Here is a 66,362-nt window from a genome sequence, read left to right on the forward strand (position 1 = left end):
CCAGTGCACACCCATAGTCAAAGTTCTTTTTAGGTGCCCTATCTCCTGCGGAGCCCGTCTATACCCCATGGTCCTTACGGAGTCCCCAGCATCCTCTACGGACTAGGAGAAATAGATTTACCGGTAGATTTAAAATCTAATTTTTTCCTGTACACAAGACTATAGTAACGAGTCCAGATAAACTGCTATAGGGTGACATACAGAACCACGTGCTGATATTATGGGGTTATCCGGGGAGTACAAAATCTTATTAATCTTACACACTGCTCTTCATACAGGGATACAATGTTCCTACTAAAAGCTGTATTTGGAAAATTTGTTACTACAGATAGAAATCTGCATTATGGAGAACCCCTGTCACTTCCGAGTCCAGCATGTCACTTTCGAGTCCAGCATGCCACTTCTGAGTCAACAATGTCACTTCTGAGTCTGGAATGTCATTTCCGAGTCCAGCGTGTCACTTCTGAGTCAACAATGTCACTTCTGAGTCCAGCATGCCACTTCCAAGTCCAGCATGTCATTTCCGAGTCCAGCATGCCACTTCCGAGTCCACAATATCACGTCTGAGTCTGGTCATGCCACTTTCGAGTCAGGCATGGCACTTTTGAGTCAGTCATGCCACTTCCGAGTCCGGCATGTCACTTCCGAGTCCAGCATGCCACTTCCGAGTCCAGCATGCCATTTCCGAGTCCAGCATGCCTCTTCCGAGTCCAGCATGCCACTTCCAAGTCCAGCATGTCATTTCCGAGTCCAGCATGCCACTTCCGAGTCCACAATATCACGTCTGAGTCTGGCCATGCCACTTTCGAGTCAGGCATGGCACTTTTGAGTCAGTCATGCCACTTCCGAGTCCGGCATGTCACTTCCGAGTTCAGCATGCCACTTCCGAGTCCAGCATGCCATTTCCGAATCCAGCATGCCACTTCCGAGTCCAGCATGCCACTTCCAAGTCCAGCATGTCATTTCCGAGTCCAGCATGCCACTTCCGAGTCCACAATATCACGTCTGAGTCTGGCCATGCCACTTTCGAGTCAGGCATGGCACTTTTGAGTCAGTCATGCCACTTCCGAGTCCGGCATGTCACTTCCGAGTCCAGCATGCCACTTCCGAGTCCAGCATGCCATTTCCGAGTCCAGCATGCCTCTTCCGAGTCCAGCATGCCACTTCCAAGTCCAGCGTGTCACTTCTGAGTCCAGCATGCCACTACATTCATGACTACCTACATCATGGATGTCAACTTAGTCTAGCCGTGTTGGCTACACAACATGAGTCTCTATCAGTCATACATTGTACTATGAGGTATCAGAATGGTCTTTATTTCATGTGTAATTATTAAACATTTGAGTGCATTTATTACATTGGAATATGTGCACTGCTAGTATAAGGCATCGCCCCCTCCCCTTCATCTCCAGCACCCCCAGGCTGTCTATACATTGCAATACATTGTGCTGTAATGAAAAGTCTTCACAGCTCACCTAAGAGGTCAGTATCCAACATCTGTAGCTCATTTACATATGGAATTTCACAAGCCATAATGACATTGCTACATCTGGAAATAAAACGAGACTTACTCATGCACCCAGACCCACTCTCAAGGAAGCCCGCCATCATTCTCCAACTGTACCCAGCAGAGGATGTGATCCCTACTGCTCCCCGCAGACACCGCCATAATGAGACAGAGCGCCATGCATTTCCCATTCTGACTGGCGTAATGGAAGACAAAGGGGAAGCTGTACTTAGCCTTGGAGAGTGATAAACTACCAACCAATCAGCTGCTAACATTGCAGTTAGGAGCTGATTGGCTGGTACTTTAGCTCTCTCCACTTTATCACTCTCCAATGCTTAGTACATATCCATGTACTGTAGACATAAATGGCTACATGACATATACTCAATATACAGTATATATAAATCACTCAATCACTTTACAAATCAATGTAATTATAGTAATTTGACATATGAGATCTGCAGATGAGAGCAGTGTGCTGGGGCATTAAATGCTGCGTGCAGGGGAGGACTGTGACTAGTTCCTGTATGCTACATGCAGGGGGGGACTGTGACTAGTTCCTGTATACAACACGCAGGGGAGTACTGTGACTAGTTCCTGTATGCTACATGCAGGGGAGGACTGTGACTAGTTCCTATATGCTACATATAGGGGAGGACTGTGACTAGTTCCTGTATGCTACATGCAGGGGAGGACTGTGACTAGTTCCTGTATGCTATGTGCAGATGAGGACTGTGACTAGTTCCTGTATGCTACATGCAGGAGAGGACTGTGACTAGTTCCTGTATGCTACATGCAGGGGAGGACAGTGACTAGTTCCTGTATGCTACATGCAGGAGAGGACTGTGACTAGTTCCTGTATGCTACATGCAGGAGAGGACTGTGACTAGTTCCTGTATGCTACATGCAGGAGAGGACTGTGACTAGTTCCTGTATGCTACATGCAGGGGAGGACTGTGACTAGTTCCTGTATGCTACATGCAGGAGAGGACTGTGACTAGTTCCTGTATGCTACATGCAGGGGAGGACAGTGACTAGTTCCTGTATGCTACATGCAGGAGAGGACTGTGACTAGTTCCTGTATGCTACATGCAGGGGAGGACTGTGACTAGTTCCTGTATGCTACATGCAGGAGAGGACTGTGACTAGTTCCTGTATGCTACATGCAGGGGAGGACAGTGACTAGTTCCTGTATGCTACATGCAGGGGAGGACTGTGACTAGTTCCTGTATGCTATGTGCAGATGAGGACTGTGACTAGTTCCTGTATGCTACATGCAGGGGAGGACTGTGACTAGTTCCTGTATGCTACATGCAGGGGAGGACTGTGACTAGTTCCTGTATGCTACATGCAGGGGAGGACTGTGACTAGTTCCTGTATGCTACATGCAGGGGAGGACTGTGACTAGTTCCTGTATGCTACATGCAGGGGGGGACCGTGACTAGTTCCTGTATGCTACATGCAGGAGAGGACTGTGACTAGTTCCTGTATGCTTCATGCAGGAGAGGACTGTGACTAGTTCCTGTATGCTACATGCAGTGGAGGACTGTGACTAGTTCCTGTATGCTACATGCAGGGGAGGACTGTGACTAGTTCCTGTATGCTACATGCAGGGGAGGACTGTGACTAGTTCCTGTATGCTACATGCAGGGGAGGACTGTGACTAGTTCCTGTATGCTACATGCAGAGGAGGACTGTGACTAGTTCCTGTATGCTACATGCAGGGGAGGAATGTGACTAGTTCCTGTATGCTACACACAAGGGAGGACTGTGACTAGTTCCTGTATGCTACATGCAGGGGAGGACTGTGACTAGTTCCTATATGCTACATATAGGGGAGGACCGTGACTAGTTCCTGTATGCTATGTGCAGATGAGGACTGTGACTAGTTCCTGTATGCTACATGCAGGGGAGGACTGTGACTAGTTCCTGTATGCTATGTGCAGATGAGGACTGTGACTAGTTCCTGTATGCTACATGCAGGGGAGGACTGTGACTAGTTCCTGTATGCTATGTGCAGATGAGGACTGTGACTAGTTCCTGTATGCTACATGCAGGGGAGGACTGTGACTAGTTCCTGTATGCTACATGCAGGGGAGGACTGTGACTAGTTCCTGTATGCTATGTGCAGGAGAGGACTGTGACTAGTTCCTGTATGCTTCATGCAGGAGAGGACTGTGACTAGTTCCTGTATGCTATGTGCAGATGAGGACTGTGACTAGTTCCTGTATGCTACATGCAGGGGAGGACTATGACTAGTTCCTGTATGCTACATGCAGGGGAGGACTGTGACTAGTTCCTGTATGCTACATGCAGGGGAGGACTGTGACTAGTTCCTGTATGCTACATGCAGAGGAGGACTATGACTAGTTCCTGTATGCTACATGCAGGGGAGGACTGTGACTAGTTCCTGTATGCTACATGCAGGGGAGGACTGTGACTAGTTCCTGTATGCTACATGCAGGGGAGGACTGTGACTAGTTCCTGTATGCTACATGCAGGGGAGGACTGTGACTAGTTCCTGTATGCTACATGCAGGGGAGGACTGTGACTAGTTCCTGTATGCTACATGCAGGGGAGGACTGTGACTAGTTCCTGTATGCTACATGCAGAGGAGGACTGTGACTAGTTCCTGTATGCTACATGCAGGGGAGGACCGTGACTAGTTCCTGTATGCTACATGCAGGGGAGGACTGTGACTAGTTCCTGTATGCTACATGCAGGAGAGGACTGTGACTAGTTCCTGTATGCTACATGCAGGGGAGGACTATGACTAGTTCCTGTATGCTACATGCAGATGAGGACTGTGACTAGTTCCTGTATGCTACATGCAGGAGAGGACTGTGACTAGTTCCTGTATGCTACATGCAGGGGAGGACTGTGACTAGTTCCTGTATGCTACATGCAGGGGAGGACTGTGACTAGTTCCTGTATGCTACATGCAGGGGAGGACTATGACTAGTTCCTGTATGCTACATGCAGAGGAGGACTATGACTAGTTCCTGTATGCTACATGCAGATGAGGACTGTGACTAGTTCCTGTATGCTACATGCAGGGGAGGACTATGACTAGTTCCTGTATGCTACATGCAGGGGAGGACTATGACTAGTTCCTGTATGCTACATGCAGGGGAGGACTGTGACTAGTTCCTGTATGCTACATGCAGGGGAGGACCGTGACTAGTTCCTGTATGCTACATGCAGGGGAGGACTGTGATTAGTTCCTGTATGCTACATGCAGGAGAGGACTGTGACTAGTTCCTGTATGCTACATGCAGGGGAGGACTGTGACTAGTTCCTGTATGCTACATGCAGGGGAGGACTATGACTAGTTCCTGTATGCTACATGCAGAGGAGGACTGTGACTAGTTCCTGTATGCTACATGCAGGGGAGGACTGTGACTAGTTCCTGTATGCTACATGCAGGGGAGGACTGTGACTAGTTCCTGTATGCTACATGCAGAGGAGGACTGTGACTAGTTCCTGTATGCTATGTGCAGGGGAGGACTGTGACTAGTTCCTGTATGCTACATGCAGGAGAGGACTGTGACTAGTTCCTGTATGCTGCATGCAGGGGAGGACTGTGACTAGTTCCTGTATGCTACATGCAGAGGAGGACTGTGACTAGTTCCTGTGTGCTACATGCAGGGGAGGACCGTGACTAGTTCCTGTATGCTACATGCAGGGGAGGACTGCGACTAGTTCCTGTATGCTACATGCAGGGGAGGACTGTGACTAGTTCCTGTATGCTACATGCAGGGGAGGACTGTGACTAGTTCCTGTATGCTACATGCAGGGGAGGACTGTGACTAGTTCCTGTATGCTACATGCAGGGGAGGACTGTGACTAGTTCCTGTATGCTACATGCAGGAGAGGACTGTGACTAGTTCCTGTATGCTATGTGCAGGAGAGGACTGTGACTAGTTCCTGTATGCTATGTGCAGGAGAGGACTGTGACTAGTTCCTGTATGCTACATGCAGGGGAGGACTGTGACTAGTTCCTGTATGCTACATGCAGGGGAGGACTATGACTAGTTCCTGTATGCTACATGCAGAGGAGGACTGTGACTAGTTCCTGTATGCTACATGCAGGGGAGGACTGTGACTAGTTCCTGTATGCTACATGCAGAGGAGGACTATGACTAGTTCCTGTATGCTACATGCAGGGGAGGACTGCGACTAGTTCCTGTATGCTACATGCAGGGGAGGACTGTGACTAGTTCCTGTATGCTACATGCAGGGGAGGACTGTGACTAGTTCCTGTATGCTACATGCAGAGGAGGACTGTGACTAGTTCCTGTATGCTATGTGCAGATGAGGACTGTGACTAGTTCCTGTATGCTACATGCAGGGGAGGACTATGACTAGTTCCTGTATGCTACATGCAGGGGAGGACTGTAACTAGTTCCTGTATGCTACATGCAGGGGAGGACTGTGACTAGTTCCTGTATGCTACATGCAGGGGAGGACTGTGACTAGTTCCTGTATGCTACATGCAGGAGAGGACTGTGACTAGTTCCTGTATGCTATGTGCAGGAGAGGACTGTGACTAGTTCCTGTATGCTATGTGCAGGAGAGGACTGTGACTAGTTCCTGTATGCTACATGCAGGGGAGGACTGTGACTAGTTCCTGTATGCTACATGCAGGGGAGGACTATGACTAGTTCCTGTATGCTACATGCAGAGGAGGACTGTGACTAGTTCCTGTATGCTACATGCAGGGGAGGACTGTGACTAGTTCCTGTATGCTACATGCAGAGGAGGACTGTGACTAGTTCCTGTGTGCTACATGCAGGGGAGGACTGCGACTAGTTCCTGTATGCTACATGCAGGGGAGGACTGTGACTAGTTCCTGTATGCTACATGCAGGGGAGGACTGTGACTAGTTCCTGTATGCTACATGCAGAGGAGGACTGTGACTAGTTCCTGTATGCTATGTGCAGATGAGGACTGTGACTAGTTCCTGTATGCTACATGCAGGGGAGGACTATGACTAGTTCCTGTATGCTACATGCAGATGAGGACTGTGACTAGTTCCTGTATGCTACATGCAGGGGAGGACTATGACTAGTTCCTGTATGCTACATGCAGGGGAGGACTATGACTAGTTCCTGTATGCTACATGCAGGGGAGGACTGTGACTAGTTCCTGTATGCTACATGCAGGGGAGGACCGTGACTAGTTCCTGTATGCTACATGCAGGGGAGGACTGTGACTAGTTCCTGTATGCTACATGCAGGGGAGGACTGTGACTAGTTCCTGTGTGCTACATGCAGGGGAGGACCGTGACTAGTTCCTGTATGCTACATGCAGGGGAGGACTGTGACTAGTTCCTGTATGCTACATGCAGGGGAGGACTGTGACTAGTTCCTGTATGCTACATGCAGGGGAGGACTGTGACTAGTTCCTGTATGCTACATGCAGGGGAGGACTGTGACTAGTTCCTGTATGCTACATGCAGGAGAGGACTGTGACTAGTTCCTGTATGCTATGTGCAGGAGAGGACTGTGACTAGTTCCTGTATGCTACATGCAGGGGAGGACTATGACTAGTTCCTGTATGCTACATGCAGGGGAGGACTGTGACTAGTTCCTGTATGCTACATGCAGATGAGGACTGTGACTAGTTCCTGTATGCTACATGCAGGGGAGGACTGTGACTAGTTCCTGTATGCTACATGCAGATGAGGACTGTGACTAGTTCCTGTATGCTATGTGCAGGAGAGGACTGTGACTAGTTCCTGTATGCTATGTGCAGGAGAGGACTGTGACTAGTTCCTGTATGCTATGTGCAGGGGAGGACTGTGACTAGTTCCTGTATGCTATGTGCAGGGGAGGACTGTGACTAGTTCCTGTATGCTATGTGCAGGGGAGGACTGTGACTAGTTCCTGTATGCTACATGCAGGAGAGGACTGTGACTAGTTCCTGTATGCTACATGCAGGGGAGGACTGTGACTAGTTCCTGTATGCTACATGCAGGGGAGGACTGTGACTAGTTCCTGTATGCTATGTGCAGATGAGGACTGTGACTAGTTCCTGTATGCTACATGCAGGAGAGGACTGTGACTAGTTCCTGTATGCTACATGCAGGGGAGGACTGTGACTAGTTCCTGTATGCTATGTGCAGATGAGGACTGTGACTAGTTCCTGTATGCTACATGCAGAGGAGGAATGTGACTAGTTCCTGTATGCTACACACAGGGGAGGACTGTGACTAGTTCCTGTATGCTACACGCAGAGGAGGAATGTGACTAGTTCCTGTATGCTACACACAGGGGAGGACTGTGACTAGTTCCTGTATGCTACATGCAGGGGAGGACTGTGTCTAGTTCCTGTATGCTACATGCAGAGGAGGAATGTGACTAGTTCCTGTATGCTACACACAGGGGAGGACTGTGACTAGTTCCTGTATGCTACATGCAGGGGAGGACTGTGACTAGTTCCTGTATGCTACATGCAGGGGAGGACTGTGACTAGTTCCTGTATGCTACATGCAGGGGAGGACTGTGACTAGTTCCTGTATGCTACATGCAGGGGAGGACTGTGACTAGTTCCTGTATGCTACATGCAGGGGAGGACTGTGACTAGTTCCTGTATGCTACATGCAGGGGAGGACTGTGACTAGTTCCTGTATGCTACATGCAGAGGAGGACTGTGACTAGTTCCTGTATGCTACATGCAGTGGAGGACTGTGACTAGTTCCTGTATGCTACATGCAGGGGAGGACTGTGACTAGTTCCTGTATGCTACATGCAGGGGAGGACTGTGACTAGTTCCTGTATGCTACATGCAGAGGAGGACTGTGACTAGTTCCTGTATGCTACATGCAGGGGAGGACTGTGACTAGTTCCTGTATGCTACATGCAGAGGAGGACTGTGACTAGTTCCTGTATGCTACATGCAGATGAGGACTGTGACTAGTTCCTGTATGCTACATGCAGAGGAGGACTGTGACTAGTTCCTGTATGCTACATGCAGAGGAGGACTATGACTAGTTCCTGTATGCTACATGCAGGGGAGGACTGTGACTAGTTCCTGTATGCTACATGCAGGGGAGGACTGTGACTAGTTCCTGTATGCTACATGCAGAGGAGGACTGTGACTAGTTCCTGTATGCTACATGCAGGGGAGGACTGTGACTAGTTCCTGTATGCTACGTGCAGATGAGGACTGTGACTAGTTCCTGTATGCTACATGCAGAGGAGGACTGTGACTAGTTCCTGTATGCTACATGCAGGGGAGGACTGTGACTAGTTCCTGTATGCTACATGCAGGGGAGGACTGTGACTAGTTCCTGTATGCTACATGCAGAGGAGGACTGTGACTAGTTCCTGTATGCTACATGCAGGGGAGGACTGTGACTAGTTCCTGTATGCTACATGCAGAGGAGGACTGTGACTAGTTCCTGTATGCTACATGCAGGGGAGGACTGTGACTAGTTCCTGTAGGCTATTTGGAGCACAGAGTGAAACAGAAGATATCGAAGAGATGTTTGAGTTTGAGCAACACTTTATTGGTGTCACATGAATGCCGTTCCTGTCATCGGAGTCACTACAGGTGGAGGTGACTGATGTGTGCACAGGCTGAGGTCACTGTGCACCTCTGGTGGAGGTCCCGCTGTGACTGCAGGGAGATATGGAGCAGAGAGAGAAGTTATACTGGACTCGAGGAAGCTTCCAGTATATATCCATCTGTCCTTATATCCCATGTCACAGCAGTAGGGGGGGGGGGGGGGGGCAGTCACCACATTCTGTGGCCCCAGGTGAGGAACTCTGAGTCTCCCCAACACATGGCACCTATGCCCCAGCATACAGTTCCTTATTTACTCCATTTTAATTGTGAATCATTTTGCAGAATCTTTGATATTTCTTCATAACTTGCTATATCCATTTCCAGTTTGTCTATTTTAATACTGTTCTCATTCATTTCATTGCCCTGGATGCTGATTGTCTCCTGCTGCTCCTGTATCTTTCTTTCCATCTCCCGGATTGTCATCTCTCGCTGCTGTATAACATTGTCCTTTTCACTGGTCATCTTCATCTGTTCCTGTAGTTTCCTCTCCAGCTGTTGGACGTTGGGTTCCAGTTCCTGCCTTGTGCTGTTACGTTCCTCTAGCTTCTCCCCTGGCCACTCTATTGCAGAGCGCGTGTCTTGTATTTTGTGTTTTCTTTCCCGTTTTACGTTCTCCTCTTCCCGCGCTGTCTTTTCCTGTAATTTCTCCTCCAGCTCTCTTACTGCACGTTCCTTTTCCTCTATTTTATTTCTCATCTCACGTATTATCTTGTCCTTATCATACAATTTGTCTTTTAGCTCTTCAATATTATCGTCCTTTGCCTGTATTGTCTTCTCCAGTTCTTGTGTTTTCTTCTGAAGATTGTCTGTTTTGTATTTATGGTCATTTATTAACTTTTCTCCAGTTTTCACGATGTTGTCTTTTTCATTTGCCTCCTTTGCAAGGGTTTTCATTGTAAATTGTTGGTGTTTTAGTTGCTCCTCTTGCGCTAGTAACTTGTTTCTCATTTGCTGCATTTTTCCATCATAAATTTGCATCATGCATTTAAAATTCTGTAATTCTGCGTTAATTGTTTCAAGTGTCTGAGAAACCGCTGAGCGTCTGCTATGTAGCTCTTCCATCAGACCTTCCATCCTGCACATGACATCTGTAATATTAATCTGTGTGTTCAGCCCAGGTTCCAGTAATGGTTTTTTGGCTTCTGGCTCAGAATCATCTGTATCATTTGGAGAGAAAGTCTCAGGTCCACTTGTCACATAGGAGGAGGGCTCTCTGAGGTTGCGCTCTATACTGGAGTCTGTAAGATCGCTGCAACCATTTGAAGGATTACTAGAAGAGCCTGGAAATTGTCCTGAGTTAAGACGAGGTTGATGATGATCATACTGTCCAGTGTATACAGCTGATATCTGTCTGTCATCATTGGAGACTGAAAGGGAAATAAGACAGAGACGTCAGTAAAACGGAAGTTGGGATGGCGAGTAAGCTATGTAAATACAGGTTGAGTCTCCCATATCCGATATGCTTGGTACCAGAAATAATTTGGATTTTGGATTTTTCCATAGTTTGAAATATTTGCTTACCATAATTTTATTTAACTATTATTACATGTTATTTATAAGGTGCCACAAGTGTTTCACAGCGCCGTACAAAGGACAGTACAGGGAGACAAAACTTAGCATTACAGTAAATAAATAAAAGAAATAGAGTGCAGGTAACACAGAGCACCACAATTCTCATACATAATACAGCTAAGATGTAATTAACGAGGGTGTAGTCATTGTACTACTAGGGGCTGGTGGCCATAGCTAGAGATGAGCCTTTACCAGCAGGAGAAAAGCGGGTAAAGATGGTCACTGAGTAGGAGAGAGCTGTGACTGAGATGTGTCGAGAAGAGGGCTTTGACAACAAGAGGAAAGGGCCCTGCTCTGAAGAGCTAACAATCTAATAGGAAAGGGTGACAGACAGAAGACATGAGGTGCAAACAAGCGGGAGGTAGCCTGATGGCAGTATGTAAGCAAAGCAGAGATGTTCAAGGCATGAGGCAGGGGATGGAGGTGCAGCCTCAGGACTAGGTTATGCATCGGAAGGGTATGCTTTGATAAATAGGTGGGTTTTCAATGCCCGTTTGAAGCTTTTCAAGGTCAGGGAGAGTCTAATGCAGCGGGGGAGCGCGTTCCACTGAAGGGGTGCAGCACGGGCAAAATATTGATCTCGAGCATGGGAAGCAGTGAGGAGGAATTTGCTGAGGACCAATTTGCATGGAAGTCACAAGTCATAATGAGATATCTTGGGTTGGGACCCAAGTCTGTACACAGAATGTATTTATGTTTCATATACACCTTATACACACAGCCTGAAGTAAAGAAACTAACCACACAGCGCTAGTGAAACAATTAATCCAAAGAAGGAATCATTTTTTCACATTGCACAATTCTAAAAAGGGTTCATTTGCAAATCCACACACTACACGTTAAATATGGAGGAGAATTCGCTGGTAACTAAATTAACTGGACGCTGATCTGATTTTTTTTTTCAAATGATTGAATTTATAGTTTAAAAGATGAACAGCGGTCACAACAAGAAAAAAACAGATGAATTTTCAATTAATAATAAATATTATAAACATATAGAAATCTCTTAGATCTTAATATAATACTGAATACTGAATAAAACTTGGGAGTTAGGAGCTGATTGACAGGTACTTTATCACCATGCAATGTATCACTCTCCAAGGCTTGATAAATCTGGTCTATTATATTTAACTAAATCCTTGATATTATTTGGTATACCCAGTGGTCAAAGTGGAAATTTTGAAGTGGGGGTATGGAAAAGTGAAGGTTGTAATTACGTGCGCGTGCTCTGGAAAAAGGGGCATGGCCACTCAATAGGGGTCGTGGTCACTCAAAAGGAGGCATGTCCATAAGTGTAGTCTACCACACTATATACACATTATGCACCACAATATTAGGACCCCTTATACTATCTAGTACTGGTGCCCCTTACCTATTATCCCACACAGAATTAGCCAAAATTCACGTTATGCCTCACTGAATTAGCCAAAATTCCCACAGAATGAGCCAAAATTCACATTACACCACTCGGAATGAGCCAAAATTCACAATATGCCACACAGTATGAGCCAAAATTCACACTATGCCACACGAAATGAGCCAAAATTCACAATATGCCACACAGAATGAGCCACAGTTCACAATATGCCACACAGTATGAACCACAATTCAGGGACAGGGAGAGAGAGTGACAGCAATGACGGAGAGAGTGACAGAAGGACATAGGAAGCAGGGAAACATTAAGTAATGAGATGAGCAGCGGAGGTGTGGAAGGGGCTGTGGTCAGCGGCTGTGCAGAGGTGTAGTTGGTGGTGGCGGAGAAGCCCATGAGCAGCGGCGGTGGTGACGGTGACTAGGAGGCCTTCAGTGCGGATGCGGTGAGGTCCCACTGACTGCCACCATTTGTGGTCAGCGGCGGGTGGTGGTCAGCGGTGAGCGGTAAGCAGCAGGCGGCGGCGAGCGACAGAGAGCCTAGAGCCTCACAGGTCCGGTGCTCTATGCAGCCACATAGTTGGCGTGGGCGCCAGGCAGGGTCGGGAGCTGTATCCTTTAAGTGCAGGAGGCTGGCCACTTCCCTAGCCTCCTGCTGCACACACTTTTATTAAATAAAAAAAATGACTTCCGGGTCAGTGGAAAGTACTGGTATGCCATACCGCTGCATACCGGCTCACTTCGACCACTGGGTATACCTTTAGCCAAGTTGCTGATAAGTCTGTTTATGTATATACGTTTGCTGTATAGAAATATAGGTATTAGGATGAGTGAGTTACATTTTCTTATAAAAGTGAGTTATGAGTCTGATCCCGCACAGACTTTTTAGAATGTTAATTCAGACAAAGGAAGAACGTTTGGTTAAATTCCTGTCCCAATATCACAGGTAATTGAATAAAGAGCCTGGTCAATCTTCATTAGAATGTTAATGAACTCAGCAGATTCTGAGTAGGTTGGATGACATTCAGGAAATTCACCAAATTATCTGATAGGATCTGTATATTACACAGCCTTTTCTCTTTGTTTGTGTCAGGTCTGGCTTGTGAGAGGGATCCAGTGAATGGGCCAAAGCCGGGGAAGACGAGACCTTAGGAGGATCGTTGCAAGGAGGATGGTTACTGTAGTTGAAGGGTCTTGAGAGTGCAAACTGTGGAAGACTGGGTTCTGGTGTAGCCAAAGTGCCAAAGACCGGAACTGGAATGAGTGAAACTTGAAAACACGGACTTCTGAAGATTGAGGCTGGAATGAGTGAAACTTGAAAACACGGACTGCTGAAGACTGAGGCTGGATTAGGTGGAACTTGAAAACATGGACTGCTGAAGGACTGGATACTGTGGCTTGGTAACAGGAACTGCAACACTTGGGTACTGCACTATGGAACAGGACTGATTTGCAGGGTAACCGGGACATGACTGCAGGACTCAAGAACCGAACTGTGGAACCTATTTACGCTGGAGCAGGGCTGGAAATGGAAAACACTGAAACCTGCCTGAAATCTGTAATCACAAGAACCAGAGTTGTGACCAGTAATCGCTGGAACCGAGATGGAACTGGTAATCACTGGAACCGAGCTGCAACTGTTATTTGTTGTACATGGACTGGAACCAGTATTTGCTAGGATTGGGATGGAACCAGTGAATGCTGGAACTGGGCTGTAGTGCTGACCAGGCTGGAATCAGAATAGAGTGCTAGAATGATGCCACTTCTGGGTAAGAACTGAACTAGAGTGCTAACTGAGCTGAGAACAGAACTGGAATGCTGACGGGACTGGAATCAGATTAGAGTGCTGACCGGACTAGAACCGGACTGGAGTGCTGACCGGACTGGATCCAGAATGAGAATAGTACTGGAGTTCTGTTTGGGCTGGAACCGGACTGTAGTGAGTGAATGCAAGTTGATAGTGCACTGTAGCCCTCAGGCAGGATACTGGTTCAGGAGAACACTGAAGCATTAGCATGGATATGGGCAACAAAGCACTGACATCAGGAAGTGCAAGAGACTTATACCCATGGATGACTGTGGATTGGCTAGAATAATCATGTGATCACAGACTGGCCTGCAGTTGGTGTTAGACCAATCACGTGATCCAAACTGTCATGGTTTTGTCCATCTCCATTTCTGGAGAAAACTCTGGTGTGGAATCCACTAAGTACTTGCAAAGAGAACTGAGACAAAAACACCAGGAGAACTCTGCAGTTATAATCTAAATTAGCAAAAACTGTGATCTATTTCTCACATACTGGAGGTCGCCCAGCACAGGGCAAGGCCACCCAGCATGTGTGGTGCCTCACCGGGATGAGATCATAATTTTGATTGCATCAAATAGAGGACAACCCCTGCCTGTGCAGCCTACTGTAGCTGCGTTTGCAGGCGGTCCGGCACCATCTTTTGTGTCGCAGCGGCTGCATGCTACGTCTGGCAGCTGCCCTGAAAATGCATCAGCCACTCATTCATTCGCCGGACCAATTCCCAAAAATGCAGCGTCGACACCCCCCCACCCCCGACGGCTGCCACTGTCAATCATTAAGGCATCTTACACCATGGCATCTCTCTTCACCACTGCCTCAGGGCTACAGTCCAACTGTTGTTTTTTCTCAGAGCCTCCATCCTCCTCTATCCATCAGCACGTGCCGGGTCCTCCTCCCGCTGACCGCATGTGTTGCTGGTTCTGTCCTAGCTTAACCTATGCCCCATTTACTCCCCATATCACATATATACAGTATTAATACCCATTCCAGGGCATTGTAGTTCTACTTGTACTCCCTGGTTCTGGGGAACCACGCAGCATCCAAGGTGTGGTGCTCCGTTGGTAAAAGGCATCAGCTTTATCTCTGTGTTCAGCAATCAGTGTCGCATTGAAGTTTGTGCCCGCGGTTCCTCTCTTACCGTTCCTTCCATGGCGGTTTTCTGTGTGTTATCTGTAAGTTATTTCCTACTTGAATTTTGAAATTGTAAACACATGTGTGTAACTTTGTACCTGTTTTTCTGTGTAACATTTGTCATGTAAGTATTGTACCTTTTTGTAAATAAAGAATTCATTCTAAGTCATTTCCACAAATGATTCAAAGCCCAGTCTTTAGAGAAGAAGATTAGACTGTTGAGGAAAGCTGTAACTGTATTAATTGCAAGCAGCAGGGAGTAGATCAGTTGTGGTGGAGTTGTGTTGTGTATTAGAGTTTCATGGGACCAGTTACCCATTTGGTGGTGGCAGTAAGGGAAAGTGGGACATCTAGCTATTCAAATTATGGCACTCTGACCATAGATACAGTACAACCTCCTGCCCGTCAGTCAGGGACACTTTATCTGTGCTTTTCACTTGGAAATTTTAAGCAGCAAAAAAATAATAATCACAAAAACCAATGGTGGTTTCTCTCATATTACTGGCCTTCATTGTACACTTACAGTACCTAGGAGAACAGTGATAACTGTTTCTTAATTTTTCATTTCTGTATCATAAGCATTATGAGGAGAGGACCCTGTATGTCTGGACTGTAGACAGTGTGTAGAATGTATAAACTCACCGCTCTTTCGTATAATTTCCTTTATTTTTCCCAGGTTCTCTGTAGTTTCATGTTTCTCATTAAACAGGAACACATCTCTGGCCAGTTCACCAATGCTGGGCTGGTTACTGAGTATCCTGTCCTTCTCAGCTGGGCTGCTGTCCTGAAGGTCATCAACCACCACAATCACATTCTCCTTTCCTGTAACCAGGAGATAAATAGACATATCTCAGCCTTCAGTTCATATGGAATCTCTGTGAGATACTGGTGTCTGGTTCTAGCACAATGACAACCCCAGTATATATAATCAACATTGTGTTACTTGGTAAAGCATTCAGAAGGAACTCACTAAGTATCTGAGATAGCTCCTTCAGCTCCGTGTCGTACAAGGAATCAGTGACATTGGTGATGTTAACACGTCCTTGTTTCTTTGTGTGGTACAGAATAGCAAAGGTGCATTTAGGCAGCTGTGAATTAAACTCTCTGTGATTATTAGATATGTAGACGCTGTGAACGTCCTCTGGCCTCAGCAGGTCTGTGTTCCTCAGCTCGCTTATCAACCACTTGTAATTATCTTCTGCAGACCTCGAGAAGATGCCGACTGAGATGCGACGTCTTGGCTTTGAGGTTGAAGATGTCTGCAATAATGAGATCGAAAATTAGAATATAGTTGAGAAAATAATTTGTCTTACTGCAAAAGTAAAACAAGAAAGCAAAACCATTCTTAGAAGTTAAATAATTATCATGAAAACTGTCTTAACCGCCACTATTGTATTTTGTGCTCCAGAATACAGATTGCAAAGCTTTTGGTGGTGCACAACGGGCATGTTATGTCTGTGGTAAGAGATTGCAAGGCTTTTGGTGGTGCACATTGGGGATCTTATGTCTGTAGTAACAGATTGCTACATCACAGCCTTTTGGATCAGAATGGGGAAGACATTTCTGAACATGTGCAAAACTGTTTTTTATTTTATTTTTCTAAATAAATTACAAGGGCAGGAGATGTGACCATGTCAATAGAAGCCTACTTGCCAAACGACCAAGCCAGTTTCAGTAAGTAGCTAAGAGTAGAATGGCGGAGAATAAGACATTACTAGAACAACAGAAAGAGGTAATTTTGACCCCCATAACAAATGCAATAAAACTTCCAAATTGGACTTAAATAATAATAAAACCGACTTTGCTTTGGTTGACATTATTTCTGGAATTTATTTATTACAGTATATTCAAAGATTTGACTTGATAGTGTGATACTTTTAGATTGCAGATATGAATACAAAAATACTGCTTCTCAGCCCAGCACTGTGCCCTGCTTCTAATTTTCTAAAGTGCATTTTTTTTCTCCAGAAAAAAATTATTTTCCTCCTAACAGAGCCGTAACTAGATGTAGGCGAATAGTGCTTTGACCACAGCGCAATGCGCTGTGGAGCGGAGAAACCTCCATAAGCACCCACCACGCCACACTACTTGGCCACCCGCGAGCTAGTTTCAGCGCTGCCCACAGAGAGGAGCGCCTGGCTCCTTCTCTCACTGTTAACAGTTGTAGCCGGGCAGAATTGCAGCCACCCGCCTGCAAGCTCCACCTCCTCCCTCTGTCCATCCATAAGTCCTAGGGGCATTTGAGTATGGGGTGGACCTAATTCACCCTGGAAAGGCGGCTGCTAAAGGTGAAGCCTAGCATTGCAGGAGGCTAAAAGACTTCTAGGCAAGTGTAATAATGTAAGCGCCCCCTTGTACCACCTGGTGGCCTCCGTAACAGTATTAAAATCGGTAATCTAAAAGTATCACTCTATCAAGTCTATTCTTTAAATTTAATATATAAATTCCAGAAAATATTATAAACTAAAAAAAGTTCTTATTTATTGTTAGTAGAGATGAGCGGGTTCGGATTTAACGCCAGAATTAACGCCAGTTCGGTTTAATCCGGATTTTTTCTATTGGCTATCCAAAACACGTGACATCCGTGAGCCAATAAGATGCCGTTTTGAGAACCGAGAAAATCTGAGTAAAACCGATTAAAACCGAACCCGCTCATCTCTAATTGTTAGTTACATTTTTTTTAATGTTTTTATAGCATTTTCGGATGGGGGATGAAGATTACCCCTTCCCTCTGTTCTAGGTATACCACATAAAATGTCCATGATCACATAAACAAAATTGTATAGATTGCAATACATCATCATAAAAAAAAACCAAGGAAAAGTCACAATATTTGGAGAAAAAAGTAGAATAACTGGCTATATTATGAAAGAAACAATGAAGATAGGGGTCATTTTAACCTCTTTGCACCATTCTAGTGATAAAGAATAAGTCCCAGTTTACCCTTGAGGATATTTATCAGCAAGCTAAAACGGAATGTTCCAAAAACAACACAAGGGTCTATTTTACCAGCATAGTGCCTGCTTCCGAGTCACACGCAATGCTGACAAAACTCCATACGTTGGCTAAGAGTGGAAGTCTGATCTCTGCCCGTATTCATAGGTCATAGGACTCTACAGTATGTGAATGCACTGTCCCCAGTCCGATATACACTAGAGCAGCCACCGTCACTATTATTGGCAATGCTAGGTGTGAGAGATACAACTGAAGTGCATACAACCGCTCTGTATACACATGGCTCAGTGTATGGTGTAACGCCGGCTACACGCCCACTGTACACCCAGGAGATGATTCTCTCATATACATTACATGCCACCCATTTGTCACTGAGTAACATACATCTGATGGAGAGAGAAACATATACTGTATACTCCCTAGCAGAGAGTATAAAGCACTTACCTTCCATACACTTACTGTATTATCGGTGGGCAGGGAAGGGGCATCACTTCGATTAAAAGAACCTTTGTGGCTAGCAGGGAGTGCAGAACAATCCACAGAAGAACTGAACCCTGTGTAGGGACTTACACTCTTAAATGGATTCCGTGTTGACTTTTCCACGGAGGTAGAAGATGATGTCTTGTCACCTTTAATGAAGACAGTCAGAGATGGTAATACTATACAGTAAGTATTATTTAATCACACTAACAACTACTGTAATTAGGCAATATAAACACAATGGGATCTGTACGGACTGTCCTGTAATCAGTAGAGAAGCGTACAGCACGCTCTCTGGTCATGCAGAAGATATCTGACCTCTGGTCTCATTGCAATGTGACATTATATGACTAATGTTCAATTATAACTAATTAGAGCCATTAAAGCCTAAAATACAATCACTAATAACATATCTACACATTGCCCACACTTGGTATATTACATATTGTATACTATGTCTCTGCAGCTGAATGCAATCTACCACCTTATTTATGGGTACACATATCACAACAACACAACTGATCGTAACAATTTCTTATATATTTCAAGGGTCCTAATGGTAGCTGCAAGTTTTCATTACTTTTTTCCTCTTTGAGTCTAATGCAATAGTGTAAAATGTAGAGATACAGTATATGCATATATATTTTATATTATTGTTAGTGCACTAAATCCCTTAAGACAAAAGGATAGATAGGAGCTTTAGTTGTCCTGGTGAAGAACTGGACCTCGTTACTGAAGCTCTGGTAGCCGCACAGAGGACAATGTGACTTATTTCAGCTGCAGGAAGAGGCTTTATAAGAAGTGGGCTGCGCTGTCCTGCTGAAAACTACCAAAGTTATTACGGAGAAGGCGGATGGGGAATGTTTCTACACTTTTCTGTATCCCTCTGGACAAGGTAACTGACTGATGGTATCCAGCCAGCAGTTGATTTCTATATACAAGGGCTCAAGCTGCCACTTGCACAATGTAAGTCAGTAGTGAAAGAGATTGACTTTTATCGGAATGGCTGATTACACACCTGTCTGTCACTGTCACTGTGGAGCAGTTGGGGAGAGACTCAGAGGTGAAGCTGCCTCCTTCCTGCAGCAGCCCTGTCACTGTATGTAACAACCACCACCTACCTGCCTCTTATTCTACCTCTCAACCAGTTCAGTCCGGGGAGAAGGATCTGCCCTCTTCCCTACAACACCAGCCTCCAGCTATGAGAACTGCAGCGCCAGATGACTCAACCATCCTGCTGCTCAGTTTACCAGGACTACCGGGGCCCAGCTACCTCTCCTGGCGCTCTGCTGCAGGTCCTACACCATGGCGTCTCCCCTCGCTCCTCACAACTGCCTCAGGGCTCCAGTACTCCCTGGTTCTGGGGTACCACACATCATCATAGGTGTGATGCGCAGTTGATAATAGGCATCATCTTTAGCTCTGTGTTCAGGGATCAATGACATATTGAAGTTTGCACCTGCAGATCCTCTCTTACCGCTCCTTCCATGCAGATTTTCTGTGTGTTATCTGTAAGTTATTTCCTACTTGAATTTTGAAATTGTAAACACATGTGTGTAACTTTGTAACCGTTTTTCTGTGTAACATTTGTCATGTAAGTATTGTACCTTTTTTGTAAATAAAGTACAGTATATACTCGAGTATAAGTCGAACCGAATATAAGCCGAGGCACCTAATTTTACCACAAAAACCTGGGAAAACTTATTGACTCGAGTATAAGCCTAGGGTGGGAAATGCAGCTCTAGCCGTACACAGCCCTCACACTGCCAGATATGCCCCCACAGTGCCAGATATGCCCTCATACTGCCAGATATGCCCTCACAGTGCCAGATATGCCCTCACAGTGCCAGATATGCCCCCACAGTGCCAGATATGCCCTCATACTGCCAGATATGCCCTCATACTGCCAGATATGCCCTCACAGTGCCAGATATGCCCTCATAGTGCCAGATATGCCCCCTCATAGTGCCAGATATGCCCTCATACTGCCAGATATGCCCTCACAGTGCCAGATATGCCCTCATACTGCCAGATATGCCCTCATAGTGCCAGATATGCCCCCTCATAGTGCCAGATATGCCCCCTCAGTGCCACATATGCCCCCCCAAGTGCCAAATATGCTCCCCCAGTGCCAGGTATAACTTACCCTCCCGCTGCTCCCGCACTGTCTTGTGAAGGAGGGACACAGAGGGCACAGCGCGCGCCTCTCCTGTGTCCCTCCTACGTCTCCGGCGGCCGCGGTGGGTCTGTTAAATGACGTGCCGGATCGTGAGCCAATCAGAGCTCACGAATGGGTACTTCATTTAATAGACCCGCCGCTGCCGCCGGAGACGCAGGAGGGACACAGGAGAGGCGCGCGCTGTGCCCTCTGTTTCCCTCCCTCCCACTGACTCGAGTATAAGCCGAGGGGGCTTTTTCAGCATAAAAAAAAGTGCTGAAAAAGTCGGCTTATACTCGAGTATATACGGTATTCATTTTTAGTCATTTCCATATATGTTCCAAAGCCCAGTCTTTAGAGGAGAAGATCAGACTGTTGAGGAAAGCTGTGACTGTATTAATTGCAAGTAGCAGGGAGTAGACCAGATGTGGTGGAGTTGTGTTGGTTATAGAGTTTCATGGGACCAGTGGCACATTCGGTGGTGGCAGTAAGGTATGGTGTTATGTCTAGGTATCCAATTTATAGTGCTCTGACCATAGATAGATTACAAACCCCTGTTCGTCAGTCAGGGACCCTCCGTTTGATCCTTTCACTTGGAAATTTTAAGCAGCAAAAATAATAAACACAAAACTTGACACAGTAGCCCTCATGTTACTGACCTTCATTGTACACTTATCTATGAGAGAACAGTGATAACTACTTCTTCAGTTTTCATCTCTGTATCATAAGCATTATGAGGAGAGGACCCTGTATGTCTGGACTGTAGACAGTATGTAGAATGTATAAACTCACCGCTCTTTCGTATAATTTCCTTTATTTTTCCCAGGTTCTCTCTAGTTTCATGTTTCTCATTAAACAGGAACAGATCTCTGGCCAGTTCACCGATGCTGGGCTGGTTACTGAGTATCCTGTCCTTCTCAGCTGGGCTGCTGTCCTGAAGGTCATCAACCACCACAATCACGTTCTCCTTTCCTGTAACAAAGAGATGAACATAACTCAGCCTCTCATATGGAATCTCTGTAAGCATATTGAGATACTGGTGTCTGGTTCTAGCACTATGACAAGCCCAGTATATAATCCACATTGTGTTACTTGGTAAAGCATTCAGAAGAAACTCACTAAGCCTCTGAGATAGCATCTTCAGCACCGTGTCGTACAAGGAATCAGTGACATCGGTGATGTTAACACGTCCTTGGTTCTTTGTGTGGTACAGAATAGCAAAGGTGCATTTAGGCAGCTGTGAATAAAACTCTCTGTGATTATTAGATATGTAGACGCTGTGAACGTCCTCCGGCCTCAGCAGGTCTGTGTTCCTCAGCTCGCTTATCAACCACTTGTAATTATCTTCTGCAGACCTCGAGAAGATGCCGACTGAGGTGCGACGTCTTAGCTTTGAGGTTAATCCAATATCCGATTTGTCAAATGTCAATGAAGGTATTGAGAACTGAAAGAAAAACAGAGTTGAGAAAATTATCCATCTGACAGCAAAAGTAAAACAAGAACGCCAACACATTCACAGGAGATAAATAATTATCATGACATCAGTCTTAGCCGCCATGTTTGTATTTGGGACTTCAGAAAGCAGGTGGCAGGGCATTTGCTGGGGCACAATGGGCAAGTGATGTCAGCAGTGACAGATTGCTAGATGCAGCTGCATTTGTACATGCATTCATCTGAGGCCCATATCCTTTATCATAGGTCTAATTGTTTATTATATACAGTTACACTCCCTAGCAGAGAGTATATAGCAATTATCTTCCATAGAGGTACTGTAATATCAGTGGACCAGGAAGGGGCATCACTATGATTAATAGAGCCTTGGTGGTTAGTAGAGCTGCCGATGGGTAGAGGGCATCTACCACCCGGAATGAGTGAAGTAATGACACTTACAGTATACCGTGTTTTATTGCTCATTGCCTGATCAGCCAATAGACTATTCAGGCTGAAGCCTAAGGTGTCAGTACTTCTTGGGCTGCGTCGCTGAAGCTGTTGGGGCAGTAGAATAAAGGATGTCTCTAAACAAAAACAAAGGTATCCTTAGGCTACTTCATGCTGGTGGCAGCCACTGAGCTTGTTATCAACCTGATCTGGCTGTTCTGTCACTGGTTCAGCAAGCCACCCCATTCCCTTCCCCACTACCAAGAGGAGCTCCAGAGAAGAGGACAAGCTGAAGATCAGTGGAAGTAGACTGGACAGATGGTGTCCACCAGGATTACTGCTACACAGCGTGCTGATTCACATACAGAAAGCTGCACTCACTGACTATTCTACTACTTGCTGTTGGTGTCATGATAAAGCAGCAGCTGCCATACATTGGCCCTCATTCCGAGTTGTTCGCTCGTTCTTTTTCTTCGCATCGGTGCGATAAGTCGCAAACTGCGCATGCGCAATGTTCGCTGTGCGTCTGCGCCAAGTAAATTAGCACAAAAGTTTGGTATTTTACTCATGGCTTAACAAAGATTTTTCATCGTTCTGGTGATCGGAGTGTGATTGACAGGAAGTGGGTGTTTCTGGGCGGAAACTGACCGTTTTATGGGTCTGTTTGAAAAAACGCAGGCGTTTCAGGGAAAAATGCGGGAGTGTCTGGAGAAACGGAGGAGTGGCTGGGCGTGTGTGTGACGTCAAACCAGGAACGAAACTGACTGAACTGATCGCAGTGGCAGAGTAAGTCTGGAGCTACTCAGAAACTGCAAAGAAATTTCTAAGCGCTATTCTATTCGCAATTCTGCAAACCTTTTGTTCGCAATTCTGCAAAGCTAAGATTCACTCCCAGTAGGCGGCGGCTTAGCGTGTGCAATGCTGCTAAAAGCAGCTAGCGAGCGAACAACTCGGAATGAGGGCCCTTGTCCCATAGGAACTCTTTTATACTGTGACTTTCTCCGAGAGGAGTTTCCATACTCTGTACATGACTAACAGTTTTCATAAGACCAACAGCAAAAACCCGGCGCCTTTATTGCCCAGAGAAAACCTAGCAGCCTTCCCAGGGGTAATTGGTTTAAACACCCCTTTTTAAACCAAGAAAAATAGAAAAAGACAATGGGAGGCGCAGATTTAATCTGTTTGCAGATTTTATTATTTGATTATTATATATTAAAAGACAAATTCATACCGGCCGGTATGCGTAAATTACATATATTTAAACATCTCAATAAAATTAATATCCTTAAAACCCCCACAAGATATATTCCTCTCAAACCTATATACAATTAGATGTGCTTCAGGTGATACTTTATATTGCCTCACTAGTAGCTCACTTGCTACCTAGTGGATAAATACCATGGTGACAATTAGAAGTGCACTTCAGCAACTCTTTCTTGTGTATTTAATATGAATCTGTGATTTAAATACTGCAGCTGAATATCTTGTTTGTCAGACAGTGCCAATGTTCCATGCAATAATAGTATGTATTCCTGTATGTCCATACAATGTATTTATGGAAAGTTCAGAGCTCTTGTGCACACATCCAAATCACAGCGTGATATTACTTATTTGGCAAACCTGTCACGACTCCCAGCAGGGTAAGCTATTCGTCCTCCCGGCTATTGGTCTCACATTCAGCCTTGTCTGGAGTTCATGGAACAAATCACTTCGGATGTTGTCCCTCCCGGCTGTTTGTGTAGCCTCAGCCTTATCCGGAGTATATGTACCCTTCTGCTCCTCTAATCACTGTTTAGCAATGGGTCACTCCTCAGCCGGCCGGCTAGTAGTTATGCAGCACTCGATCCCGTCAGTGAGAGAAAAACACAGACGCGTTTCCCTGCCTTCCAACCTCGGCAGCTTCCTCAGTGTCTTTTAATATATAATAATCATATAATAAAATCTGCAAACAGATTAAATCTGCGCCTCCCATTGTCTTTTTCTATTTTTCTTAGTTTTCATAAGAAGCAGGAGTATTGCATTGCACACAACATTCTGCCATCCTTGTCAGGCAATATACATTTGATTATATGCTCATTATTTATTTATATGTCTTAGTAAGGTAACAAAGAATATAAAGATAAAGTGTTCATTAGGCGTGAGGCTTAATAGCGTTTCTTTTCTCCTGTTTGCCTATGGTCCTTACACTTGGAAGTTGCAATACTCCTTTGAACTCACAGTATAGGAATTCTTCATGTCTTTCCCTAACACTAGCTACAATGCTAACCCCTAAACAGAGCCGGATTATCCTATGGGCGACAAGGGTGGCCGTCCTAGGGCCCCCACACATTAGGGGTCCCCACAGACTGCTTTGTAAATCGGAGCAGTCTCCTTCAGCAGCCTCCAAGCAGCTCTGTGTACAGAGTGTACACAGCGCTCCTCGGCGGCTGCTGACAGAGACTGCTCCAATTTAAAACGCAGTCTGTGGGGACCCCTAATGTGTGACTCAGTAATGCACTCCGGCAGCTCAGTCAGTGTCTTGCGGGATTTCACTTCACTACCCCGCGAGACATTGACTGGCCGCCGGCATGCGCTGCTGTAAAGCTGCTGCTCCGTATGTGGGTATGTGTGTGAGTGAGTGTGTATGTATGTGAGTGTGAGTGTGCAAGTGCCCACCGACCCACCCGCGCACGGGAGGAGGGGGTTCTTTGGCCGCAATTTTTAGTGGTGGGGGCCCCCCACACGTTCGTTGCCCGGGGCCCCCACCAGCCTTAATCCGGCCCTGCCCCTAAACCTAGGCCTAACCTTACCTTAAACCTAAGACTAACCCTAATGCTAATGTTGACAGTGTGGCTGCATACCATTCACAATACTGTACATAAAACATCCCTATAATAATACCATAGAGAATGTCCAGTGATGAAGACCAAACCAGAGTTTCCGCTACACAAGCTGACAATTACTATATACTAAAGAGAAGTGAATAGAATAAAACTGAATGCAGTTGGAATTATAGTGTGAGATTAATGGCTACAAGTTTAGTTTTAGCAGGATTATACCAAGTACCGGTCTCAAACGCGCATGTACTGTACACTATTTACTTGTTTTTAGATGTTGCTAATCTGTATGTATATGGACAGTATTATAGCATGATTTGCAAAAAATGTAATACAATTCTGTTTTAATAATATATATTTTTCCCTTGTGGCACAAGTACCTAATGTCCAGCACATGGCGCAGGTAATGCGGCGTGCTTACAGTGCATGCCATGTTCTCAGTATCACGCTTCTCCTAGCTGCAGGGAGAACAGAATATCCATATAAGAACTGAACACTGTGCAGGGACTTACATTCTTCAATGAATTCCATGTTGAGTTTTCCACAGTGGTAGAAGATGATGTCTTGTCACCTTTGATGAAGAAAGTCAGAGATTATAAATAATAATATACGGTAAATCCTATTTAATCACAATAACAAATAATTAGTCAGTGGGATCTGTACACACTGTCCTGTAATTAGTAGGTAAGCATATACCAATGTGTCATCAGGCATTCTCACAGATACAAAATGGCATCTTGTTCCTCTCCGGATAAGGATGCGCTGGTCATTGTGCCATTGTGCTATACCAACTACTTGCCAGTCCCATCATTCTTACTTGTGCACCAAAGTTTTCCATTACTGTGGGGTCTATTTATCAATTATAGCAAAATTACACTATTTATAATTTTGCTACAATAGGAAATGTGTTTTTGTACCTACTTATAATCCTGGGTGAGCCAGGACGGCTGACTGGAAAACCCGACAGACCTTTGAGGCTCCATTATGCTCCCAGCAGCCTTTGGCAAATGGTGAACCCAAGGTATGGCATGCGATTTAACCTTATCCTTATATTTGTTTGAACGTGGTACAACATCTGGTCCCAAATCCACGCAGGGTTGTAACGCAGAAAACAATGTCCCTAAAAACATAGCTATTGGCCACAGAAGATGTTTCTTAATATGTTACATATATAAAACATAAGTGTAAATTATACTGCCTTACATGGGATTTTAATGCTTACATCTGATTGCCTTTTGCTAGAGGAGCTCTCTACACTTCCTCTGTAGTACAGAGCTATTGGACACTAGGACCCAGAGACTTCCAGCTGTGCAACCTCTGACCTGTGTTACTGAACATGCACTAGTTAACACGTCTTGTGTCTTACAGCAACCAGTGAGACGGACAAGCTTCTGAGTGTCCCCAGTCATGAGTGCCCTCCAGAGACCCAACAGTTCCACTGTGCCACCGATGCTGAGTATTATACAGATCCCGCTGACACCACCAGTGAGTGTGTACTACCAGGGCACTATAATGACCAAAGCAACCCTTAAACGCTTCCTCCTGCAACTGGAATAACTCTGCTTTCTAAATCTGTGCATATTACTTTTAACCCTGTGTTATCCAGCTGATTATACAGGTTAATAAACCAAATCCTTGATTAAGTTTATCTTCTATGTGGACTGACCTCCATCACAAACCACTGTCACCTACTACCACTGTAGGATCTGCCAATGTTATTAGCAGGCACTAGGGAACCAGCATGAAAACTCAGGGTCTTGCCACTTTGGAGCACCAGGCTACAGTACAAGTTGGAGCAATGAGAGGAGAGGGGTCTCCGCAATAGTAGCATCTAACGCCAACTGAAGATTACGTTAAAGCAGCGCGCTCATTCACTTTTATGGGAACAGCGGTGTGGTACTCTGCCAATACTTCATTAATGCAGGAGATATGTGTGATAATCAGGCCCACAATGTTACCCTTTGCTGTCTTTGTATTTTCTACCTATGTTCTACTTTGGCCTCCACTAACCTTGGTATCTTCCCAATTCCTTTCCCATCTGCACCTGTTGATCGCGGTTCATTCCTGATCCCTTTCCCATCTGCACCGGTTGATCGTAGTTTGCTCCTGATCCCTTTCCCTTCTGCACCCATTGACTTTGGCTTGCTCTTGAGCCCCTTCCATTCTGCATGCATTGATCTTGGCTTTTTCGTGATTCCTTTCTCTCTGTTGGCTGGGCGGCTGTAAAAAGGAATGAAAGCAGGTTAAGCATACATTAGTAAATGGCCATATTGATCTGACAACCTATAGGAAGCCCCGGTCATCTCCCCAGGTGTTGGTTGTAGTTTGCCATGAGAAGTTACCATCCTCGTCTCATTTATAGTTCTACTCTGTGACTAGTCCTACAAAGTTAATAGAAAGTCTTTATTCGTGGAATATTTGTACAGCTACAATTGTCTCTTGCCAAAACAATGGACATCTATTATATAATCTGTCACTGTGTCTGTGTAACACAAGTGCAGTGAGAGCCACAGGAGGCTCCACCCCCTTCTCTCACAGCTCTCACTGGCTGCTGATGCCCAGACACTGCATCTCTTCTCACCCCAGTGTTGTATGGATGTACATGACTGTGGTCTCAGGGAGGGTGAACAGAGATGAGGAGTAAAATAGACAGGGGGGGACACAAGAGAGAGTGCGTGATATAAAAGAGGAAGAAACATGAGAGAAACAGAAGGGGGACACACAAGAGACAGAGAGAGACAAAAAGGGGACACATATTAGTAGTGGGAGAGAGATGAAAGGGGGAGGGGGGGCAGAGATTGGAATGTGGGTGAAGACAGGGATTTATATGCTGTACATAAACATATAGCTACTGTAGTGCAGGATTTGCGTGTGACATTAGTGTTGGAAGTAGCAGACATCCCTATTTCACACATCTTACGTAAAACTGACAACGTGACAACTTACACACGCTCTGTAAGAACATCTTCTCTTGGGCAGGATTCAGGGCAGATGCTAATGTAGGTGTCTATGTTTCTCCTATGTGTGAACGTAGTGAGCTATGAAATCATCCAAACTTTTTCATTTTTCATCCTATCCGCAATGTGTTTTGTTTTGGGTGTGGCATGCGTGACCAGCGGTCAGGAGATCACCAGTCAGCACAGCATACCGACGCCAGGATCCCGCAAGCGGAATCCCAGTGGGGGGTGGCGAGTGCAGCAAGCCACTCCTAGATGTGCCGGGTGTTTGTGCCGCACACTTGTGTCGCTTAGCGTAGTCATCCAGCGACCTCGGTGCAACCTTTTGGCCTAAAAACAATATTGTGAGGTGTGAGGTGTTCAGAATAGACTGGAAATGAGTGGAAATGAATGTTATTGAGGTTAATAATACCGTAGGAGCAAAATTACCCCAAATTCTGTTATTTTAGCTGTTTTTATGTTTTTTCAAAAATCATCCAGATCCAAAACCAAAACCCAAAAAGGGTGGTTTTGTCAAAACCAAGCCAAAACCAAAACACGAGCGGGGATCCAGATCCAGAACCAAAACACATTTCTAATATAAATATATGATATAGATATATAATATACATACATATGTCATTATCTCAGTAGGAGAACCAGAAATGTGTGATTATGAATTTTTGATAAGGGATACTCAACCTGTCTATCTATCTATCTATCTATCTATCTATCTATCTATCTATCTATCTATCTATCTATCTATCTATCTATCTATATATATATATATATATATATATATATATATCTATATATATATATATATATACATATATATTTAGGAGTAGTCAATTAAGGGAAAACATTTCTTTTATGATACTCCCACCTGGTTATGCCTTGCTATTTTCATTATTATTATTATTATTATTATTATTATTATTATTATTATGTCTGTATGTCTGGCTATCTGGACTCTTTGCTGCTCACTTACCGCTTTGCAGAAATTCTCTGAATTGCATTTTTTTTTTGAAAGCAGCCTCAGTTTTTTTGCTATGAGTAAAGATGAGGAAGTGCGCGGACAGACGCTGGATGCTGGACTGTGTCTTCTGTATTCTCTGCCTTTCATCCTCAGAATCATCCTCCAAATCATCCAGCACTACCATCACCTTATGTCTACCTGTAGAAACAAAACCGGTGCACGTGAGACTTCACGCCGGACACAAGGGGCAGATTCAGAAATACATGCTAAGGTTTTGGTTCTGAGCATGTGCAGATCTGTCCGTGTGATTGGACGCTGTGCATCTGCAGACATCGGCCATGTGGGGTTGGGGGAGCATTGCACAAAACAGGAACATGTGGGCCCCATTTGTGAGACATGACAAAGCCAGCGGACGCATCAACATTGGCCTCGGCAGAATACTTGGTAAGTCCGATGCTTGTGTCTATGTTGCCGGTGGTGATGCGATGCTGTTTTTTCAGACACATGCACCGGATCTGAAAAGCGCAGGGTGGCATCTACATTCAAAAGAGGACACCTGCATCATGTGTGTACATACCCGTTCCTCCTCATGTCTGCTGATACCGAAGACGCAGCACCTATCACTACTGCGTCCACTTCTCTATGAGGCCCGCAGATCAGGAAGAGAGTAATGCAGACCCGTTTACAAGTTCATCACTATGACATACACACCATGCTTAGTGTAATATGCTTGGCTATAACACACAATATCTTGTTGTTGGAGGGATCACATTCTGCCTCCTATGCATACCGCCAGTCATCGCAAGCATAACGCCATTTATTAACGCTGTATGCGTGAAGAGAATCACTAAGGACGGCTCTCCCGGTAAGAGTTCCGGTTTTAGGACCCAGGAGATCTTCTGCGCATGCGTCAAGTGACACACACGCTGTGGGGGTGCTGGGAGGGATCCATTTGCATCCCTTTCTGGGGGAAACGTGAATAGAAGCCCATAGGCTACTATAGGATAATGCTATCCAAGCTCCGCAATGTATCGCAGTAACACTACTAATTAGCGGTAATAATCAAAATTAATTAATATCAGAGTGCATCAACCAATGTGAGACTGCCAGGGTATACTGGAGTACAACAATAAAATAGCAGCTCTCACCCAGATCCACCCTGAGACATCGGTCAATAGGACCGTATCTAGTACTCTCCGGCCACGTGTAGACTTCATCAGAAACCGTCTATGCCTGGACTACTTTCTGTTATTGTCCCTCTGTAAATTTTGCTCAAAAGGGCAAATACTAATGTACTATATATTGTTGTGATTTGTGTGGGATGGGGTGGGGAATTTAGAATATGTATATCATATATATATATATATATATATATATATATATATATTATAACAAGCAATGAGGAGGAAAGATGAGAGATGGCACTTACCTAGAACATCAGACAAGTAAGTGAGTTCTCCGTTATATAACCCTCCATCAACATCAACCACATTGATCCTTCCCTGGTGTTTGGTGTGGTACAGAATCCCAACATGGCATCTCTTCATTTCCGCTTCCCACCAATTTCGGTTATCGTTGGTGATTGGAAGATACTTCACGTCTAAGTTGAGATCTTTAAATTCTGAGCTGAGAAATGTCATCAACCACTTGAGGTTGGTGTCTGCGGACCTGGAGGTGATGCCCACAACAACCTCATTCCTGCAAGACAAAAATAAACCGAAAGCGAGTCGGTTACTGCAACTCCAATCTTATATACAATCGTTACCTGGTCATAATTGGCCTGATTCCACGCCTCATGCCTTCCACAGCTGTTTGTCCGTGTGGCTGCGGCGGGCTACTTACTATGCTGCAGTTGTGTGAAATAATGAGGTGCAATGTCCACCCCTATTGCTACAGAGATGCGGGGGAACAAACATGAAGAAGAAGAAGAGCACTGTCTTTATGTGGCGCACAGTAACTTTAAAACATAACTTTTATTGTGCGCATAAAAAACATTAATATCTAAACAAAAGCAGGAAAATACTTTACAAACAAAACCGACACAACAAAATTGTGTAAGGAAATGTGGAATAAAGAAAGAAATGTGATTAAAATGTGATTAAAAAGGTGACCTTTCCTGAAGGGATGTCTGTAATGAATCTTATGTCAGCTCCACCTTCTTAGTCCTCACAGTGGGCACAATATACCAGACTTTGGAGGCAAATCAACTTTAATACAAAGATGTCACTGGATACACCTTCAAGGGAAACAGGAGACACTCAGCATTCCAGACCAGCTTCTCCAGTCTCCTACTTTCCGCAGGACCTTCTCCACCAACGTGTTTCAACTCTTAAAAGTCTTTCTCAAGGTCCTTGTAAGGAATTAGGAGACACTGATTCGGGAAGATTCATTACAAGTATCCATTCAAGAAAACGACTTTGTGAGTTGTCGGTGAAAAGACATACGCAACTCTTCATGGGAATGGGAGAAGACTGCACCAAGTCCCAATTGTGGAAGTGCTGTACTATGGCCCTCATTCCGAGTTGTTCGCTCGGTATTTTTCATCGCATCGCAGTGAAAATCCGCTTAGTACGCATGCGCAATGTTCGCACTGCGACTGCGCCAAGTAACTTTACTATGAAGAAAGTATTTTTACTCACGGCTTTTTCTTCGCTCCGGCGATCGTAATGTGATTGACAGGAAATGGGTGTTACTGGGCGGAAACACGGCGTTTCAGGGGCGTGTGGCTGAAAACGCTACCGTTTCCGGAAAAAACGCAGGAGTGGCCGGAGAAACGGTGGGAGTGCCTGGGCGAACGCTGGGTGTGTTTGTGACGTCAACCAGGAACGACAAGCACTGAACTGATCGCACAGGCAGAGTAAGTCTGGAGCTACTCTGAAACTGCTAAGTAGTTAGTAATCGCAATATTGCGAATACATCGGTCGCAATTTTAAGAAGCTAAGATTCACTCCCAGTAGGCGGCGGCTTAGCGTGTGTAACTCTGCTAAATTCGCCTTGCGACCGATCAACTCGGAATGAGGGCCTATGTCTGTTATTGCAGCTATGCTTAAAAGGAACTGTGACTACCTACGGTAATTGCTAATAAGCCCCCTCTTGGTTGCCCCGAATTTACAGACTGTGTTTTCCATCTTTATAACTTGTATAGATAATTCCAATCCACCAAGTAATAGTTACTAAAGTGTTCTAAACTGGTATGGACTCAAATCTTTGTTTTACTGGTAAATATGTTTAGCAGTTATTGAGTAAACGGGATGCGGTTAAGATGCCGACGCCGGAATCCTGACAGGTTCAGGAGACTGACACTGCAACCGTAAGTAAAGCGGGCGGGTTAGGATTAGTGCCAGGGGGAGAGGAGGTTAGTGTTAGGCTGTGGAGAGGGGTGTTAGGGTTAGGCACCACCGGGGGGAGAGTAAGTATAGGTATTAAGGGGGAGGTTAGGGTTAGGGTTCAGGGGTAGGGCAGAGGAGGGGGGGGACATACTTACCTCGCCACTGTTAGGATTTGAAACATCGGGATGTAGGTGCCAGTATATATTTGCGGGTGGTGGAGGGATGGTGTGGGGGTGCCACTGATGGGGCCCGAAGGTACTGTGAGTGGGGGAGGGGCGGGTAATGCTTCTCCTGCTTCTCCTGCTGGAAGCAGCTAAGCTGCTGTCCTCCCTTTGGCAGTGGCTCTCCCGACGACTCGCACAGCAGCCAGTCACTATTGTTAGCGCCGATGTCCCATCGTGCCGCATTACAGGGAAGAAGATGTACGCAATAAACTACAGCTCCCAGCAGCCCTAAGGGCCGGAATGCTTTGGTGCTAAGGGCTGCTGGGAGCTGTAGTTTATTTTAGTGATGTGCACCGGACATTTTTCGGGTTTTGTGTTTTGGTTTTGGATTCGGTTCCGCGGCCGTGTTTTGGATTCGGACGCGTTTTGGCAAAACTTCACCGAAAATTTTTTGTCGGATTCGGGTGTGTTTTGGATTCGGGTGTTTTTTTACAAAAACCCCTAAAAAACAGCTTAAATCATAGAATTCGGGGGTCATTTTGATCCCATAGTATTATTAACCTCAATTACCATAATTTCCACTCATTTCCAGTCTATTCTGAACACCTCACACCTCACAATATTATTTTTAGTCCTACAATTTGCACCAAGGTCGCTGGATGACTAAGCTAAGCAACCCAAGTGGCCGACACAAACACCTGGCCCATCTAGGAGTGGCACTGCAGTGTCAGACAGGATGGCCGATTTAAAAAATAGTCCCCAAACAGCACATGATGCAAAGAAAAAAAGAGGCGCACCAAGGTGGCTGTGTGACTAAGCTAAGCGACACAAGTGGCCGACACAAACACCTGGCCCATCTAGGAGTGGCACTGCAGTGTCAGGCAGGATGGCACTTCCAAAAAATTGTCCCCAAACAGCACATGATGCAAAGAAAAAAAGAGGCGCACCAAGGTGGCAGTGTGACTAAGCTAAGCGACACAAGTGGCTGACACAAACACCTGGCCCATCTAGGAGTGGCACTGCAGTGTCAGGCAGGATGGCACTTCCAAAAAATTGTCCCCAAACAGCACATGATGCAAAGAAAAAAAGAGGTGCACCAAGGTGGCTGTGTGACTAAGCTAAGCGACACAAGTGGCCGACACAAACACCTGGCCCATTTAGGAGTGGCACTGCAGTGTCAATCAAGACAGGATGGCACTTCCAAAAAATTGTCCCCAAACAGCACATGATGCAAAGAAAAATGAAAGAAAGAAGAGGTGCAAGATGGAATTGTCCTTGGGCCCTCCCACCCACCCTTATGTTGTATAAACAGGACATGCACACTTTAACGGACCCATCGTTTCAGCGACAGGGTCTACCACAAGACTGTGACTGAAATGACTGGTTGGTTTGTGCCCCCACCAAAAAAGAAGCAATCAATATCTCCTTGCACAAACTGGCTCTAAAGAGGCAAGATGTCCACCTCATCATCATCCTCCGATTCCTCACCCCTTTCACTGTGTACATCCCCCTCCTCACAGATTATTAATTCGTCCCCACTGGAATCCACCATCTCAGGTCCCCGTGTACTTTCTGGAGGCAATTGCTGCTGGTGAATGTCTCCACGGAGGAATTGATTATAATTCATTTTGATGAACATCATCTTCTCCACATTTTCTGGAAGTAACCTCGTACGCCGATTGCTGACAAGGTGAGCGGCTGCACTAAACACTGTTTCGGAGTACACACTGGAGGGAGGGCAACTTAGGTAGAATAAAGCCAGTTTGTGCAAGGGCCTCCAAATTGCCTCTTTTTCCTGCCAGTATACGTACGGACTGTCTGACGTGCCTACTTGGATGCGGTCACTCATATAATCCTCCACCATTCTTTCCATGGTGAGAGAATCATATGCAGTGACAGTAGACGACATGTCAGTAATCATTGGCAGGTCCTTCAGTCCGGACCAGATGTCAGCACTCGCTCCAGACTGCCCTGCATCACCGCCAGCAGGTGGGCTAGGAATTCTTAGCCTTTTTCTCGCACCCCCAGTTGCGGGAGAATGTGAAGGAGGAGATGTTGACGGGTCACATTCCGCTTGACTTGACAATTTTCTCACCAGCAGGTCTTTGAACCTCTGCAGACTTGTGTCTGCCGGAAAGAGAGATACAACGTAGGTTTTAAATCTAGGATCGAGCACGGTGGCCAAAATGTAGTGCTCTGATTTCAACAGATTGACCACCCATGAATCCTGGTTAAGCAAATTAAGGGCTCCATCCACAAGTCCCACATGCCTAGCGGAATCGCTCTGTTTAAGCTCCTCCTTCAATGTCTCCAGCTTCTTCTGCAAAAGCCTGATGAGGGGAATGACCTGACTCAGGCTGACAGTGTCTGAACTGACTTCACGTGTGGCAAGTTCAAAGTGTTGCAGAACCTTGCACAACGTTGAAATCATTCTCCACTGCGCTTGAGTCAGGTGCATTCCCCCTCCTTTGCCTATATCGTGGGCAGATGTATAGGCTTGAATGGCCTTTTGCTGCTCCTCCATCCTCTGAAGCATATAGAGGGTTGAATTCCACCTCGTTACCACCTCTTGCTTCAGATGATGGCAGGGCAGGGTCAGGAATGTTTGGTGGTGCTCCAGTCTTCTGTATGCGGTGTCTGAATGCCGAAAGTGGCCCGCAATTCTTCGGGCCACCGACAGCATCTCTTGCATGCCCCTGTCGTTTTTTAAATAATTCTGCACCACCAAATTCAATGTATGTGCAAAACATGGGACGTGCTGGAATTTGCCCAGATGTAATGCACGCACAATATTGCTGGCGTTGTCCGATATCACAAATCCCCAGGAGAGTCCAATTGGGGTAAGCCATTCTGCAATGATCTTCCTCAGTTGCCGTAAGAGGTTGTCAGCTGTGTGCCTATTCTGGAAAGCGGTGATACAAAGCGTAGCCTGCCTAGGAACGAGTTGGCGTTTGCGAGATGCTGCTACTGGTGCCGCCGCTGCTGTTCTTGCTGCGGGAGCCAATACATCTACCCAGTGGGCTGTCACAGTCATATAGTCCTGAGTCTGCCCTGCTCCACTTGTCCACATGTCCGTGGTTAAGTGGACATTGGGTACAACTGCATTTTTTAGGACACTGGTGAGTCTTTTTCTGAGGTCTGTGTACATTTTCGGTATCGCCTGCCTAGAGAAATGGAACCTAGATGGTATTTGGTACCGGGGACACAGTACCTCAATCAAGTCTATAGTTGCCTCTGAATTAATGATGGATACTGGAACCACGTTTCTCACCGCCCAGGCTGCCAAGGCCTGAGTTATCTGCTTTGCAGCAGGATGACTGCTGTGATATTTCATCTTCCTCGCAAAGGACTGTTGGACAGTCAATTGCTTACTGGAAGTAGTACAATTGGTCTTCCGACTTCCCCTCTTGGATGACGATCGACTCCCAGCAGCAACAACAGCAGCGCCAGCAGCAGTAGGCGTTACACTCAAGGATGCATCGGAGGAATCCCAGGCAGGAGAGGACTCGTCAGACTTGACAGTGACATGGCCTGCAGGACTAATGGCTTTCCTGGGTAAGGAGGAAATTGACACTGAGGGAGTTGGTGGTGTGGTTTGCAGGAGCTTGGTTACAAGAGGAAGGGATTTAGTGGTCAGTGGTCTGCTTCCGCTGTCACCCAAAGTTTTTGAACTTGTCACTGACTTATGATGAATGTGCTGCAGGTGACGTATAAGGGAGGATGTTCCGAGGTGGTTAACGTCCTTACCCCTACTTATTACAGCTTGACAAAGGCAACACACGGCTTGACACCTGTTGTCCGCATTTGTGTTGAAATAATTCCACACCGAAGAGCTGATTTTTTTTGTATTTTGACCATGCATGTCAATGGCCATATTCCTCCCACGGACAACAGGTGTCTCCCCGGGTGCCTGACTTAAACAAACCACCTCACCTTCAGAATCCTCCTTGTCAATTTCCTCCCCAGCGCCAGCAACACCCATATCCTCATCCTGGTGTACTTCAACAGTGACATCTTCAATTTGACTATCAGGAACTGGACTGCGGGTGCTCCTCCCAGCACTTGCAGTGGGCGTGCAAATGGTGGAAGGTGCAAGCTCTTCCCGTCCAGTGTTGGGAAGGTCAGGCATCGCAACCGACACAATTGGACTCTCCTTGGGGATTTGTGATTTAGAAGAACGCACAGTTCTTTGCTGTGCTTTTGCCAGCTTAAGTCTTTTTTTTTTCTAGCGAGAGGATGAGTGCTTCCATCCTCATGTGAAGCTGAACCACTAGCCATGAACATAGGCCAGGGCCTCAGCCGTTCCTTGCCACTCCGTGTCGTAAATGGCATATTGGCAGGTTTACGCTTCTCCTCAGACGCTTTTAATTTTGATTTTTGGGTAATTTTACTGAACTTTTGTGTTTTGGATTTTACATGCTCTCTACTATGACATTGGGCATCGGCCTTGGCAGACGACGTTGATGGCATTTCATCGTCTCGGCCATGACTAGTGGCAGCAGCTTCAGCACGAGGTGGAAGTGGATCTTGATCTTTCCCTTTAACCTCCACATTTTTGTTCTCCATTTTTTAATGTGTGGAATTATATGCCAGTATCAATAGCAATGGGCTACTACTATATTTACTGTGCAAAACGAAAATGCACCACAGGTATAGAATGTAGATGGATAGTATACTTAATGGATGACGAGTGACGACACAGAGGTAGGTACAGCAGTGGCCTACCGTACTGCTATATATAGTATTCTGGTGGACACTGTCAGCAAACTGCAAAACTAAAATGCACCACAGGTATAGAATGTAGATGGATAGTATACTTAATGGATGACAAGTGATGACACAGAGGTAGGTACAGCAGTGGCCTACCGTACTGCTATATATAGTATACTGGTGGTCACTGTGTCAGCAAACTGCAAAACTAAAATGCACCACAGGTATAGAATGTAGATGGATAGTATACTTAATGGATGACGACACAGAAGTAGGTACAGCAGTGGCCTACCGTACTGCTATATATAGTATACTGGTGGACACTGTGACAGCAAACTGCAAAACTAAAATGCACCACAGGTATAGAATGTAGATGGATAGTATACTTAATGGATGACGAGTGACGACACAGAGGTAGGTACAGCAGTGGCCTACCGTACTGCTATATATAGTATACTGGTGGACACTGTGTCAGCAAACTGCAAAACTAAAATGCACCACAGGTATATAATGTAGATGGATAGTATACTTAATGGATGACGAAACAGAGGTAGGTACAGCAGTGCACTCTGCACTGTACTCCTCCTATATAATATTCATTATACTGGTGGTCACCAGTCCCCACAATAAAGCAGCACACTGAGCACAGATATGGAGTGTTTTTCAGGCAGACAACGTATACTGGTGGTCACTTATCAGCAAAACTCTGCACTGTACTCCTCCTAACAGCTGCTCCCCAATCCTCCCCACAATTAAGCAATAAAGCAATCAACTTCTACAATAAACGGAGAGGACGCCAGCCACGTTCTCTCCCTATCATCTCCAATGCACGAGTGAAAATGGCGGCGACGCGCGGCTGCTTATATAGAATCCGAATCTCGCGAGAATCCGACAGCGGGATGATGACGTTCAGGCGCGCTCGGGTTAGCCGAGCAAGGCGTGAAGGTTCGAACCTGCCTCGGACCCGTGTAAAAAGGGTGCAGTTCGGGGGGGGTCGGTTTCCGAGAAACCGAACCCGCTCATCACTAGTTTATTTAGTGCGTGTACTTCCCTGTAATGTGGCGCGTTGGGACACTGGCGCTAACAATAGTGACTGGCTGGCAGAACTGACTGACTGGTTGAATCAATGTAAAAGGTGAGAGTGCTGTGCAGTGTCAGTGACACTGCACACCACCCACTGCACTGCACAGCACAGTCACCTTTTACATTGATTCAGCGTCCAGACATTATCCTCCGCGATATCACTCACTCTATCCGTTACATTAGCCATCTCAGGGCTTCCAGGCCGGCAGGCCAGGTGCTGTGTTGTGGAGTCAGGGCCTCTGGGGATCTGGGCGCGGCTGTGGCGGGGAGGCACTTCTGTGACATCACGCACAGAGGAGGCACCAGGGTTCAGAGAGTATGCGGCGCAGGGAGGGCTATGAAAGCCTTCCGCTGCGCCGCTTTCATACACATCTATGCCGGTGGCCGCAGCAGCTTTTGTTCCACCTGCGCCGCGGCTAGGGAGTGGGGATTGTTGATAGCGGAAGGGGCAGGCGGACTGGCAGCAGGACATAGGACGCTGCAGTAAAAGGATGTGTTACCCCTATGTACAGTGCAGATACTTGCTGCAGATGCAGTGACACACCCTCCAGCTGCACCTTTTTGGCAGGTACAGAACCTTTTTTTTATGGTCTGTACCGATTTTTGGCTCTCCAAAACTTCCATTGAAAGTATAGGGAAAGGGGCGTGGCCACGCCACTTTACCCATGGCCGCGGCCCCTTTTCGACTTTGTACCGATTTTTATGTGTAAAGTGTTGGAGGGTGTGATGCTGCAGATGCAGTGGGACTATTTTGGGGTGTGGACCTGGAGCTGCAGCTCCATCAGACCCATTGTTAATCCTGCTCTGTGAACACACAGCAGCCAAAGGGCAGAGCCTCCCATTGGATGTAACCTGTGTGGGAGGGCATTTCTCGGCCAATCAACTGTGGGCTGGGTGTGATAGACCTGCTGCTAACCCAATGAGAGCTCCTAGCCACGCCCAGCGTTATACACACAGGCACTCTGGGCTATTATATAGGAGATTATATTCTCCTATGCGTGTTAGTATATACTGTATTATATTATATTCTCCTATGCGTTAGTATATACTGTATTATATTATATTCTCCTATGCATGTTAGTATATACTGTATTACTGTATATTATATTCTCCTATGTGTGTTAGTGTATATTATATTATATTCTCCTTTGTGTGTTAATGTATATTATATTATATTTTCCTATGTGTTAGTGTATACTGAATTATATTATATTATATTCTCCTATGTGTGTTATTATATATTATATTCTCCTTTGTGTGTTAGTGTATATTATATTATATTCTCCTATATGTGTTACTGTTGATTATATTCTCCTATGCGTGTTAGTGTATATTATATTATATTCTCCTATGCGTGTTAGTGTAGATTATATTATATTCTCCTATGTGTGTTAGTGTAGATTATATTATATTCACCTATGCGTGTTAGTGTAGATTATATTATATTCTCCTATGCGTGTTAGTGTAGATTATATTATATTCTCCTATCCGTGTTAGTGTAGATTATATTATATTCTCCTATCCGTGTTAGTATATGTTATATTATATTCTCCTATCTGTGTTAGTATATGTTATATTATATTCTCCTATGTGTGTTATTATATATTATATTCTCCTTTGTGTGTTAGTGTATATTATATTATATTCTCCTATAGGTGTTACTGTTGATTATATTCTCCTATGCGTGTTAGTGTAGATTATATTATATTCTCCTATGCGTGTTAGTGTAGATTATATTATATTCTCCTATCCGTGTTAGTGTAGATTATATTATATTCTCCAATCCGTGTTAGTGTGGATTATATTATATTCTCCTATCCGTGTTAGTGTAGATTATATTATATTCTCCTATCCGTGTTAGTATATGTTTTATTATATTCTCCTATCCGTGTTAGTATATGTTATATTATATTCTCCTATGCGTGTTAGTAGTATATGTTATATTATATTCTCCTATGCGTGTTAGTATATGTATATTATATACTTAGCAGTTTAACTCTTTGCCCCAGAGTGATTTATATGTCAGCACAGATTGTGGCCTTATGACTGTATGTTACCAGCCCCTTCCCCATGTCACAGCCACATCTCCCCAGCCCAGTAATAGGGGAACGAGGGTCTCACCTGTCACTACTCAGACTCCTCAGCAGACTCATAGGATTCCAGCTCATGTTTCCTCCCAGGTTATTCCTGTGGTCTGTCTCTCTTGCTGTCTCTTCTCCCAAGTAGTCTGTCTAGTATGTCTCTGCCTGCGTCTCTTGTTCCTCTTGCCTCTTACTTTCACTTTTACTTCAGGCGTGATGTCAGTCCTCCCTCCCCACCCAGAGCAGCGTGGGATGACTCCTGCACTACTTCCAGTCAGTGCAGCACAGACACAGGGGCAGATTTATTAACCTCGGTGAAGTGATAAAGTGGAAGGTGATAAAGGTCCAGCCAATCAGATCCTTACTGCCATGTCACAGGCTGGGTTTGAAAAAGGACAGTTAGGAGCTGACTGGCTGGTCCTTTATTACCTTCCAATTTATCACTTCACCGAGCTTAATAAATCTGCCCCACCGTTACTGCAGGAGGCAGGGCCTGTATGTAATGCAATGCCCACAGTATGCTCCGTCACATGCAGAGCCGGCCATAGGCATAGGCAAACTAGGCAATTGCCTAGGGCATTTGATATGGGCGCTGCGGAACCCTTGTGGCGCCATATAAATAAAGGATAATAATAATATGCCTAGGGGCATCAGCAGCTTCTGCTGATTAAAATGATATGCGGCATGCCTATATTCTGTGTATAGCATTTCTTATGCAGATACAGCCACAGCCTCACACAGTATATAGACATGCTACATATCATTTTAATCAGCAGAATCTGCTTGTGCATCCTAGCCACATAGCAATGCAAATAAGACGCATTTTCATATAAAAAGGTGCCCGACGTTAGCATTGAGGCAAGATTTATGAGGACACATCTGTATCCAAGCAGAGACAGAGGTCACAGTGTTAGTGGCAGTGTGAGTGCTGTGTGCATGTGAGTGGGTTGGTTGTGCAGTAGTGTTCGGAATATGTGTAAGGAGCATTATGTGTGTCATGTAAAAATGCATTAATAATGTGCAACATATGTGTAACAGGGTACTACTGTATGTGTGTCATTATGTGTATAGGGGCACTAATAATGTGCAGCAAATGTGTAGGGGGCACTATGTGTGTCATTATGTGTATAAGTGCATTAATAATGTGCAGCATATGTGTAACAGGGTACTACTGTATGTGTGTCATTATGTGTATAAGGGCATTAATAATGTGCAGCATATGTGTAAGAGACATTACTGTGTGGAATTATGTGTATAAATGCATTACTAATGTGTGGCATTATGTGTATACGGTGCTCTACTATGTGGTATTGCATATAGAAAGGGCACTACTGTGTCGTCTAATGTGAATAAAGAGCAATAGGGTGTGGTGTAATGTGAATAAGGAGCAATTCAGTGTGATGTAATGTGAATAAGGGGCTCTACTGTGAGGAGTAATGTTTATAAGGTAAAGTGATACTACTGTGGGATGTAATGTGAATTATGGACAATATCGCATGATCAACTGTGAATAAAGTTGCAGTACTGTGTGGCGTAATTGGAATTGGGGTTACTATTGTGTGGCCATGCCCCTTCCCAGCAAAAACACCCCCCTTTTTGGGGTGTGCGCCAAATGTGCGAACTGTTCCTATTTAAAATATAGGGGATACAAACACCAAAATAAGGACTGCTATGGGTGAGAGGTGATGGTGCTGGGAAAGAGGTGCAAGGTCAGAGGTGGAACCAGCGGTGGTGCTAGGGGGCACCAGCCAAAATCTTGCCTAGGGCATCATATTGGTTAGGGCCGGCTCTGGTCACATGCAATGTGTCTCTGCATTGCCTGTATGACTGATATACAATAGTGTAATACATAAAGGCCTGATTCAGAGCAGCGTGGGATGACTCCTGCATTACTACCAGTCAGTGCAGCACAGACACAGTTACTGCAGGAGACAGGGCCTGTATGTAATGCAATGCCCACAGTATGCTCCGTCACATGCAATTTGTCTCTGCATTCTATTGTCTCTAAGACTGATACACAATAGTGTAATACATAAAGGCCTGATTCAGAGCAGCGTGGGATGGCTCCTGCATTACTACCAGTCAGTGCAGCACAGACACAGTTACTGCATGAGACGGGGCCTGTATGTAATGCAATGCCCACAGTATGCTCCGTCACATGCAATGTGTCTCTGCATTCTATTGTCTGTAAGACTGATACACAATAGTGTAATACATATGTGGCAAATGGGGCATTAATTTGTATCCAGCGATATAAGAATTGTATGTAATGTCTACATGTATATTGTAATGGAGTCTGTGACACAAAATGGTTTCCAACCTGTCCTTTAAATGAACCCATAGTCACATAGATATGGGAGTAGAGGACACTGATGTATAGTGGGAGAGTCAGAGGTTAGTTTATGGCTCTTACCTTATCTAAGAAGCTATAAACTACATTACCACAAGCCAGGCCAGGCCAAGAAACCTGACCTCTTGAAACTTAAAAGGAAGACAGTTGTTGAAAGTTAAACCAAATAAAGTCTGGTTGTTACTGCCCAGGTACCCAGCATTGAGAGAGTTAATGAAAGGGTGGGGGGCCTGCAGCTATGAGGGGGCTATATCTGTATCTTTACCTTGTGGTAATGTAGTTTATAGCTTCTTAGATAAGGTAAGAGCCATAAACTAACCTCTGACTCTCCCACTATACATCAGTGTCCTCTACTCCCATATCTATGTGACTATGGGTTAATTTAAAGGACAGGTTGGAAACCATTTTGTGTCACAGACTCCATTACAATATACATGTAGACATTACATACAATTCTTATATCGCTGGATACAAATTAATGCCCCATTTGCCACATTCCCGCCAGTGAATTGAAGCATAAGGGGACTAGTGAAACACGTCACAGTCTTACTTGTGCGCCACTGACCACCTGCTCATTTTGGCGTGAAAGCCCATCAGCATGACTGTGGCCCTCATTCCGAGTTGATCGGTCGCAAGGCGAATTTAGCAGAGTTACACACGCTAAGCCGCCGCCTACTGGGAGTGAATCTTAGCTTCTTAAAATTGCGAACGATGTATTCGCAATATTGCGATCACAAACTACTTAGCAGTTTTAGAGTAGCTTCAGACTTACTCGGCATCTGCGATCAGTTCAGTGCTTGTCGTTCCTGGTTTGACGTCATAAACACACCCAGCGTTCACCCAGACACTCCTCCGTTTCTCCGGCCACTCCTGCGTTTTTTACGGAAACGGTAGCGTTTCCATCCACACGCCCATAAAACGCCGTGTTTCCGCCCAGTAACACCCATTTCCTGTCAATCACACTACGATCGCCGGAGCGAAGAAAAAGCCGTGAGTAAAAATCCTATCTTCTTAGCAAAATTACTTGGCGCAGTCGCAGTGCGAACATTGCGCATGCGTACTAAGCGGATTTTCACTGCGATGCGATGAAAAAGAACGACCGATCAACTCGGAATGAGGGCCTGTGTTCTGCACCTTCCCTGTGCGTAATGGCAAAATTGTAACGCTGCAGCATAAGGAACCATTTTATGAGGATTCCCCTGTCTCCAGAGACTCTACTCAACTCACTCTGACAGATTCCTCCTGTCCCTAGCCATTCAGTGCTTCGGTCTAAGGAACCACTGCTGATTCCTCCAGGGGTTAATGTGCAGCCCTTCTGCATTGCCTTCTGCTGGGTACCTATAGCGAGGCCACCCGTCACATATTTATACAGTGTGCTCACATCATTCCTAGGTGTCTGTAACTCGGCGGGTCTAGTGGTACTATAATGGGGAGAAATTTCCTCATTAACACATACTGGGGAAAATACGCCTAGATACTTCTCCACAACAAACTCTTCCTGCCCTTGTGCTCTTTCCTGATGTGGTTGCCTGCCCCTCACCTACACGGTCCCAGAGGTGGGGGCACCTTGCTCTACGGGATAACCTTGACAGGTTTCACTGCACATCATTTGGGGTATAGCTAGGATATTGGGATCATCACCTAAATGTCTTTTTCTCAAAGAAATTCTTCCTGATTTATCTCCCCAGCCTGTCTGACTGATCTGTGTCTTTACAGATGCTAAGTCAGAGTCAGCTGGTTGTCCTGCTTGGAATTCCTCACTTCTGATGAGCTGATCAGTGTGAGGGAATAAAGCAGGGGGCAGCCCTTCCTTGGTATAGTGGGCAAATATGTGTTTTGTGATGGGAACACACTCTTTCGTACACGGTGCTCCCTGTGTTGCTAGCTCTGCTGTTAGTGTACGTGTTATAGCTGCGTCACAGCTATGGCCTTTGTCACTCGGCCCCATCTTCACAAGACTGGGGTTGCCCACCTCCATACACCTCTGTGAATTACCACTGTGTACTTCTACACTCCTGTTACCTACACCTGGAGAGAGAGTAACATGTTCCTTTCCTGGCTCAGCCTCAGGAGAAGGTTGATAGGCCCTCCCCCTCAGAGGTTCTGCAGCTTCTGACTGTGGCCCACCACTCCCTGGCTGCTCTATGTCAGGACACAGGGGGGTTTGCATGGCAGAACTTGCATCACACTCCTGTCCAAACCTTTTGTTCATCTTAACACCTGGCACTTGTAAATGGGGATTCTCATTCTGGTTGACCACAGTTTCACACTTTATACATACATCAGTGCCTATGTCAGGCACAGCAATTCCTGACACTGATACGTTTTCAACTTTCATTGCTAAGTGTAAAGGAGACAGTCTCTTATCAGCAGAAATACTTTCTGATTCCTTTCCAAGGGTTAATGTGCAGCCCTTCTGCATTGCCCTCTGCTGGGTACCTATAGCTAGGTCACACCTCACCTCAGACACATTATTTCCTATATTGATACATGCATCATCAGAAGTACTGGTAACATGTATACAAGACAATACATCATCCTCATTGACTCCCTTCTCTAGGCTAGCATCTGAGCTTGCAACTTTCACCGGGAGGGAGGGGGGCGGAGGGGGATCTCTGGCTTTTGAGTCACCCTCCCCACTTGCAGGGGTTAAATCACAGATTTTCTGTGCTGCTGCACTGCATGTCATTGCTGCTACCCCAGGCGTGGTATTACATAAAGTATTTAACACAGTATTATCATCAATACAAGGAATCATTGCCCCTCCTTTATACATAGACGTTTGCCTGTTTTCGGGGCCCCTCAGTACCTGCAAATCAATTTGAACATTTTCAACAATACAGGGAGTCATTTCTTTGTCCCTACACATAGACATTGGCATGTTATTTTCTAGTTCACACTGGTTGGTAACATTCTCAGCATCACATACATTGGCAATAATGTTGTGTGGATCAGCGGGGGTCCCCTGAGGAAAAGAAGGGTTATTTCCTGCAGCAATACAGTTCATTTCACTGGTATTATCACAAGTCTCTGTCACAGTAGGAAATGCAACATGTTCATGGGGCACAAAGTTTTTACCCAGAGTCACTTCTGTGCAAGATCCAGCAGTATCACATAGCATTACAGGCACTGTACACAAAGCAATACCATTGCAAGGTTCAGCATCATCACATACTACCTGAGATGATTCACATATTTCAACAGACTTAGAAATGTCAGGCACAGATTGTGCTATCAATTGTCCAAAGTCAGTTCTCACGAACACATTCTTGGGAATAATATATGACACTCCCACCTCTCTTGTCGACATAATCTCCTGTACAATCAGGTTCTCCTGAAAATCAGCCTCTTCCAGCAACAAATCTTGGGCATCTGGTGGGAGCATGTTGCTCACCTCCTCATCTTCTCCCAGCAGTTTAAACTGGGCCTTGTGATGCGATGTCTCAGGAGCAGGCTCCACAACGATGTTAACAGGAAGGGGTACCTTTTCCTCGTGGGGCACCCCTGCAGGCTGGACCTTTGTTTCTAAAGCTGGTAACGGAAGCTGTTGTAGGCGATGCCTTTCAGCATCTACCCGGCGGCACTGATCCTTCCAAAATGGGGTAGCGAACTTTCCACAATCATAGGCTTCTTGCTGCGCTAATTCAAAACAGTCCGCCAGTTCTCTCAGCAATATCCCAGGACTTGCATCGGCACCCCAGCTGCGAAACTCTGCACGATACTGGCTGAAGGCGTTGCTTTCATCGTCCTGTGCATAGGTGATCTGCATGATCATCTCCCTGCGGGAATTGTTGCAGCAGGAGATACCTTGCAGCTGACATTTATTGATTAGCTAATCTGTACTCATCCTGGCAAACAGTTCAGCTGGGTCATCCCACCATGGCTCTTCTGACTCTGTCTCGGATGGTTGCCAGGAATTTTCTGCCATCTCCCTGGCAGCCTCACGTTCCAGAGCTGCTTGGCGTTCGGCAAGGATCTGTTGCCCCAGATGCATAAGGGTTGCCCAGGCTGGAGATGACTTCATAGATGAAATTGCACTCTGTAAATACTTATCCAGGTCAGGATCTTCAGTGTAACTGTAAGAGGTGCCTGACCTCTACTGGGTATTTGCAGTACTGTCCACGTTCACATAGTCCGTCATACTAGGGACTTGATCCAGGCAAGGTTTAACAGTGACCTCCCTGGTCTCATGGTATCGCGAGCAATCACTTTCTTGTTGCGATGCAATTTGTAGCTCACATTTTCTCTTAGCTACTCGGTTTGCAGAACTCGTTTCTGCCATAGGACTCTCCCTCTGCACCAGGTGTGCAGCACTGGCAGGCCCTATCTCTCTCTCCTCTCGTGCACTGGAACACTTTTTCCCTGTCCAGCACGCAGCTCCGACAGTTTCCAGGAACGGGGGGATAAGATCCACATTTGAGGCAGCCACAGCAGGCCTCACATCGATAACAGAGTCCACATCAGAATCCAGCGTCACACTATTACTACCCGCAGTACATAACAGTCCAGTACGCAATACATCTCCTACTGTCTCAGCAGCCCAGGCCGATGTATCATTCCCACGCACAGGTTTGCAGCCATCATGATGCTCTGTATCTTTCCCATACTTGATATCCTTTGGCGAATATTCATCCAAGGCCATATGCACAGACCTCGCGTCGATAACAGAGTCCACATCAGAAATCAGCATGGCACCATTACTACCCGCAGTACGTAATAGTCCAGTGCGCAATACATCCCCTACTGTCTCGGCAGCACGCCCTGTCTCTGTTCCCCTCCCCTTCTCTTGTTTTTTTTTTCTATTATTTTATTTTGGCGAAAATGAGATCAAAGATGACTAAGTCTAAGCATCTGATGAAGGATGATGGCAAATTTGTGCGTGGGAATGATGCATCGCCCTGACCCATCATATTCTGCTGCCCTATATGTATACATGCAAAGCTAATTCTGTTGGGTAATTACAATTGAAACATTATTGCATAGTATGTGATTTTGAAGTACTTTGTATAGTTTTGAATGATATAGACCCAGTTTTATCTTTGTGGAATGCCTGGTTGTTGTTTTTAAGGTAATTTATTGCCTGGCATTTGAGGGGGTGGGGTGTGGTTGCAGATTTCAATTATTGGTTTCACTTGTAATAGTCTTCTACTTAAGTCCAATGGTGTAGGCTGTGCAAAGCCGTTTGGCTGTGCATTTAGTAACGAAGCGTGTATTTTATCAAAGCGTGATAAAATTGACAAATAACAGCAGCGTTCTATCAGCGTTCAATCGAAGTGAACAAGAAGGAAAACCGAGGCACATCAAACAAACAAAACAAACAAAAAACTGAAGAACTAAAAACAAATGTGAGTCACTTACTCCTCAGATCACTCACCTCCTGATTGTTGCATCTGATTAAATAGCACGGAACAACCATACTTGGACAATTCAAAAACCATCCATTTCACCTACAAATGCTTGTATCTGTATTATTGTAATTTTGTTTTTTATGCACAGCTGCACCAATGCAATTTTACCTGCAAACACTTAAAAAAACTAACATAATTACCATTGCTACTTAAACCTCTCACAATCCTTTGACTTCTTACACTCCAAATACATTTCTGCACCCACTTTATCTACACTTTTGACTCATTTCATACTAAATCTGATCTGTCCTTTGTTCCCCACATTCAATCTGTCTCAAGATCATGTTACATGCATCTAAAAAACATATCCAAAATACGACCATACCTTACACAAGACACTGCTAAAACTCTAATCCACGCTCTCATTATCTCCCGCATTGATTATTGCAATAGTCTCCTAACTGGTCTTCCCAAAACGAGACTCTCACCACTACAATCCATTCTGAATGCAGCGGCGAGGCTTATCTTCCTCGCTAGACGTTCATCGTCTGCAGATCCACTCTGTCAGTCCCTCCATTGGTTACCTGTATTCTATCGCATTCAATATAAAATACTTTTACTCACACACAAGGCCATTAACCAAACTACACCAACGTACATCACTTCGCTTATCACAAAATATCTCCCAACCCGACCTCTGCGCTCTTCACAAGACCTGCGTCTCTCATCCACACTCATTACTCGCTCCCACTCACGACTGCAGGACTTTCATCGGGCTGCACCCACTCTGTGGAATGCCCTACCACACACAATAAGACTCTCCTCTAGTCTCCAAACCTTCAAGCGTTCCCTCAAAACTCACCTCTTTAGGCAAGCGTATCAAATTCCTGAACCGCCCACATAACTTTCATAAACCTTCCTATCAAATTACATCCACTCTGTACAGTCCACACATATCCTCACATGTCTTCTCATTCTATGCAATAGATAGCACCTTTCCTTATGTACATATGCCTATAGATTGTAAGCTTGCGAGCAGGGCCTTCCTACCTCTATGACTGTTATCACCCAGTTTGTTATTGTTATTTCAAATTGTAAAGCGCAACGGAATTTGCTGCGCTATATAAGAAACTGTTAATAAATAAATAATAAATAAATAAATCTACACCCCGTGAGTCTCCACTGCTTTTCTCACCTGCATTTCTGCAATTTTTCTGCTCGGATTCCCTTACAGTCTCCTCTCCTACTTCCACTTTCCCTCAACCTATTTACCTACTTATCACTATGTCAAGGCTTTCTTATACTCCCCACATCACTCAGTGTCTACCTAATAATGTATCTTTATCCTTTCCCCCTAGTCTCCTACACCTCCTCCTCTCTCCCCTCCTCTGTCTCCCCTCCATCCCTCTGTTTCCTTCCCCCACCTTTCCTGTTACCCCACTCTCATTCACCTCTGCCCCATGGTCCTGCTACCCCACAACTCAGCCCTGCTCCCTCTCTCCCTTCCCTGTCACCTCCCCACACCTCCATCCACATCACACTGACCTCCCTCCCTGCCCACCTCCTGCAGTTTCCCCTGCTAGCTCAGGCACCCGCACCATCACTACTCTCTCATCATCCCTGCCCTCAAAGTTAATCCCACCTCATCGCTACAGCAACCCTGATAATCTCATACACATCTCTCCCACACACTCATACCCCCTATCCTGTGCACTCTGGAATGCCAGATCTGTTTGTAACAAACTGGTCCCCACTCATGACCTTTTCATTTCCAAATCCCTACACCTACTAGCCATTACTGAAACTTGGATTACGCCCTCTGACACTACTTCTGCTGCTGCTCTCTCTGCTGGGGGCCTCACATTCACACACACACCCCGACCTGGGGGTCGCCACGGGGTTGGTGTCGGGGTCCTTTTACCTTCTAGTTACTCCTACCAACTCATACCACCAGAACCATCCCTTATATTCTCTACATTTGAGGTCCACGCCATACGCCTCTTCCAACCAGTCCATCTTAGAGTAGCTGTCATTTACCGCCCCCCTGGCACTGCTTCCAAATTCATCGACAACTTTGCTTCCTGGCTTCCTCACTTCCTCTCTTCTGACATTCCCACCATCATCCTAGGTGATTTCAACATCCCTATTGAGATCCCCACACAATCCCCTGCCTCTAAACTCCTTAACCTCACCTCCTCACTTGGTCTCTCCCAGTGGACCTCCTCACCCTCCCATGTGAATGGGAGCTCACTGGATCTGGTCTTCACTCACCGCTGTGATATCTCTGATTTCTCCAACTCCCCATTTCCCCTCTCTGACCACCACCTGCTCTCCTTTAACCTATCTCTCTCGACTTCCCCATCTCTACCTCCTAAGGCTACCATCACTAAGCGTAACATTGAAGCTATTGACACCACATTCCTTTCCTCCCTGTTTGACTCACTTCTCTCTCCTATTCTCTCTCTCTCATGCCCTGAACAAGCCACTTCCACATACAATGCTTCTCTTACTTCTGCTCTTGACTCTGTTGCTCCACCAACCACTATTCACCCTCGCAAATTAACACCTCAACCCTGGCACACCAAATGCACCAGATATCTGCAAAAATGCTCACGTACTGCTGAGCGACACTGGAGGAAATCACGCTCTAAGACAGATTTCCTCCATTTCAAACTTATGCTCTCATCCTTCAGTGCTGCCCTTTCTCTTGCTAAACAGTCATACTTCAAGAACCTCATCTCCTCCCAGTCTTCCAACCCCCGGCGCCTCTTTGCCACTCTCAACTCACTCCTCTGCCCACCTCCACCTCGTCTCCCTTCCTCACTCTCTGCTCTTGACTTTGCCACTTACTTCACATCCAAAATTGACTCCATACGTCAGGACATCACATCACACCAGACCATCAGTAACCAGCCTTCTCCCATCCCTTACCAACCCTCCCCATCCCTCGCACCAACTCTGTCATCTTTCTCCCATGCATCTGGAGAGGAAGTCATGGCCCTCATTCGTTCCTGTCCCCTCACCACCTCCCCACTTGACCCTATCCCCTCCCGCCTCCTCCGCTGCCTCTCTTCTTCTGCTTGTTCCCATCTTTCCCACCTTCTCAATCTCTCCCTCTCATCAGGCACTGTCCCCTCTGCCTTCAAGCACGCACTCATCTCTCCTATTCTTAAAAAACCTACCCTTGATCCAAACACTCTCTCCAACTACCGACCCATCTCTCTCCTCCCTTTTGCCTCCAAACTCCTTGAGCGTATTGTCTACAACCGCCTTACTTCCTTTCTTTCCTCACACTCACTACTTGACACATTCCAATCTGGCTTCCGTCCTCTCCACTCCACTGAAACTGCCCTTACAAAAGTATGCAATGACCTCCATGCTGCTAAATCTAAGGGACACTACTCTATACTTATTCTACTTGATCTCTCTGCTGCTTTTGACACTGTGGGCCATCCTCTCCTACTGCAAATCCTTCACTCCATTGGTCTGCGTGACACTGCCCTCTCTTGGTTGTCGTCCTACCTTTCTGACCGTTCATTCTCTGTCTCCTCTCATGACTCCACCTCCCCCTCACTTCCCCTAACTGTAGGGGTACCCCAAGGTTCTGTCCTTGGTCCTCTTCTCTTCTCTCTCTACACGTCCTCACTAGGTAAGCTCATTAGTTCTTTTGGTTTCCAATATCATCTCTATGCTGATGACACTCAAATCTATCTTTCCTCTCCAGACCTCTCCCCTACTCTCCTCACTCATATCTCCAACTGTCTCTCTGCTATCTCTTCCTGGATGTCCCAGCGCTTTCTTAAACTTAACATGTCTAAGACCGAGCTGATCATCTTCCCTCCCTCCCGTATAACCTCACCTCCTACAATCTCATTATCTATTGATGGCAGTACTATCTCCTCTACCCCCCAAGTGCGCTGTCTTGGAGTAATCCTTGACTTCTCCCTCTCCTTCAAACCACACATTCAGCACCTCTCACAAACCTGCCGTTTTCATCTAAAAAATATTTCCAGGATCAGACCCTTTCTGTCCCAGGATGCAACTAAGACTCTTATCCACTCACTGGTCATCTCCAGACTGGACTACTGTAATCTCCTCCTGACTGGCATTCCTGACAAATACCTCTCTCCACTCCAATCTATCCTCAATGCCGCTGCCCGGCTCATTTTCCTCACCAAACGCACTACATCCACCTCTCCTCTCTTACTAGACCTTCACTGGCTCCCCTTCCCTTTCAGAATCCATTTCAAGCTTCTCACACTTGCTTACAAAGCCCTCACCCACTCCTCTCCCATCTACATCTCTGATCTTATCTCGCTTTACACTCCCACCCGTCCTCTTCGCTCTGCCAATGCTCGCCAACTCTCCTGCCTACGGATTACTTCCTCCCACTCCTACCTCCAAGATTTTTCACGTGCTGCACCACTTCTCTGGAATTCCCTACCTCTCCCTCTCAGACTCTCCACCTCTCTACAAAACTTCAAACGGGCTCTCAAGACCCACTTCTTCACCAAACCCAGCCAAATCTCATCCTAACCCTCTGTTCTACACTCTCTATTGTGTCACCCCTGTCTGTCTACCCCTCCCCTTTAGAATGTAAGCTCTCACGAGCAGGGCCCTCTTCCCTCATGTGCTTACCCTTTTCTTACTTTAATAATCTTCAGCTGCACCAAATCCAGCAGTCTTCTGCCACCTGATACTTATTCCAGTGTCATCTGCTGATGTAGCTATGTTTATTTACCCTGTACTTGTCCTATATTGTAGCCAAATGTAAGTTGCTGTTTTCCTAGTTGATTATTTGTTTATGTACTCTGTAATTGGGCGCTGCGGAACCCGTGTGGCGCCATATAAATAAAGGATAATAATAATAATAATAATAAAGTAACGTACTTCACTTGGCTTGACTTGGGTTCAAGAACACAGCAGTCAGATCTAATTATATGTTTATTATAATCAAGAAATATCTTCGGGTTTATAATGGTAAAAAGATTACAAATAATATAAGGAGTTTAGAAAAGATATACAGGTTACTAGCAGTCTCAATAAACACAGAGAGAATAATTTCAGAAGCCTAACTTACTCAAACCTCAGTTAGCTTTCTGTGTGGAGGGATCTCACAATGGAAGATATATGGTGCATTCCCAGCTCCTGGCTGCTTCCCTCAGAGAATGAACAAGACAGTGTGTGTGTGAGGGACAGATATAGCCCCCTCATAGCTGCAGGCCCCCCACCCTTTCATTAACTCTCTCAATGCTGGGTACCTGAGCAGTAACAACCAAACTTTATTTGGTTTAACTTTCAACAACTGTCTTCCTTTTAAGTTTCAAGAGGTCAGGTTTCTTGGCCTGGCCTGGCTTGTGGTAATGTAGTTTATAGCTTCTTAGATAAGGTAAGAGCCATAAACTAACCTCTGACTCTCCCACTATACATCAGTGTCCTCTACTCCCATATCTATGTGACTATGGGTTCATTTAAAGGACAGGTTGGAAACCATTTTGTGTCACAGACTCCATTACAATATACACGTAGACATTACATACAATTCTTATATCGCTGGATACAAATTAATGCCCCATTTGCCACATTCCCGCCAGTGAATTGAAGCATAAGGGGACTAGTGAAACACGTCACAGTCTTACTTGTGCGCCACTGACCACCTGCTCATTTTGGCGTGAAAGCCCATCAGCATGACTGTGGCCCTCATTCCGAGTTGATCGGTCGCAAGGCGAATTTAGCAGAGTTACACACGCTAAGCCGCCGCCTACTGGGAGTGAATCTTAGCTTCTTAAAATTGCGAACGATGTATTCGCAATATTGCGATCACAAACTACTTAGCAGTTTTAGAGTAGCTTCAGACTTACTCAGCATCTGCGATCAGTTCAGTGCTTGTCGTTCCTGGTTTGACGTCATAAACACACCCAGCGTTCACCCAGACACTCCTCCGTTTCTCCGGCCACTCCTGCGTTTTTTACGGAAACGGTAGCGTTTCCATCCACACGCCCATAAAACGCCGTGTTTCCGCCCAGTAACACCCATTTCCTGTCAATCACACTACGATCGCCGGAGCGAAGAAAAAGCCGTGAGTAAAAATCCTATCTTCTTAGCAAAATTACTTGGCGCAGTCGCAGTGCGAACATTGCGCATGCGTACTAAGCGGATTTTCACTGCGATGCGATGAAAAAGAACGACCGATCAACTCGGAATGAGGGCCTGTGTTCTGCACCTTCCCTGTGCGTAATGGCAAAATTGTAACGCTGCAGCATAAGGAACCATTTTATGAGGATTCCCCTGTCTCCAGAGACTCTACTCAACTCACTCTGACAGATTCCTCCTGTCCCTAGCCATTCAGTGCTTCGGTCTAAGGAACCACTGCTGATTCCTCCAGGGGTTAATGTGCAGCCCTTCTGCATTGCCTTCTGCTGGGTACCTATAGCGAGGCCACCCGTCACATATTTATACAGTGTGCTCACATCATTCCTAGGTGTCTGTAACTCGGCGGGTCTAGTGGTACTATAATGGGGAGAAATTTCCTCATTAACACATACTGGGGAAAATACGCCTAGATACTTCTCCACAACAAACTCTTCCTGCCCTTGTGCTCTTTCCTGATGTGGTTGCCTGCCCCTCACCTACACGGTCCCAGAGGTGGGGGCACCTTGCTCTACGGGATAACCTTGACAGGTTTCACTGCACATCATTTGGGGTATACCTAGGATATTGGGATCATCACCTAAATGTCTTTTTCTCAAAGAAATTCTTCCTGATTTATCTCCCCAGCCTGTCTGACTGATCTGTGTCTTTACAGATGCTAAGTCAGAGTCAGCTGGTTGTCCTGCTTGGAATTCCTCACTTCTGATGAGCTGATCAGTGTGAGGGAATAAAGCAGGGGGCAGCCCTTCCTTGGTATAGTGGGCAAATATGTGTTTTGTGATGGGAACACACTCTTTCGTACACGGTGCTCCCTGTGTTGCTAGCTCTGCTGTTAGTGTACGTGTTATAGCTGCGTCACAGCTATGGCCTTTGTCACTCGGCCCCATCTTCACAAGACTGGGGTTGCCCACCTCCATACACCTCTGTGAATTACCACTGTGTACTTCTACACTCCTGTTACCTACACCTGGAGAGAGAGTAACATGTTCCTTTCCTGGCTCAGCCTCAGGAGAAGGTTGATAGGCCCTCCCCCTCAGAGGTTCTGCAGCTTCTGACTGTGGCCCACCACTCCCTGGCTGCTCTATGTCAGGACACAGGGGGGTTTGCATGGCAGAACTTGCATCACACTCCTGTCCAAACCTTTTGTTCATCTTAACACCTGGCACTTGTAAATGGGGATTCTCATTCTGGTTGACCACAATTTCACACTTTATACATACATCAGTGCCTATGTCAGGCACAGCAATTCCTGACACTGATACGTTTTCAACTTTCATTGCTAAGTGTAAAGGAGACAGTCTCTTATCAGCAGAAATACTTTCTGATTCCTTTCCAAGGGTTAATGTGCAGCCCTTCTGCATTGCCCTCTGCTGGGTACCTATAGCTAGGTCACACCTCACCTCAGACACATTATTTCCTATATTGATACATGCATCATCAGAAGTACTGGTAACATGTATACAAGACAATACATCATCCTCATTGACTCCCTTCTCTAGGCTAGCATCTGAGCTTGCAACTTTCACCGGGAGGGAGGGGGGCGGAGGGGGATCTCTGGCTTTTGAGTCACCCTCCCCACTTGCAGGGGTTAAATCACAGATTTTCTGTGCTGCTGCACTGCATGTCATTGCTGCTACCCCAGGCGTGGTATTACATAAAGTATTTAACACAGTATTATCATCAATACAAGGAATCATTGCCCCTCCTTTATACATAGACGTTTGCCTGTTTTCGGGGCCCCTCAGTACCTGCAAATCAATTTGAACATTTTCAACAATACAGGGAGTCATTTCTTTGTCCCTACACATAGACATTGGCATGTTATTTTCTAGTTCACACTGGTTGGTAACATTCTCAGCATCACATACATTGGCAATAATGTTGTGTGGATCAGCGGGGGTCCCCTGAGGAAAAGAAGGGTTATTTCCTGCAGCAATACAGTTCATTTCACTGGTATTATCACAAGTCTCTGTCACAGTAGGAAATGCAACATGTTCATGGGGCACAAAGTTTTTACCCAGAGTCACTTCTGTGCAAGATCCAGCAGTATCACATAGCATTACAGGCACTGTACACAAAGCAATACCATTGCAAGGTTCAGCATCATCACATACTACCTGAGATGATTCACATATTTCAACAGACTTAGAAATGTCAGGCACAGATTGTGCTATCAATTGTCCAAAGTCAGTTCTCACGAACACATTCTTGGGAATAATATATGACACTCCCACCTCTCTTGTCGACATAATCTCCTGTACAATCAGGTTCTCCTGAAAATCAGCCTCTTCCAGCAACAAATCTTGGGCATCTGGTGGGAGCATGTTGCTCACCTCCTCATCTTCTCCCAGCAGTTTAAACTGGGCCTTGTGATGCGATGTCTCAGGAGCAGGCTCCACAACGATGTTAACAGGAAGGGGTACCTTTTCCTCGTGGGGCACCCCTGCAGGCTGGACCTTTGTTTCTAAAGCTGGTAACGGAAGCTGTTGTAGGCGATGCCTTTCAGCATCTACCCGGCGGCACTGATCCTTCCAAAATGGGGTAGCGAACTTTCCACAATCATAGGCTTCTTGCTGCGCTAATTCAAAACAGTCCGCCAGTTCTCTCAGCAATATCCCAGGACTTGCATCGGCACCCCAGCTGCGAAACTCTGCACGATACTGGCTGAAGGCGTTGCTTTCATCGTCCTGTGCATAGGTGATCTGCATGATCATCTCCCTGCGGGAATTGTTGCAGCAGGAGATACCTTGCAGCTGACATTTATTGATTAGCTAATCTGTACTCATCCTGGCAAACAGTTCAGCTGGGTCATCCCACCATGGCTCTTCTGACTCTGTCTCGGATGGTTGCCAGGAATTTTCTGCCATCTCCCTGGCAGCCTCACGTTCCAGAGCTGCTTGGCGTTCGGCAAGGATCTGTTGCCCCAGATGCATAAGGGTTGCCCAGGCTGGAGATGACTTCATAGATGAAATTGCACTCTGTAAATACTTATCCAGGTCAGGATCTTCAGTGTAACTGTAAGAGGTGCCTGACCTCTACTGGGTATTTGCAGTACTGTCCACGTTCACATAGTCCGTCATACTAGGGACTTGATCCAGGCAAGGTTTAACAGTGACCTCCCTGGTCTCATGGTATCGCGAGCAATCACTTTCTTGTTGCGATGCAATTTGTAGCTCACATTTTCTCTTAGCTACTCGGTTTGCAGAACTCGTTTCTGCCATAGGACTCTCCCTCTGCACCAGGTGTGCAGCACTGGCAGGCCCTATCTCTCTCTCCTCTCGTGCACTGGAACACTTTTTCCCTGTCCAGCACGCAGCTCCGACAGTTTCCAGGAACGGGGGGATAAGATCCACATTTGAGGCAGCCACAGCAGGCCTCACATCGATAACAGAGTCCACATCAGAATCCAGCGTCACACTATTACTACCCGCAGTACATAACAGTCCAGTACGCAATACATCTCCTACTGTCTCAGCAGCCCAGGCCGATGTATCATTCCCACGCACAGGTTTGCAGCCATCATGATGCTCTGTATCTTTCCCATACTTGATATCCTTTGGCGAATATTCATCCAAGGCCATATGCACAGACCTCGCGTCGATAACAGAGTCCACATCAGAAATCAGCATGGCACCATTACTACCCGCAGTACGTAATAGTCCAGTGCGCAATACATCCCCTACTGTCTCGGCAGCACGCCCTGTCTCTGTTCCCCTCCCCTTCTCTTGTTTTTTTTTTCTATTATTTTATTTTGGCGAAAATGAGATCAAAGATGACTAAGTCTAAGCATCTGATGAAGGATGATGGCAAATTTGTGCGTGGGAATGATGCATCGCCCTGACCCATCATATTCTGCTGCCCTATATGTATACATGCAAAGCTAATTCTGTTGGGTAATTACAATTGAAACATTATTGCATAGTATGTGATTTTGAAGTACTTTGTATAGTTTTGAATGATATAGACCCAGTTTTATCTTTGTGGAATGCCTGGTTGTTGTTTTTAAGGTAATTTATTGCCTGGCATTTGAGGGGGTGGGGTGTGGTTGCAGATTTCAATTATTGGTTTCACTTGTAATAGTCTTCTACTTAAGTCCAATGGTGTAGGCTGTGCAAAGCCGTTTGGCTGTGCATTTAGTAACGAAGCGTGTATTTTATCAAAGCGTGATAAAATTGACAAATAACAGCAGCGTTCTATCAGCGTTCAATCGAAGTGAACAAGAAGGAAAACCGAGGCACATCAAACAAACAAAACAAACAAAAAACTGAAGAACTAAAAACAAATGTGAGTCACTTACTCCTCAGATCACTCACCTCCTGATTGTTGCATCTGATTAAATAGCACGGAACAACCATACTTGGACAATTCAAAAACCATCCATTTCACCTACAAATGCTTGTATCTGTATTATTGTAATTTTGTTTTTTATGCACAGCTGCACCAATGCAATTTTACCTGCAAACACTTAAAAAAACTAACATAATTACCATTGCTACTTAAACCTCTCACAATCCTTTGACTTCTTACACTCCAAATACATTTCTGCACCCACTTTATCTACACTTTTGACTCATTTCATACTAAATCTGATCTGTCCTTTGTTCCCCACATTCAATCTGTCTCAAGATCATGTTACATGCATCTAAAAAACATATCCAAAATACGACCATACCTTACACAAGACACTGCTAAAACTCTAATCCACGCTCTCATTATCTCCCGCATTGATTATTGCAATAGTCTCCTAACTGGTCTTCCCAAAACGAGACTCTCACCACTACAATCCATTCTGAATGCAGCGGCGAGGCTTATCTTCCTCGCTAGACGTTCATCGTCTGCAGATCCACTCTGTCAGTCCCTCCATTGGTTACCTGTATTCTATCGCATTCAATATAAAATACTTTTACTCACACACAAGGCCATTAACCAAACTACACCAACGTACATCACTTCGCTTATCACAAAATATCTCCCAACCCGACCTCTGCGCTCTTCACAAGACCTGCGTCTCTCATCCACACTCATTACTCGCTCCCACTCACGACTGCAGGACTTTCATCGGGCTGCACCCACTCTGTGGAATGCCCTACCACACACAATAAGACTCTCCTCTAGTCTCCAAACCTTCAAGCGTTCCCTCAAAACTCACCTCTTTAGGCAAGCGTATCAAATTCCTGAACCGCCCACATAACTTTCATAAACCTTCCTATCAAATTACATCCACTCTGTACAGTCCACACATATCCTCACATGTCTTCTCATTCTATGCAATAGATAGCACCTTTCCTTATGTACATATGCCTATAGATTGTAAGCTTGCGAGCAGGGCCTTCCTACCTCTATGACTGTTATCACCCAGTTTGTTATTGTTATTTCAAATTGTAAAGCGCAACGGAATTTGCTGCGCTATATAAGAAACTGTTAATAAATAAATAATAAATAAATAAATCTACACCCCGTGAGTCTCCACTGCTTTTCTCACCTGCATTTCTGCAATTTTTCTGCTCGGATTCCCTTACAGTCTCCTCTCCTACTTCCACTTTCCCTCAACCTATTTACCTACTTATCACTATGTCAAGGCTTTCTTATACTCCCCACATCACTCAGTGTCTACCTAATAATGTATCTTTATCCTTTCCCCCTAGTCTCCTACACCTCCTCCTCTCTCCCCTCCTCTGTCTCCCCTCCATCCCTCTGTTTCCTTCCCCCACCTTTCCTGTTACCCCACTCTCATTCACCTCTGCCCCATGGTCCTGCTACCCCACAACTCAGCCCTGCTCCCTCTCTCCCTTCCCTGTCACCTCCCCACACCTCCATCCACATCACACTGACCTCCCTCCCTGCCCACCTCCTGCAGTTTCCCCTGCTAGCTCAGGCACCCGCACCATCACTACTCTCTCATCATCCCTGCCCTCAAAGTTAATCCCACCTCATCGCTACAGCAACCCTGATAATCTCATACACATCTCTCCCACACACTCATACCCCCTATCCTGTGCACTCTGGAATGCCAGATCTGTTTGTAACAAACTGGTCCCCACTCATGACCTTTTCATTTCCAAATCCCTACACCTACTAGCCATTACTGAAACTTGGATTACGCCCTCTGACACTACTTCTGCTGCTGCTCTCTCTGCTGGGGGCCTCACATTCACACACACACCCCGACCTGGGGGTCGCCACGGGGTTGGTGTCGGGGTCCTTTTACCTTCTAGTTACTCCTACCAACTCATACCACCAGAACCATCCCTTATATTCTCTACATTTGAGGTCCACGCCATACGCCTCTTCCAACCAGTCCATCTTAGAGTAGCTGTCATTTACCGCCCCCCTGGCACTGCTTCCAAATTCATCGACAACTTTGCTTCCTGGCTTCCTCACTTCCTCTCTTCTGACATTCCCACCATCATCCTAGGTGATTTCAACATCCCTATTGAGATCCCCACACAATCCCCTGCCTCTAAACTCCTTAACCTCACCTCCTCACTTGGTCTCTCCCAGTGGACCTCCTCACCCTCCCATGTGAATGGGAGCTCACTGGATCTGGTCTTCACTCACCGCTGTGATATCTCTGATTTCTCCAACTCCCCATTTCCCCTCTCTGACCACCACCTGCTCTCCTTTAACCTATCTCTCTCGACTTCCCCATCTCTACCTCCTAAGGCTACCATCACTAAGCGTAACATTGAAGCTATTGACACCACATTCCTTTCCTCCCTGTTTGACTCACTTCTCTCTCCTATTCTCTCTCTCTCATGCCCTGAACAAGCCACTTCCACATACAATGCTTCTCTTACTTCTGCTCTTGACTCTGTTGCTCCACCAACCACTATTCACCCTCGCAAATTAACACCTCAACCCTGGCACACCAAATGCACCAGATATCTGCAAAAATGCTCACGTACTGCTGAGCGACACTGGAGGAAATCACGCTCTAAGACAGATTTCCTCCATTTCAAACTTATGCTCTCATCCTTCAGTGCTGCCCTTTCTCTTGCTAAACAGTCATACTTCAAGAACCTCATCTCCTCCCAGTCTTCCAACCCCCGGCGCCTCTTTGCCACTCTCAACTCACTCCTCTGCCCACCTCCACCTCGTCTCCCTTCCTCACTCTCTGCTCTTGACTTTGCCACTTACTTCACATCCAAAATTGACTCCATACGTCAGGACATCACATCACACCAGACCATCAGTAACCAGCCTTCTCCCATCCCTTACCAACCCTCCCCATCCCTCGCACCAACTCTGTCATCTTTCTCCCATGCATCTGGAGAGGAAGTCATGGCCCTCATTCGTTCCTGTCCCCTCACCACCTCCCCACTTGACCCTATCCCCTCCCGCCTCCTCCGCTGCCTCTCTTCTTCTGCTTGTTCCCATCTTTCCCACCTTCTCAATCTCTCCCTCTCATCAGGCACTGTCCCCTCTGCCTTCAAGCACGCACTCATCTCTCCTATTCTTAAAAAACCTACCCTTGATCCAAACACTCTCTCCAACTACCGACCCATCTCTCTCCTCCCTTTTGCCTCCAAACTCCTTGAGCGTATTGTCTACAACCGCCTTACTTCCTTTCTTTCCTCACACTCACTACTTGACACATTCCAATCTGGCTTCCGTCCTCTCCACTCCACTGAAACTGCCCTTACAAAAGTATGCAATGACCTCCATGCTGCTAAATCTAAGGGACACTACTCTATACTTATTCTACTTGATCTCTCTGCTGCTTTTGACACTGTGGGCCATCCTCTCCTACTGCAAATCCTTCACTCCATTGGTCTGCGTGACACTGCCCTCTCTTGGTTGTCGTCCTACCTTTCTGACCGTTCATTCTCTGTCTCCTCTCATGACTCCACCTCCCCCTCACTTCCCCTAACTGTAGGGGTACCCCAAGGTTCTGTCCTTGGTCCTCTTCTCTTCTCTCTCTACACGTCCTCACTAGGTAAGCTCATTAGTTCTTTTGGTTTCCAATATCATCTCTATGCTGATGACACTCAAATCTATCTTTCCTCTCCAGACCTCTCCCCTACTCTCCTCACTCATATCTCCAACTGTCTCTCTGCTATCTCTTCCTGGATGTCCCAGCGCTTTCTTAAACTTAACATGTCTAAGACCGAGCTGATCATCTTCCCTCCCTCCCGTATAACCTCACCTCCTACAATCTCATTATCTATTGATGGCAGTACTATCTCCTCTACCCCCCAAGTGCGCTGTCTTGGAGTAATCCTTGACTTCTCCCTCTCCTTCAAACCACACATTCAGCACCTCTCACAAACCTGCCGTTTTCATCTAAAAAATATTTCCAGGATCAGACCCTTTCTGTCCCAGGATGCAACTAAGACTCTTATCCACTCACTGGTCATCTCCAGACTGGACTACTGTAATCTCCTCCTGACTGGCATTCCTGACAAATACCTCTCTCCACTCCAATCTATCCTCAATGCCGCTGCCCGGCTCATTTTCCTCACCAAACGCACTACATCCACCTCTCCTCTCTTACTAGACCTTCACTGGCTCCCCTTCCCTTTCAGAATCCATTTCAAGCTTCTCACACTTGCTTACAAAGCCCTCACCCACTCCTCTCCCATCTACATCTCTGATCTTATCTCGCTTTACACTCCCACCCGTCCTCTTCGCTCTGCCAATGCTCGCCAACTCTCCTGCCTACGGATTACTTCCTCCCACTCCTACCTCCAAGATTTTTCACGTGCTGCACCACTTCTCTGGAATTCCCTACCTCTCCCTCTCAGACTCTCCACCTCTCTACAAAACTTCAAACGGGCTCTCAAGACCCACTTCTTCACCAAACCCAGCCAAATCTCATCCTAACCCTCTGTTCTACACTCTCTATTGTGTCACCCCTGTCTGTCTACCCCTCCCCTTTAGAATGTAAGCTCTCACGAGCAGGGCCCTCTTCCCTCATGTGCTTACCCTTTTCTTACTTTAATAATCTTCAGCTGCACCAAATCCAGCATTCTTCTGCCACCTGATACTTATTCCAGTGTCATCTGCTGATGTAGCTATGTTTATTTACCCTGTACTTGTCCTATATTGTAGCCAAATGTAAGTTGCTGTTTTCCTAGTTGATTATTTGTTTATGTACTCTGTAATTGGGCGCTGCGGAACCCGTGTGGCGCCATATAAATAAAGGATAATAATAATAATAATAATAAAGTAACGTACTTCACTTGGCTTGACTTGGGTTCAAGAACACAGCAGTCAGATCTAATTATATGTTTATTATAATCAAGAAATATCTTCGGGTTTATAATGGTAAAAAGATTACAAATAATATAAGGAGTTTAGAAAAGATATACAGGTTACTAGCAGTCTCAATAAACACAGAGAGAATAATTTCAGAAGCCTAACTTACTCAACCTCAGTTAGCTTTCTGTGTGGAGGGATCTCACAATGGAAGATATATGGTGCATTCCCAGCTCCTGGCTGCTTCCCTCAGAGAATGAACAAGACAGTGTGTGTGTGAGGGACAGATATAGCCCCCTCATAGCTGCAGGCCCCCCACCCTTTCATTAACTCTCTCAATGCTGTGTACCTTGGCAGTAACAACCAGACTTTATTTGGTTTAACTTTCAACAACTGTCTTCCTTTTAAGTTTCAAGAGGTCAGGTTTCTTGGCCTGGCCTGGCTTGTGGTAATGTAGTTTATAGCTTCTTAGATAAGGTAAGAGCCATAAACTAACCTCTGACTCTCCCACTATACATCAGTGTCCTCTACTCCCATATCTATGTGACTATGGGTTCATTTAAAGGACAGGTTGGAAACCATTTTGTGTCACAGACTCCATTACAATATACACGTAGACATTACATACAATTCTTATATCGCTGGATACAAATTAATGCCCCATTTGCCACATTCCCGCCAGTGAATTGAAGCATAAGGGGACTAGTGAAACACGTCACAGTCTTACTTGTGCGCCACTGACCACCTGCTCATTTTGGCGTGAAAGCCCATCAGCATGACTGTGGCCCTCATTCCGAGTTGATCGGTCGCAAGGCGAATTTAGCAGAGTTACACACGCTAAGCCGCCGCCTACTGGGAGTGAATCTTAGCTTCTTAAAATTGCGAACGATGTATTCGCAATATTGCGATCACAAACTACTTAGCAGTTTTAGAGTAGCTTCAGACTTACTCAGCATCTGCGATCAGTTCAGTGCTTGTCGTTCCTGGTTTGACGTCATAAACACACCCAGCGTTCACCCAGACACTCCTCCGTTTCTCCGGCCACTCCTGCGTTTTTTACGGAAACGGTAGCGTTTCCATCCACACGCCCATAAAACGCCGTGTTTCCGCCCAGTAACACCCATTTCCTGTCAATCACACTACGATCGCCGGAGCGAAGAAAAAGCCGTGAGTAAAAATCCTATCTTCTTAGCAAAATGACTTGGCGCAGTCGCAGTGCGAACATTGCGCATGCGTACTAAGCGGATTTTCACTGCGATGCGATGAAAAAGAACGACCGATCAACTCGGAATGAGGGCCTGTGTTCTGCACCTTCCCTGTGCGTAATGGCAAAATTGTAACGCTGCAGCATAAGGAACCATTTTATGAGGATTCCCCTGTCTCCAGAGACTCTACTCAACTCACTCTGACAGATTCCTCCTGTCCCTAGCCATTCAGTGCTTCGGTCTAAGGAACCACTGCTGATTCCTCCAGGGGTTAATGTGCAGCCCTTCTGCATTGCCTTCTGCTGGGTACCTATAGCGAGGCCACCCGTCACATATTTATACAGTGTGCTCACATCATTCCTAGGTGTCTGTAACTCGGCGGGTCTAGTGGTACTATAATGGGGAGAAATTTCCTCATTAACACATACTGGGGAAAATACGCCTAGATACTTCTCCACAACAAACTCTTCCTGCCCTTGTGCTCTTTCCTGATGTGGTTGCCTGCCCCTCACCTACACGGTCCCAGAGGTGGGGGCACCTTGCTCTACGGGATAACCTTGACAGGTTTCACTGCACATCATTTGGGGTATACCTAGGATATTGGGATCATCACCTAAATGTCTTTTTCTCAAAGAAATTCTTCCTGATTTATCTCCCCAGCCTGTCTGACTGATCTGTGTCTTTACAGATGCTAAGTCAGAGTCAGCTGGTTGTCCTGCTTGGAATTCCTCACTTCTGATGAGCTGATCAGTGTGAGGGAATAAAGCAGGGGGCAGCCCTTCCTTGGTATAGTGGGCAAATATGTGTTTTGTGATGGGAACACACTCTTTCGTACACGGTGCTCCCTGTGTTGCTAGCTCTGCTGTTAGTGTACGTGTTATAGCTGCGTCACAGCTATGGCCTTTGTCACTCGGCCCCATCTTCACAAGACTGGGGTTGCCCACCTCTATACACCTCTGTGAATAACCACTGTGTATTTCTACACTCCTGTTACCTACACCTGGAGAAAGAATAACATGTTCCTTTCCTGGCTCAGCCTCAGGAGAAGGTTGATAGGCCCTCGCCCTCAGAGGTTCTGCAGCTTCTGACTGTGGCCCACCACTCCCTGGCTGCTCTATGTCAGGACACAGGGGGGTTTGCATGGCAGAACTTGCATCACACTCCTGTCCAAACCTTTTGTTCATCTTAACACCTGGCACTTGTAAATGGGGGATTCTCATTCTGGTTGACCACAATTTCACACTTTATACATACATCAGTGCCTATGTCAGGCACAGCAATTCCTGACACTGATACGTTTTCAACTTTCATTGCTAAGTGTAAAGGAGACAGTCTCTTATCAGCAGAAATACTTTCTGATTCCTTTCCAAGGGTTAATGTGCAGCCCTTCTGCATTGCCCTCTGCTGGGTACCTATAGCTAGGTCACACCTCACCTCAGACACATTATTTCCTATATTGATACATGCATCATCAGAAGTACTGGTAACATGTATACAAGACAATACATCATCCTCATTGACTCCCTTCTCTAGGCTAGCATCTGAGCTTGCAACTTTCACCGGGAGGGAGGGGGGGCGGAG

General features: G+C 45.7%; 1 protein-coding gene across 3 annotated transcripts; it reads right to left on the minus strand.

Moving 5' to 3' along the window:
- Positions 1–8,998: 8,998 nt before the first annotated feature.
- On the minus strand, positions 8,999–40,760 carry LOC134945651 (centromere-associated protein E-like). 3 transcript variants are annotated; one of them, XM_063935088.1, is made up of 11 exons: positions 40,571–40,760; positions 30,593–30,861; positions 29,176–29,361; positions 27,259–27,468; positions 25,761–25,819; positions 21,674–21,998; positions 21,347–21,526; positions 18,361–18,545; positions 15,932–16,220; positions 15,604–15,783; positions 8,999–10,446 (listed from the first exon to the last, which is right to left on the minus strand). In XM_063935088.1, exons 1-11 carry the CDS (start codon positions 40,615–40,617, stop codon positions 9,326–9,328), a joined length of 3,051 nt encoding a protein of 1,016 aa, XP_063791158.1. In that variant the 5' UTR covers positions 40,618–40,760; the 3' UTR covers positions 8,999–9,325. The 3 variants fall into 3 exon arrangements, with proteins under 3 accessions (XP_063791158.1, XP_063791159.1, XP_063791160.1); XM_063935089.1 differs by having other exon boundaries at positions 18,376–18,545; positions 40,571–40,759; XM_063935090.1 differs by having other exon boundaries at positions 18,487–18,545; positions 40,571–40,757.
- Positions 40,761–66,362: the final 25,602 nt, after the last annotated feature.

This window comes from Pseudophryne corroboree, chromosome 7 (genome assembly GCF_028390025.1).
Source record: "Pseudophryne corroboree isolate aPseCor3 chromosome 7, aPseCor3.hap2, whole genome shotgun sequence".
NCBI lineage: Eukaryota > Metazoa > Chordata > Amphibia > Anura > Myobatrachidae > Pseudophryne > Pseudophryne corroboree.

Bases quoted from the DNA above. Each gene is read 5' to 3' on its own strand.
- LOC134945651 (XM_063935088.1), bottom strand. From the start codon at position 40,617: ATGAGCTGGAATCCTATGAGTCTGCTGAGGAGTCTGAGTAGTGACAG. The intron at 29,362-30,592 runs GTAAGTGCCATC...TTGTTTCTACAG, and splicing joins TTACTTGTCTGATGTTCTAG to GTAGACATAAGGTGATGGTA. The intron at 15,784-15,931 runs GTGAGTTCCTTC...TCCTGGTTACAG, and splicing joins GGAGCTATCTCAGATACTTA to GAAAGGAGAATGTGATTGTG.